Source organism: Dendrobates tinctorius, unplaced genomic scaffold (genome assembly GCF_039654945.1).
Source record: "Dendrobates tinctorius isolate UK_male_01 unplaced genomic scaffold, ASM3965494v1 ptg000129l, whole genome shotgun sequence".
NCBI classification, from domain to species: Eukaryota; Metazoa; Chordata; class Amphibia; order Anura; family Dendrobatidae; genus Dendrobates; species Dendrobates tinctorius.
The window spans coordinates 23,869,003-23,941,091 of NW_027361797.1; the positions used below are offsets into that span (position 1 = coordinate 23,869,003).

At 46.1% G+C, this 72,089-nt stretch overlaps 1 protein-coding gene across 2 annotated transcripts; it reads right to left on the reverse strand.

Moving 5' to 3' along the window:
* Window positions 1–1,779: 1,779 nt before the first annotated feature.
* On the reverse strand, window positions 1,780–40,168 carry LITAF (lipopolysaccharide induced TNF factor). 2 transcript variants are annotated; one of them, XM_073542861.1, is made up of 4 exons: window positions 39,892–40,168; window positions 22,868–23,063; window positions 21,790–21,946; window positions 1,780–7,588 (listed from the first exon to the last, which is right to left on the reverse strand). In XM_073542861.1, the coding sequence occupies exons 2-4, from the start codon at window positions 23,055–23,057 to the stop codon at window positions 7,480–7,482; spliced, it is 456 nt and encodes a 151-aa protein (XP_073398962.1). In that variant the 5' UTR covers window positions 23,058–23,063; window positions 39,892–40,168; the 3' UTR covers window positions 1,780–7,479. The 2 variants fall into 2 exon arrangements, with proteins under 2 accessions (XP_073398962.1, XP_073398963.1); XM_073542862.1 differs by lacking the exon at window positions 39,892–40,168 and adding an exon at window positions 39,741–39,762.
* Between the last annotated feature and the right edge of the window lie 31,921 nt (window positions 40,169–72,089).

Below are 72,089 nucleotides of genomic sequence, written 5' to 3' on the forward strand. Positions count from 1 at the left end.
AGGGACAGGAAAGACACTGAGGGAAAGGGGTGGGACGGGGCCTTTTAACCTCTCGTGTGCTTTCCTGTCCCTGTAAGGAGGAGGAAGACGTCCTCCATGGTGCTGTCAGGTGGACGTCCTGGAAAAAGCAGCTGAGTAAAGAAAAATGAGTAGCCATCATTACTTTAAGAAATGAAGGTCAGTCAGTCCGAAAAATTGGGAAAACTTTGAAAGTGTCCCCAAGTGCAGTGGTAAAAAACATCAAGCGCTACAAAGAAACTGGCTCACATGAGGACCGCCCCAGGAAAGGAAGACCAAGAGTCACCTCTGCTGCGGAGGTAAGTTCATCCGAGTCACCAGCCTCAGAAATTGCAGGTTAACAGCAGCTCAGATTAGAGACCAGGTCAATGCCACACAGAATTCTAGCAGCAGACACATCTCTACAACAACTGTTAAGAGGAGACTTTGTGCAGCAGGCCTTCATGGTAAAATAGCTGCTAGGAAACTGCTTCTAAGGACAGGCAACAAACAGAAGAGACTTGTTTGGGCTAAAGAACACAAGGAATGGACATTAGACCAGTGGAAATCTGTGCTTTGGTCTGATGAGTCCAAATTTGAGATCTTTGGTTCCAACCATGTCTTTGTGCGACGCAGAAAAGGTGAACGGATGGACTCTACATGCCTGGTTCCCACCGTGAAGCATGGAGGAGGTGTGATGGTGTGGGGGTGCTTTGCTGGTGACACTGTTGGGGATTTATTCAAAATTGAAGGCATACTGAACCAGCATGGCTACCACAGCATCTTGCAGCGGCATGCTATTCCATCCGGTTTGTGTTTAGTTGGACCATCTATTTTTCAACAGGACAATGACCTCAAACACACCTCCAGGCTGTGTAAGGGCTATTTGCCCAAGAAGAGTGATGGGGTGCTACGCCAGATGACCTGGCCTCCACAGACACCAGACCTGAACCCAATCGAGATGGTTTGGGGTGAGCTGGACCGCAGAGTGAAGGGAAAAGGGCCAACAAGTGCTAAGCATCTCTGGGAACTCCTTCAAGACAGTTGGAAGACCATTTCCAGTGACTACCTCTTGAAGCTCATCAAGAGAATGCCAAGAGTGTGCAAAGCAGTTATCAAAGCAAAAGGTGGCTACTTTGAAGAACCTAGAATATAAGACATATTTTCAGTTGTTTCACACTTTTTTGTTAATTATATAATTCCACATGTGTTAATTCATTGTTTTGATGCCTTCAGAGTGAATCTACAATTTTCATAGTCATGAAAATAAAGAAAACTTTGAATGAGAAGGTGTCCAAACTTTGGTCTGTACCGTATGTAATCGATATTATACAGTGTATTACATATTTACAATTTTTTACAGTTTGTGTTCTAAAGTTGTATTCCAATAAATAGATATGTTCTAAATATCTTGATTATTGGATTATAGAAATGATTAAATGTCTGATGTTCACATTGTACTACAATACATTTTTCACTTAAATATAAGCAACATATGTGGGAGTCCGTGTAAGGGAAATTGAGGAGTCGGAGTCGCAGGTTCGGCTTACCGACTCCACAGCCCTGCTGTAGACGTGACGTTACCAGCCCTGTGCGCTCTTAAACTCTGAGTTTAAAAAACTGCAATGACGACCATAGCAGCCATATTTGCATTTTAAATGATATGAATAAAGAAATATTTGGATTTTATTCCTTGAGCTGGATTTTCCCCTTTCTTTCCTTGGAGAGTCAAGTTATCTCTTTACATCACTACGCCGAAGAAATAACTTGCCAAAAGCATCAAAAAGTTATTTTTTTTTATTTGATTAAAACTTAGTTTTATAACATTTCTGATAGTATTTATAAATTTTGCTACAAAAAAAACAAAAGAGAAGGTAACAGGTATAGATGTGAATTGGCACGTAAAATTAATATGTGCATAATAAATGCGCGCATGTGCTGTTAGGAAATACATTCATTGTAGAAGTACTTACATGGAACACATCAAGCTAGAAGCTTAAAAACTACAAAAATCTGTAAACATTTTCTAATATCTGTAAAAACCTTTTGGTCCCTTCATATTGTCCCGTCGCTTACTTGTCCACCAACGTATGTATCTGGGGTTAAAAATCATTTTACAATCAGGTTTCATAGAAAAAAAACAAAATATTGGTACAGGCTCTTCTTATTCAGGCTCTTTGCTTTCCAGCACATTTAACTTTAAGGTTGTCTGTGGCCATAAATCAGCTGAGAAGAACTCGGAAACAAGACAGATAAGGAATAAGCTCTCCCATCAGAATGAGCTCACTGGTGAATCCTCAGTTTTCGCATTCTGCAGTCAGTAAGAGACAGTAAGACCGGGGTCAGACTTGCGAGAAACTCGCACGAGTCTCGCATCTTAATATCCGGCACTCGGGACCGGAGCGTGCGGGGCTGCATGTATTTCTATGCAGCTGAGCGCTTCGGTCCAGAGTATTAAGGTGCGAGTTTCTCGCAAGATTGATGCCGGCCTAACACAGTAGCTGAAGGAAAACGGTGCAAATTTTTTTATGAAACATAATTGCAAAAATGAGTTTTAGAGCTTCCAAAAAATGCCTTTAATAAAAAAAAAAAAAAGACTCCTAAATCTGGACAAGCTCTTAAATAACCAAACATATGAAGGTTCATAAATGTTTAAAAGTATATACATTAAATTTTTTTTAAATTTACATTGAAAAATAGACTGTACATGAAACAGCGACATTTGCATCTGGACACATATGGTTGCTTGCACCCCACTCTGTGATCATGATGCATTTCTAACGATCTGACTATATATCTATCACCTAATATAAAATCTGGTAACAGTGGAAACATTTAACAGCACTTGCCATTTATGCTTCATAATGGACGGATTAAAAAAAAAAAAAAAAAAGATACAGGCACACTTTTTTTTTTTTTAGTAGCGTCGGCACTAAAACCTGCCAGAAAAACATCCAGAAAACACTCAAAATAGTGAACTTACTCATTCCTATTCTATAGTAACTTGCTCTTCATATGTTCAAGTTTTTGAACTTTTTCTTTTAGGCACTTTTAGCTTTCCCAACACGCCACGTTTTTTAAAGAAAGTGACCTAACAATTTTTCAGGTGTTTTTCACTCTGAAGATACCCCATACTTTACAAGTGAGCGGAAAGGCACAAAAGATGCCCGGAAGACACCAGAGTCTTTTTAAGCATTTTGTCAGCGACTTGTTTTGTTTTTGTTGGCATGAATAACCACCAGCGATTTAATCCTGTTGAAAAGAATTTTTAAAAAAATTTAAAAAAAAAATCCAGGAAACACCAGAAAAACACTGAAAATACCTCAAAATCTGGCAGCAGTCAACAATAAAAAAAAAAGAACAACATGCTAAAAAAGATGTTTCAGGGAAAAACATCAGTTTTGAAAACTTGGTTGCTTTGCCCTCCTGAAAAAAAAAAAAAAAAACTGTGTGCACAAACTTATTTTTACAAATCAGCATACGAGTGCCATTCATTTAAATCTATCCTTTTCTAATGAATGGCTGGCAGGAACTCGATACCTGCTGATCACACCCATGTCTCAGAGGTGACTTTACCAGCTGAACCAGAATATCCCTTTAAAAGTGACTCTCAGCATAAAATGACTGTTCAAACTATGTCCCGCCGCTCGGTGCTACATGGCGCAGCCAAATCTTTAAAATACACCTGCCCAGCTACTTGTTTTCCCTTCATCTCCTCCACACGCCTCTGATTGACAGCTCTGACTTTATGGAATCAGGGAAAGTTTGAGATACAGCTCTGGCAAAAATTAAGAGACCATTGCACAGTTTTATAAAAATCAGCCATTCCATTCCAGTGTCAGTTGAATTCCAACCAGAGTACACCTCATTCTACCTAATGTGCTTCTGATTAGGTGATCACCTGAACCAAATCTTATTTAACAAAGGAAAGTATAAAAACCCTGCTGTGGTGTTCACAATCCTCTTGCAATAGGACAAGCTGGATGGCAAAACAATTGCCAGTAATATCCCAAAAGTAATAGGAATGAAAGAATAACTTTTAACCATGCCAAAGGAGTTGTAAAGAAAAGTCTTGAGTGAGGAAAAGAAGGGTTCAATTCTGGCTTTACTAACAGAGGGATACAGTGAGCGTCATGTTGCCTCCATCCTTAAAATTTCTAAGTTGGCAGTCCATTACAACAAGGTTAATCAGCAGACATTGGGCACAACAAAGCTATAGACCGTCAGAGCGAAATAGACTCTCCAACTGACCAGGATAACTGGCATTTTATTCGAATGTCACTCAGCAACCGCAGAATGATATCAAGTTACCTACAAAAAGAATGGCAAATGGCAGCTGGGGTGAAGTGCGCAGCAAGAACAGTTCATAACAGGCTCAAGTCATGTAAAGCTAGAAAAAAAGCCTTCCATCAGTGAGAAGCAAAGGAGAGCCAGGCTGAAGTTTGCCAAAGACCCTAAGGATTGGACCATAGAGGGCTGGAGTAATGTAATCTTCTCTGCTGAGTCTAATTTTCAGCTTTGCCCAACACCTGGTCGTCTGATTGTTAGACGGAGACCTGGAGAGGAGTACAAGCCACAGTGTCTTGCACCCACTGTGAAATTTGGTGGAGGATCGATGATGATCTGGGGATGCTTCAGCAAGGCTGGAATTGGGCAGCTTAATCTTTGCGAAAGACGTATGAATCACATACAAGTTTATCCTGGAAAAACAGTTGATTCCTTCTGCTCAATGTTCCCCAACTCTGAGGTCTGTTTTTTTTCCAGCAGGGCAATGCGCCATGCTACACAGCTAGGTCAATCAATGTGTAGATTAAGGACCACCACATCAAATCCCTGTCATGGCCAGCCCAATCTCCAGACCTGGACCCCATTGAAAACCTCTGGAACGTAACCAAGAGGAAGATGGATAGTCACAAGCCATGAAACAAAGAACTGCCTACATTTTTGTACCAGGAGTGGGATAAGGTCACTCAAATGTGCATGAAAGCTGTGATTAAAAATCATGGTTAGTCCACAAAATATTGATTTCTGAATTCTTCCTGAGTTAAAACATTAGTATTGTTGTTTCTAAATGATTATGAACTTGTTTTCTTAGCATTATTTGAGGTCTGCAAGCACTGCTTTTTTTTTGTTATTTTAACCATTTCTCATTTTCTGAAAATAAATACAAAATTTAGTGCTTGGAAATTTGGAGACATGTCAGTAGTTTATAGAATAAAAGAACAATTTACATTTTACTCAAAAATATACCTATAAAGAGAAAAATCAGACAAACTGAAAATTTTGTTGTGGTCTCTTAATTTTTGCCAGAGCTGTAGATGGATACATAGGGGTAAATAACTGATTGTCCCCGCCGTGAAGCACCGAGCGCCTGTATTTGGTGCGACCAGTCGTTCTGTGCCGACAGTGCCTTTAAGGCCGGTTTCACATTTGCACTTTATAGTGCTGCAACGGCCTGCACACGGCCGCCGCTAAGCCCCGCCCCCTGCCCGCCCCTTCCGGTCATCGCCGCCTACTAGCGCACACGGACGCTTGCGATCTGCGCACCCCATCTTTAGCATAGGGTGCGCAGACCGTGCGCTGGCCGTGCGCTAGCAGGATTTTGCCGTGCGCTGCGCACTTTTGAAGGTGCGCTGTGCGCGCCGAAATGCAACATGCTGCGTTCGGCGCACACGAGCGCACCTTCAAAAGTGCGCAGCGCACGGCAAAATCCTGCAAGCGTCCATGTGTGCCAGTAGGCGGCGATGACCGGAAGGGGCGGGCTGGGAGCCAGCAGGGGGCGGGGCTTAGCGGCGGCCGTGCGCAGGCCGTCGCAACGCTATAAAGCGCAAGTGTGAAACCGGCCTAAGTTGGGAGAAAAAAAAAAAAAAAAGTTAAAGGATTTCCACCCAAAATATTGAAAAACTGTTTATTCGTTAATTCAAAGTTAGTGCCTTAAACTTTGAGTATTTTTCTCATTACAAACATATTTGCATATTTTGTTGCTATGGCAGCAAATTTTGCACAAAATCCAATTACAGTAGGTGCTACCATAATGCCAGTATGCTTCTGCAGGAATGTATTGTTTTTTGCAATTATACCTAATATTAAACAAAAAATTGTGAAAAATCAGCTGAAAAGCTCCTGTAGGATTCCAGAGTGAGAAGCATCTCAGTAACTCGTAGGGAGTAAACACTGCAAGTTTTATACATTTGATATATATTAAAAAAAAAAAAAAAAAAAAAAAACCACAACCACTACAAAAATTCTATGCGGGGAAAAAAAAAATACAAAGTTTTGCAAACAGCCTCTCCTGTATGTGACAACTGCAAACAAATAAAATATGAAAAAATTGCAAGATCGCAAAACAAACAAAAACATGATAAGCTCAGGCATAAAACGGTGAACATGGATTTTTCCCTTTGTCCCATATGGAATATTTCAGTCAGTGTGCCTCTAAATGTGCATGTGAAGCTTATCATATTTTCTTTGCTGATATAAAGCAAGTGTAATGCTAGTGCAAATACAAGTGTATTACGTCTCTCTTCGGCTATGGATCACACTGATGGACAAATATTAACGTGGAGCACTGGGTTCTAGCGTTAATCAATGAAAAGTGGGCAATCGGTAAACCAAGAATCAACGTCACTCTAATGTAAGACACCCAAATAAAAGAGCTGGCGAGAGAACGTGCTGTGCGGGTTTGTGCAGTGGATGGAGAGATTCTGACAGAATCCTGATAGTGAAAGGGCACCCTATGGTGGCCACTGATGTCAGTCATGTAATGGATCCCGCATTTCCATTAATTTCAACGTGGAGCAAAAAAAAACAAAAACAATTAAACACAGATGTGAACAGAGGAACAATATGTGACAGCCAAGTTTGGAGTTCAACTGGGAAATCTTTTTAGCAGATTTTTCCTTTTGTGGTCGAACACGACAGAGAAAATTAGGTGTACTCATGTATATTCCACAGCAAACAAACATTACCACGATCATACAGTGAACAGGCAACACAGTGATGTAATGTGCAAAGGCCTCACCCAATTAAGTGCAGCATAACGATCAATGATAAAAGTGATACTAGTAAATGTTTACACCGCATACGTGAATAACTATGGCTTGCGGTTCCGATCTATGAAAGCACGTGGATATCCGGATGCTCATTTGTCTTCCAGCAGTAAAGGACGCACTTTAAGGCATATTTCACTCACTCAGTACCTAAAGTGAACTGTCTAGGTATCTCTGGAGGGCACATGATGGCGTGAACCTATGAAAGGTTTTGCACAGTGAGCTAAAACAAGAACATGTCACCTGCCCCGTACAGAGAAGCCGGGACGGGCCAGACGTTGGGTTTCCACAATCTTCTATCACAGGTATAGAAAATAGCTCCATATAAAAAGAGTTGGCATGTCAGCCTGTGCGCCATTATTTTCAGGCTAAAGTTTGCATAGTTCTAGATAGAAAAACCATGTAGAATAAGTCATCTTCACATAAGTCTTGACTAAATCCGCTTATAGGAGCCGAGTAAAGCCTGGCAGCTGGAGCAGTAATGATCCACATCTTTTAAAGAATCGATACAGAAAGGAATGAGGCAGCAACCAAATCCACACCTGTATAACAGAAAGCGACATGGAACGGTTACATTTATGTGGAGACTGAAATACTGCTAAAACAGCCATATAAACAACATTCACTGCATTTCCAGAAATACAAACGCTACACCATAAAGTAATGCCATAAAGTAATGAAAGGAGTTTCATTAACCCCTTCATGACCCAGCCTATTTTGACCTTAATGACCTGGCCATTTTTTGCAATTCTGACCAGTGTCCCTTTATGAGGTAATAACTCAGGAACGCTTCAACAAATACTAGCAATTCTGAGATTGTTTTTTCGTGACACATTGGGCTTCATGTTAGTGGTAAATTTAGGTTGATAATTTTTGCGTTTATTTGCGAAAAAAAATCAGAAATTAGGTGAAAATTTCGCAATTTTCAAATGTTGAATTTTTATTCTGTTAAACCAGAGAGTTATGTGACACAAAATAGTTACTAAATAACATTTCCCACATATCTACTTTACATCAGCACAATTTTGGAAACAAAATATTTTTTGTTAGGAAGTTATAAGGGTAAGGCTGAGTTCACACGTGGCGTTTTTTTTCGCGTTTCCGCGGCTGTTTTAACCGTGCGATTTTGCCGCGAAAACGCGAAAAATAAGCATCCCATGCATTCCTATGGGATTCCGCAATGCTGTGCTAATGCTGCGGTTTTTACCGCGGCGGAATCGCTTCGCAGTAAAAACCGCAGCATGCTCATTAATTTGCGGAATCGCGGCGATCCCGCACCCATAGGAATGCATTGTTCCGCTTATTTCCCGCATGTGGCTGTGCCCACAATGCGGAAAGTAAGCAGAACAATTGCGGATGGTACCCACGGTCCGGAGGAGAGGAGACTGTCCTCTGGGCTTTGGGTACCATATCCCTGTAAAAAATAGAATTTAAAATAAAAAATATTGTTATTCTCACCCTCCGGCGTCCCGCGCAGCCTTCCCGCTTCTCTTCACGCTCTCGTTCCCAGTAGTCCTTTGCGAAAATGCTCGCGATGACGTACGTTCTCGCGGGATCGCGAAGTCTCGCGGTCATTCGCGTGACGTCATCGCGAATTACCGCGAGACGTCGCGATCCCGCGAGAACTGACGTCATCGCGGGCATTTTCGCAAAGGATTACTGGGAACAGATGCGCGGGACGTCGGAGGGTAAGAATAACACCATTTTTTATTTTTTTTTACATTCTATCTTTTACTACTATGTTACACACTATGTTTGACGAGTGTGACCAACCTGTCAATCAGTTCTCCAAGCGATGCTACAGATCGCTTGGAGAACGCTAGCATTTTGCAAGCTAATTACGCTTGCAAAATGCTAGTTTTTCCGCAGGAAAATCGCGGGAATTTAAAATGCGATTTTCCCGCGGACTGGAATTCCGGAATTCTCGCGGTAATTTCCGCGAGAGTTCCGGTACGTGTGCACTTAGCCTTCAAAGTTGACCAGCGATTTCTCATTTTTACAATAAAATTTACAAAACCATTTTTTTTAGGGACTACATCACATTTGAAGTCACTTTGAGGGGTCTATATGGCAGAAAATACCCAAAAGTGACACCATTCTAAAAACTGCACCCCTCAAGCTACTCAAAACTACATTCAAGAAGATTATTAACCCTTCAGGTGCTTCACAGGAACTAAAGCAACGTGGAAGGAAAAAATGGACATTTTAATTTTCCCAACAAAAATTTTCTTTTAGCATCAGATTTTTCATTCTCACATGGGCAACAGGATAAAATGGATCCTAAAATTTGTTTGGCAATTTCTCCTGAGTACAACGATACCTCATTTATGGAAAAACAAATGGAAAAATCCTCTCCTCCCCTTCTGGGTGTTTGCTAAGGGAAAAGAGAGGATGACATGTAAGAACACAGTGAGCAGCCATTTTGATGGGGCCTGCAAAGTTACTGACTGTCTTTGCATGCTAAGTCTGGATCAGAACAGGTCATCAATCAGCAGAAATGTTTCCTGGATTTCTGTGGAGCAGAGAAGAAGACGGTCCATCCATCCATGTGTATAAAACACAGCGCTCTATGAACAATCCCTGGCACCGAACAGGGTGCTCCCCATAGACCAGCACACTGCTCTCCTGAAATACTCTGTGCTGCTGTCACCCTGCTCCTTCCACCATATATCAGATCCCTGTCGCCTCGCTTCCACAGATCGCCAGGACAGGATCTGAGGAGAGGAATGCGGTCTTCGGTCACCGAGGATGGCAGGCAGCAAGGATTCTGGGAGCAGGATGACAGCAGCACAGAGTATTTCAGGAGAGCAGTGTGCTGGTCTATGGGGGCACAGAGGGAGATATATGGGGGAGGAGCAGGGTGACAGCACCACAGAAATCCAGGAAACATTTCTGCTGATTGATGGCCTGTTCTGTTCCAGACTTTGCATGCAGAGACCCCATTCCCCTCCTCAGATCCTGTCCTGGCGATGTGTGAAAGCGAGGCGACAGGCGCAGTCCGGGGTGACGCTGGGAAGCAGGCTGGGGGAAAGGTAGCCATATAGTAACAATTGTCTCTTATGCCCACGGACTGCCGTAAATGAGCATGGAAAGTGTCGTTCAGCAGCCAGAAAGGTAAGATGGCAGCCCCCAGTGGCTGCATTAATACAGTAAAAAAAACAAACCGTACACACCACTGAGTCAAGCTTAGGGGACAATATCTTTTTATACTATTTTCTTTTTTACATTAAATTATGAAAAAACACGGCACCTTCCCTTTAAGGAACATATCTAGATGTGTAGTGAGCACTTTGAACCCCCAAGTGCTTCATAAAAGTTTATAACGCAGAACAGTGAAAATAAAAAAAAATCATTTTTTTGACTCAAAAATGATTTTTTAGTGCGCCATTTTTTATTTTCACATGGCTAACAGGAGAAATTGGACCACAAAAGATGCTGTCCAGTTTGTCCTGAGTACGCTGGTACCCCATATGTGGGGGGCAACCACTGTTTGGGTGCACGGCAGGGCTCAGAAGGAAAGGAGCTCCATTTGAATTTTTGAAATGAAAATTGGCTCCAATCGTTAGCGGACACCATGTCGTCTTTGGAGCTCCCCCACAAATGACCCCATTTTGGAAACTAGACCCTCCAGGGAACTTATCTAGATGCATAGTGAGCACTTTGAACCCCCCAGGTGTTTCACAGAAGTTTATAACGTAGAGCCGTGAAAATAAAGATTTTTTTTTCCTCAAAAAAATACTTTTTAGTCCGCAATTTTTTATTTTCATAAGGGTAACAAGAGAAATTGGACCCCAAAAGTTGTTGTCCAGTTTGTCCGGAGTACGTTGGTACCCCATATGTGGGGGGGGGGACCACTGTTCGGGCACAAGTCGGGGCTCGGAAGGGAAGTAGTGACATTCTGAAGTGCTGACTTTGATGGAATGGTCTGCGGGCGTCATGTTACATTTGCAGAGCCTCTGATGTACCTAAACAGTAGAAACTCCCCACAAGTGACCCCATTTTGGAAATTAGACTCCAAGGAACTTATCTAGATGTGTGGTGAGCACCTTGAACCCCCAAGTGCTTCACAGAAGATTATAGCGCAGAGCCGTGAAAATAAAAAATCATTTTTTTTTCTACAAAAATAATTTTTTAGCCCACAATTTTTTATTTTCCCAAGGGTAACAGGAGAAATTAGACCCCAAAAGTTGTTGTGCAATATTTCCCGAGTACGCAGATAGCCCATATGTTGGTGTAAACCACTGTTTGGGCACATGTCGGGGCTTGGAAGGGAGGGAGCACCGTTTGACTTTTTGAACGCAAAATTGGCTGGAATCAATGGTGGCACCATGTCGCATTTAGAGACCCCCTGATGTGCCTAAACAGTGGAAACCCCTCAATTTTAACTCCAACCCTAACCCCAACACACCCCTAACCACAACCCTAACCCTAATCCCAACCCTAACCCCAACACACCCCTAACCCTAATCTTAACCCCAATTCCAACCCAAACCCCAATTCCAACCCAAACCCCAATTCCAACCCTAACCCCAATTCCAACCCTAACCCCAATTCCAACCCTAACCCCAATTCCAACCCTAACCCCAATTCCAACCCAAACCCCAATTCCAACCCAAACCCCAATTCCAACCCAAACCCCAATTCCAACCCTAACCCCAATTCCAACCCTAACCCCAATTCCAACCCTAACCCCAATTCCAACCCTAACCCCAATTCCAACCCTAACCCCAATTCCAACCCTAACCCCAATTCCAACCCTAACCCCAATTCCAACCCTAACCCCAATTCCAACCCTAACCCCAATTCCAACCCTAACCCCAATTCCAACCCAAACCCCAATTCCAACCCAAACCCCAATTCCAACCCAAACCCCAATTCCAACCCTAACCCCAATTCCAACCCTAACCCCAATTCCAACCCTAACCCCAATTCCAACCCTAACCCCAATTCCAACCCTAACCCCAATTCCAACCCTAACCCCAATTCCAACCCTAACCCCAATTCCAACCCTAACCCTAGCGGAAAAATAAAAATATTTTCTTTATTTTATTAGTTGTGCCTACCTATGGAGGTGATAAAGGGGGGTTTATTTACTTTTTATTTTGGTCACTGTGAGAGTTTCACAGTGATCAAAATGAATGAATGGAATCTGCAGCCGGCAGACTCGAGCGGGCACACTGCACATGCGCCCGCCATTTTCCAAGATGGCGGCGCCCATGATCCGGGACCGTGGGACACCGGGAGCGACAGCGGCACTCGGAAGGTACCGGGGTGGGGGGGGATTGGAAGCTGGGGGGAGCAGAGGGAAGGCGGGGGGAGCAGATGATGACAACGGCGGCAGATCGCCGCTGTCATTCAGTGGCGGGGGCAGATCGGCCCAGTTAGCAGGTGTGTGTGTGTGTGTGTGTGTGTGTGTGGTCGGATCGGTGTCTCCAGCCATGTCCGATGCTACTGCAGCATCGGCCATGGCTGGTATGTAATATCTCATCATATTTCATTGATGAAATATTACTATCGCTCTGATTGACTTTCACTTTTAACAGCCAATCAGAGCGATCGTAGCCACGTGGAGGCGAAGCCACGCCCCCTGTGGTGAAGTACAAAGCCCCCTATATCTGCCGGTCGGGTGAGCTTTCATTGACCCCGGTCACCCGACCCGCAGGGGGGCTTTAAAGTCATGACACAGCATATGCGTCATGGGTCGGATTGGCACCGACTTTCATGACGTATACGCTGTGTCACAGGTCGGGAAGGGGTTAAAGGGAACATGCAGAATCATCCCCCCAAACTATGTATATGCACACACAGCTCTTTCAAAGACAAGTTCAGCAGAACCTATATATGGCCAGTCGGCTCTTCCATTACTGAGAGATCAGTGTTTGAACGGATATGTATATAGCTATGGTAGTTGTGAAGCCTCTGTAATTGCAGCTCTATTCACCACCCAATTCTGTCTTCTTCTTGACTGACTCCTCCTTTGCCTGATGTCACACAGCAGAGAGGTGGTCAGTCAAGCAAAAGCGGCAGCGCTGGGCAGGGAATAGAGCTGGAGTAACAGAGGCTTCAGATCTACCATAGATATTTGCATAGTCAAACACTGATTTCTCATTAACAAAAGACTGTACGGGCCATGTAAAGTTACTGCTGGCTTTGTCTTTGAAAGACTGTAATAACAATAAAACAAAATATTCATAACTAGCAATGAGCTAATGTGCTGAGTAGTGATGAGCGAGTATACTCGTTGCTTGGGTTTTCCCAAGCATGCTCGGGTGGTCTCTGAGTATTTTGGCGTGCTCGGGAGATTTAGATTCCGTCGTCTTATCTGCATTTGCGACTTGTAGACAGGCTGAATACATGTTGGCATTCCCTAACAAACAGGCATTCCACACATGTATTCAGCCTGTCTGCAAGTCGCAAATCATGCAGCTGAGATGACGAAATCTAAATCTCCGAGCACGCCAAGATACTCGGAGACCACCCGAGCAACGAGTATACTCGCTCATCACTAGTGCTGAGATAACAGGATTTTTAGTTGCTTACCGTAAAATCTGTTTCTCTGAGCCTTCATTGGGGGACAAAGGAACCATGGGTGTATGCTGCTGCCACTAGGAGGCTGACACTATGCAGAAAAAAGATAGCTCCTCCTCCGCAGTGTACACCCCACCGACAGGAAGTAGGATGTTCAGTTAGTGAGAAAGCAGTAGGAGAAGCAATCTGTAGACGAGATAAAAACCACAGAAACACAAATCCAAACTGTAACAATATTATACAGTAAACCGAGCCGTTCAACTTGGGAGGGCGCTGTGTCCCCAAATGAAGGCTCAGAGAAACAGATTTTACAGTAAGCAACTAAAAATCCTGTTTTCTCTATCGCTTCATTGGGGGACACAGAAACCATGGGACGTCCCAAAGCAGTCCTGAAGGGGAGGGAACAGCAAATAGCTCCATCAGGACGAGGAAGTCACCCTCGTCACCTGCAAGGTCACCTGCGAGGTCTTTTTTACCCCGATCAGCACTTGCCGAAGCTAGGCATGGGCTTTGAAAACCTTTTAGACCTGTGGAGGACATATCATCGCACTGCAGAGGTGCCAGATGAAGGCCAAAAGAGTACCGCCAAGAGGACACACACTGCCCGGGCAGAGTGCGTCGTACTCAAAAGAACACAGTCCTTCCTGAGCCGGCAACCCTACTAATGCCGACCAGTTTCCACGAACAGAACTCCAACCTGAAGGCCAGAGGACCTCTACACTTCAAGTCTGAGCTTGAGAAGTACCGTTGCTGTGGCCAAGTAGCCTGATGAGAGGGCGTCACGAAGGAAAAGTCCGAGGCGGACGAAAGAAAGGGTATTCAGAATGATGGAGAGTGGACCCTTGATCCACAGGAAGTGCACCACAGCTGCTACAGACTCAGTAAGACCCCAGGAGTGGTTGAGAGTCTGAAAGGGAAAGATACCAACTGAAAAGGAAAATGAACCCGTTCGTTGCAAGAGCAGACATCGCCAAAGCCCTGAAGAAATAAGGACCTGGATAAGAGCTTTATGGAACAAGGAAAAAATCATGCGATTCACAGAAGGTAAATGTTGAACGAAGAAAATTTCTTCCTGAAAAAAACAAGGATGGACTGAATCCTAGATCCCCAAACGTCATGCTGAGGAAAAAGCACTGAAGAAGGACAAGGCTTAGCCTGAGGAAGGGGAGCGCTTGTCCTTCCGGTGAGCTCCTTAATAATTTGGCCTATTGGAGCCACACGGAAGGAACGGAAAGTTGGTGAGGTACCTCTTTGGGCATAATTTCGCTCGTGAAACCGAAAGCCAAATGGACCCTTAGATGGGAACGATTAGGCGAAAAACTATGTCTCCACGCAAGAAAAATTTTTGGACAGTGAGGACGGTCAAATCTTACGACCGGCCTCCAGAAAGAATGCTCTGAGCAAGCTAGGCCATGCGTCTATAGAACTTTGCAACACGAGTGGGGGCTAAGGCAGGACACGCTATAGCGGCGGGTGCTTTGAAGGTTGACCCTGCTAACTACTGTGTGAATTCGACGTTGGTATCTCTGAGGGATGAACGTCTGGGCGAGGAAGGATCGTAGTGGAGAACTTGGAACCGGAGGGTTCGTAGTCGCAGTAGTCTAATTTGTGAAGCGCTCAGGAGAAAAAAGATATACCGAGGCGCCCCCTTGTTTGGAAACGGCTGAAGTCCGTTCCATGAGAATATGACAAGACCTGAGAGCAGGCCACTGAGAACCTGCTAAAGAGCCGAACACTGAAAACGTACTGAATGGAACCTGGGGATAGCCTGGATCTCATCGCTGCGATGTAGGCACAGGTTGGCTATGAAAAGACAACTGATTGCTCGATTAAGCAGGTAGACTGAAGACCTACTGAATGACTTTTCAGACTGAGATCAAGAGGAAGATAAACCCAACATACAGGGATGAGGGTGAATATGGGAAAAAATAGTCCAGCTGGACATATAAAAATAAATAGTCGACCAAGGAAAGTCCACGGCAAAACAGAGTATGTCAACTGCAAAGAAAGTTGGCTCTAGGTAGATGAAATAGACCCCAGAAAGACAACTAGGCTGATGAAAGGAAGGTCAATCCTTATGACGATGTAAACGGTCAAATCCATCCTGGACCCTCTGGAGTAGGGAGGGGATTACAGTGTGTAGAACCGCGTGCCTAAGTCTAAGATAACACGCGCCGAAGATCACAGTGAAAAAATACAATTCTAGCTGAAATAAGAAACATGTTATCACCAGACTCATACTTAGATCCAAGACTGGAGCAGCTTTCTACCCTGGTCGATACTTGCGCAGAGTGATATCCCACTCCTGTCTGAGGTGGGATACTTGCCCCAGTCATGGTCAGAAGTCACATCTGTGAGCTGCTGGAGGCTTTATCAGGTGTCTGTAAGAAAGAATAGGTAAGTACCGACAAATAAGGAGCTTAGGTATTGTAGTAGCTGGAAGGCCCTTAGGACATACTAGAACCTATAAACTACTATTAGCCAAACATTAATGATAGGCGTAACACACCGGGCAGTAAAGATAGCCTGCGGACGGTACTGTAAACTGATCAGAAGGTGGGACAAAAACTCTTGTGGAGCAACTCACACTTAGGGTCCAGATCATGCCACAGTAAACCTCGACCATCCGTACCTGACACGAGAGTGTCTGACCTACTTGAAGGTGGAGTATCTAGTTATGTTGCTACTGAGGTCCGCTCTGTGGTACAGAGATCCACTCCGTTTGGACATGGTAGCCTTTTACGCTTAACTGTTAACAAATCACAGATGTTATTGACTATGAAATATGCAGCTGAAAGGTGTCTTAGACTCACATGAAAGAGGCTTGAAATCGCAGCTGCAGCCCGCCAGAGGTAATAAATGCCGGCACCTCACCTCGAGTGGTGATTATACGGGAGCTAGGCAAAAACTGCAAAGGACCCTGAGGAACAAGAGAGGGCATTTCTGACTCATCTGACAAAGGGACAGTAGAGCGGGGCCGGTGTAGTTGATGGACTTCGGGTACGTTTGAGTTACCGGAAAGATGGCGTGTATTGACTAAAACTGTCTGGTAGAGGACTATCCAAGTGCTCGATAAGGGATAGAACACTGCTGCAATAGGACGCGAGGAACCTGAAGACGAGGGCGTCTGACTTACATGAATACGGTACAGAACACCAGTACCATGGAACCAGTCAACCCCCGACACGTCTCCACAGTAATACGGCCATTTCAGCCACTGTACCTGGTAGGTGGTGCGTCTGAAGCCTGGATAGCGGATATAGCACAGTTGCCATCGGCTCTAAGTATCCTGTGAACAAATCAGCGTGAAGAAAACCCGGAGAAGGGTATAGGAGACACCCATTTGTGTGTTGCGGTGCGGTCTAGGCCTGGATACCTGACGACATTAGGCAGAATAACGGCTTCTGTGTTGCGGTCTGGGTCTGGATACCTGACGACATTAGGTAGAATAACGGCTTCACGTGTAGAAAACCGTATCATGAAGTCTGTATTAAAGCAGATTCTGACGAGTCAATTCTCTTGACGGTAGAACAGTAGGTCTGGGATCAGAAAGAGACTAAACTCTACTCTCTGTTGTGTGCCAGGGTTCCAACCCCTGGACCTGCGAGTTGTGGACAGCTTCCTTATTCACTGAGCCACAGCTGACAATTGCCAGATAACACGGACTTCTATCTAGCTGGAAGTCCGGCCCAAAACACTGCAGACGTGAAGAGATAGAAGCAGCGCATTATTCTGCTTAGGGCAGTGTGAAGCCAGCGTCCAGAGGGGGCTGCAGAAAAAGGAAGGGCGAGTGCCTGTAAGCTATGAAAGCAGTTGCTATGCCAGGGCTCCAGCATCAATACAGTGCCTACAAGTAGTATTCAACCCCCTGCAGATTTAGCAGGTTTGATAAGATGCAAATAAGTTAGAGCCTTCAAACTTCACACAAGAGCAGGATTTATTAACAGATGCATAAATCTTACAAACCAAAAAGTTATGTTGCTCAGTTAAATTTTAATAAATTTTAAACATACAAGTGTGGATCAATTATTATTCAACCCCTAGGTTTAGTATTTTGTGGAATAACCCTTGTTTGCAATTACAGCTAATAATCGTCTTTTATAAGACCTGATCAGGCCAGCACAGGTCTCTGGAGTTATCTTGGCCCACTCCTCCATGCAGATCTTCTCCAAGTTATCTAGGTTCTTTGGGTGTCTCATGTGGACTTTAATCTTGAGCTCCTTCCACAAGTTTTCAATTGGGTTAAGGTCAGGAGACTGACTAGGCCACTCCAACACCTTGATTTTTTGCCTCTTGAACCAGGCCTTTGTTTTCTTGGCTGTGTGCTTTGGGTCGTTGTCTTGTTGAAAGATGAAATGACGACCCATCTTAAGATCCTTGATGGAGGAGCGGAGGTTCTTGGCCAAAATCTCCAGGTAGGCCGTGCTATCCATCTTCCCATGGATGCGGACCAGATGGCCAGGCCCCTTGGCTGAGAAACAGCCCCACAGCATGATGCTGCCACCTCCATGCTTGACTGTAGGGTTGGTATTCTTGGGGTCGTATGCAGTGCCATCCAGTCTCCAAACGTCACGTGTGTGGTTGGCACCAAAGATCTCGATCTTGGTCTCATCAGACCAGAGAACCTTGAACCAGTCTGTCTCAGAGTCCTCCAAGTGATCATGAGCAAACTGTAGACGAGCCTTGACATGACGCTTTGAAAGTAAAGGTACCTTACGGGCTTGTCTGGAACGGAGACCATTGCGGTGGAGTACGTTACTTATGGTATTGACTGAAACCAATGTCCCCACTGCCATGAGATCTTCCCGGAGCTCCTTCCTTGTTGTCCTTGGGTTAGCCTTGACTCTTCGGACAAGCCTGGCCTCGGCACGGGAGGAAACTTTCAAAGGCTGTCCAGGCCGTGGAAGGCTAACAGTAGTTCCATAAGCCTTCCACTTCCGGATGATGCTCCCAACAGTGGAGACAGGTAGGCCCAACTCCTTGGAAAGGGTTTTGTACCCCTTGCCAGCCTTGTGACCCTCAACAATCTTGTCTCTGATGGCCTTGGAATGCTCCTTTGTCTTTCCCATGTTGACCATGTATGAGTGCTGTTCACAAGTTTGGGGAGGGTCTTAAATAGTCAGAAAAGGCTGGAAAAAGAGATAATTAATCCAAACATGTGAAGCTCATTGTTCTTTGTGCCTGAAATACTTCTTAATACTTTAGGGGAACCAAACAGAATTCTGGTGGTTTGAGGGGTTGAATGACCCTCTGAATAAACTTTTCACAATTTAAAAAAAAATTAAACAAAGAAATAACATTCTTTTTTGCTGCAGTGCATTTCACACTTCCAGGCTGATCTACAGTCCAAATGTCACAATGCCGAGTTAATTCCGAATGTGTAAACCTGCTAAATCTGCAGGGGGTTGAATACTACTTGTAGGCACTGTATGTGTGAGGCAATGATCGAGTCTTGCTCTACTGAAAATTAAGGCACACCTGCAATTGCGGGTGGAACCTTCTACCAGACAAACGCCATGCGGCAATTACAGAAGACAGCAGAGTGGCTCTACATGGCTCTGTGTGCTATGACACCAGACATACTAATGCACTAGAGACTGCGCTGCAGATTATTACTACGCCAGTGAATTACACGCCTCTAGAGTACTATTACGTCAGTGACTGTATGGCTCTAGAGTACTGTAACGTCTGTGACTGCACGACTCCAGAGTACCATTACGTCAGAAACCGTACGGCTCCAAAAACCCATTACGTTAGTGACTGTACGACTCCAGAGAACCATTACGTCAGGGACTGTACGGCTGCAGGGTGCTATTCCGCTAATGACTGTCCCTATACCACTATCGATTGCACGGTACGACTATAGCGCATACCCATGAGACACACTAGAAAAAATGGATTCTCTGCTCCTTCACTGGACCTGCGGAAAGTGTGGCCCTGCTTAGTTTTACTATGAGGGGCTTATACTCCGCATCGTACCTGATTCGGCTGAGTGGAGATAGGCAGGAAAGAGCTGGTCCTGCCTGGTGAAGGCACTAACTGGGTCCCACGCTGGGAGAATGTGACCGCTGGGGGATGCCGCGGTCCGAGGAAGACGCTTCTCGCCACAATAGAATGGGCCCGCTGTGAAAAACACCGCTGTGCACAGCCCGCAAGGGGACGGAGCTAAACGTCAGCTCTGGGTGCAGGAAGATGGCGGTGATGGCTACTATCTCTGCGCCGCATGTGAGGCCGGGTAGAGAGTGCGGCGCTTGCGCCGGGGAAGTGAGGGGAGATGGGCGGGAAAAAAAGCCCGCCCGAATACATAGAAGACGGGGGAGCGGCGCTACCGAGGACTAGGCCGCAAAGGAAGCCGGGGCCTAGATTGGTCCCTGGAAACCGCCGACGGAGCGGGGGCGGCGCGGAGGCCCGGGAAACGCTGGAGCTATAAACCGGATCCTATCAGAAAGATAGACGGGTGTAGGGGAAAAACGGTGGGGCGGGGGCACCACGCTGATGACAGCAGGTTGCTGCCCACTGTCACCTATTCTGAGGGAAGGCACTGAGGAAAGCCTGAAGCGCACAGCGCCAGGCGAGAGGAGGGTGCATGATCCGCCGGCCTCAGCCAGGAAGTGAGCTCCCCACAAGTGCGGCAGGACAGCGGCCAGCGGAAAGGGAGGACTAGGCCCCACTATAAGCCGGGGCCTAGATTACCAGTAACCGTCTACACCTGACAAGGGGTCTCCTCTTCTTTACTTATCTTCTTATTGAAGTCGTCCTGACTGTTGCCGGACGTCCCGTCTCATCCAACTAACAGGCTCTGGTGGGCGAGTAGGTGGGAGACGGTGGGCCAGGACCGGGTCTGGAACACCTAAGCACGCTTCTGTGCTAGGGGATGGGGTCCTGCCGTCCAGACATATGAGGATACGGGGTGGCAGTACACACCGTACTCAGTCTCTGTGTGGGAGTACAGTAGTGACCATTCACACTGTATCCCTCCGGAAAACCTGAAAAGAAACGACGCACATTGAGGTAGATAAGGGTCTAGTGAAAGACCCGTGTCCACCTCCTACTGACACTAAGCTAAACTGAACATCCTACTTCCTGTCGGTGGGGTGTACACTGCGGAGGAGGAGCTAACTTTTTTTGTGCATAGTGTCAGCAGCATACACCCATGGTTCCTGTGTCCCCCAATGAAGCGATAGAGAAAAGGTGTTATCTGAGCATGCTTGGGTGCCAAGCGAGTGACCTCGGAATGCTTGAATAATATGTTTGAGTCCCCACAAGCTGATCGACAGCCACAACACATGCAGGGATTACCAGTTTGTTAGATAATCCATGAATGTGTTGCCGTGAGACATGCAGCTGCGGCAACTCAAACATATTATTCGAGCACGTTGAAGTCACGTGCTTAGCACCTGAGTATGTTCGGATAACAGCCGATCACGTTTTTGCTCATCACTATTCATAACGCAAAATCTCAAACTAGTATGGAAATAAGAGAACCAAAAGAAGTTGGCAAAAAGAAAAATAGGCAAGAAGAGCATTAACACCGAGTTTCCACTTGTCTCATTCAATAAACTGTTTCTACGGCAGTGTTCCCCAACTCCAATCCTCAAGAGCCACCAACAGGTCAAGTTTTCCTTTGTATCGCCCAGTTGGTGGAATTATTGCCTGTGCAGGTGAGCAGCTCTCATCTGTATAATTTTAAGGGAAATCCTGAAAACATGACCTGTTGGTGGCTCTTGAGGACTGGAGTTGGGGAACACTGTTCTAAAGTATAGTAGTAGTCGTCTTTATAATCCTGGACATCTTACATTAATAATAAAACTGTGTTTTACTCTTTTTCTTCATAAGTCAATAGTAGACGTGAAAATGAAAAGCTTTGTACAAACAGAGAACTCTGCTTCTTTCTCCTCATGTACAAATTGATCATTCTTAATTCACAGGTAATCTGTCTTCAGTGATAACAGATGGCAACTGGTGCTCATAAAGTTCTATGGAGAACTGCACGAAGTACCAAGTGTCATCTCCTTTCTAACTCTGTAATGGTGGAATCTGTATTCAAAGGTAAAATCTGTCGTGAATGATCAATCCAGGAGGAGAAATAAGCAGATTTCTCAGACAAAATAAACTACATAGCTGCTAATTTTCATGTGTGATATTGATTTCTGAGACAAAAAAGGGTAACCACCGTTTTAAGCACCAAGGAAAAAAAAAAATATGTTTCACTCACCCGAGAAGACACAATCCACCACAAGACAACCAGGCCAAAGCTCCAGACGTATGAACCAGACGAGTGGTTGTTAAGCTGCTACAACGTGGACAGCAAATCTGGACGGGACGATCGTGAAATACGACCGGCTGCTGAACGTACACAGTCTGAAATGCAACTAAAACAAGATGATGGGAATGTATTATGATTTTGAAGAATAACCATAGTTTTACATTAAAAACAGCGGTAACACTACGACTAATGTCTAAAGTTATAATTTTAGAAAATACAACTATTGAGAACATTTGACATCAGTCACATAAAAAAAAAAAATGCAGATTTGGAACCAATTCAAGCAATTTTTGACCAAAATCTGGTATAAAACTTTGTTTTTACTGAACAACTTTCTAGTGCTACTTTGTTTCCATTCCTCACCAGATTAAAATATTTTGGCTTGTCATCAGGGAATGAAAACGTTGAGTAGGCGGAAAACCCATACAGTTTTTCAGCGATCAACATTTTGATTCACTGACAGCAAACCATGATCGTATCCAGTCTAGGGGATGTTATGTTATGCAAACAGCTTGGACCACAGACTGATACATTTACTAAGGTCATATGTATAGGTTGTGTATCCATATAAATGGGAAGGCAAAGAATCCCGGCATTCACGTATTGAGTAGTAGCTGTTTAACTGCAAAAGTAAATCCCGGGATGGGCTGAAACATCTATGGATTTGCTTTGATTGCGCCTCTTGCTTTTCCTGTGTATAAGGCTGTGTGCACATGTGGAGTATTCAGAGATTTTTCTGCAGCAAAAAACAGTGTTGGTCAGAAATTGAGCGATCCCCCCCCACTCCCCTTCATTTAATTGTGTGAAAAATTCTGAATGAATTAACCTACTGCAGATCTGAAAAAAAAACACTTTGATAATTCAAATCTGAAATGTCTTTCTCAAGAGAAAAAAAAAACCCACAGTGCTTATAGAGGACTGCTTAGAATGGAGATGACGGGATACACTTAGTACGCACAGGTTACAGCCTCCTCTGAAAGTAAAAGGATATTCATTGAATTCTGCACAAAAATGCTTAAAATGATACCTGGAGCCTGTACAGGTACTGGCTGAACCATATAAGGAGGAGAAGGGGTCATAGGCTTTGCCTCCATCCCTGGATGATGAGGAGGTGGAGGATACGGCTGATGGCAAAATGTGGCTTCTTCATATGAAGGTGGGGCTGATGGAACCACATATTCTCCTGGAATCGGCTGGTAATTCCCTGTTGGCTGCATTGTGCTCTGCAAAACAACAAATGTCATCTTGATTAGGTTTGCATGGAATAGATCTTAAAACGAATAAAAAAAACAAACAAGTTTTTCCCTCCACTCTGCCAGCTGCATGTAGGGCATGTACGTTTGTAATTCTTTTTTTAATGAAGATTTCTTCGCAAATTCTGTTTCCAAATCCACATCCTGTACATATTGAGAAAGAACAAGCAACACGTCAATTCTAGAGATTCTGTTTCCAAAAACTGCTACAAGTTTGACCACAGAATTGGAGGCAGCAAAAAAGATGCCCCATAAAAAAAATTTTAAAAAAAACTTTGTTTTTGACACATTGTATCTTTTTTTATGTGGATTTATCCTGAAAAAAAAAAAGAATCTATCTATGCGCGTTATCAATTCTCCAGGGCCGAGACCGAGCAAGCGCACTATCGTAAGTACGCAATTTGCATACATGCAGCCACATGCCAACTAGACGTGTGTGTGGTCTCGTTCAATAGAAGTGAATTGAGCGAGGACAGACATGTCTAGTAGGAATGTGGCTGAAGTGTGCAAATCACATCCTTCAAGTGCAGGCCGTTGCTTATACGTGGAGCACTCAGACTGAAGTTCATATGAACGAGCCCCTACCAAGAGCAATCACAGCAGACAATAAACACATCATTTTCACTATTGCTCAGGCACAGAAATAAAGTTAAAAGAAAATACATTTAAAAAAGCACATCAAAACTGCAGCAAGCAGCCCAGTAAGTGTTACATCACAGGAATAATGGTCTCTGCCCCTACATCATGCTGTTCTCAGATAAGGTAGCAAAAACCTGGTGTCAGATCCCCTTTACATACACAGCCAGTGGCCGTAGCACTCACAAGTACTACTGGCATCACTGCTCAGTGATGGTATCCATGATGCCAGTAATGTGCTTGATGCTAGCAGCCATGATGACTCATGACCATTGCAAATAAAGACGGGAGACTATTGTTTCATTTGTGTTTTTTGTTTTGTTTTTTTACTACCACCACCTGCAGCGGATTGTAACCTTTCATTGAAGTAGGATAACCCCTTGAAAATAAAATAATTTTCTTGTTGGTTTCAACTTGGCTTCTCAAAGTTTTCCTATTGAGACGTCACCAGACATACAGGGGCTTCTCACAAAATTAGAATATCATCAAAAAGTTAATTTACTTCAGTTCTTCAATACAAAAAGTGAAACTTTCTATAGAGTCATTACACACAGAGTGCTGTATTCCAAGTGTTTATTTCTGTTAATGTTGATGATTATGGCTTACAGCCAAAGAAAACCCAAAAGTCATTATCTCAGAAAATTAGAATACTTTATAACAACGGCTTGGATAATGATTTTAAAATCCGAACTGTTGGCCTACTGAAATGTATGTTCAGTAAATGAACTCAATACTTTGTCAGGGCTCCTAATGCATCAATGCAGAGTGACATGGAGTTGATCAGCCTGTGGCACTGCTGAGGTGTTATGGAAGCCCAGGTTGCTTTGATAGCAGCATTCAGCTCGTCTGCATTGTTGGGTCTGGTGTCTCTCATCTTCCTCTTGACAATACTCCATAGATTCTCTATGGCAGGGGTTGGGAACCTCAGGCCCCAGGGCCATTTACGGCCTTCGATGACCTTTTATCAGGCCCCCGAGCAGATTCTCAGGGACCGCATTCTTGGGCAGGGAGCTGTATTTTGATTGCCACAAGCTCATTAATTTCTTCTTGCTCTGTTAGCACACACACGCAGTGTTCACTACTGAACATTGAAAGGCATGCAATGAAAGATTAAGTCATGAAACCAGTGCCAGAGTCAGGATGTACTTTGTTGGTGGAGTTTGTACGGCCCCCGAAGGATGGTATAAATATCCAAATGGCCCTTGGAAGAAAAAAAGATTCCCCACCCCTGCTCTATGGGGTTAAGGTCAGGCGAGTTTGCTGCCAATCAAGCACAGTGATACTGTTGTTTGTAAACCAGTCATTGGTATTTTGGCAGTGTGGACAGATGCTAAGTCCTGCTGGAGAATGACATTTCCATCTCCAAAAAGCTTGTCGGCAGAGGGAAGCAGGAAGTGCTCTAAAATTTTGTGGTAGACGGCTGTGCTGACTTTGGTCTTGATAAAACACAGTAGAGACCTACACCAGCAGATGACATGGCTCACCAAACCATAACTGATTGTGGAAACTTCACGCTAGACCTCCAGCAGCTTGCATTGTGTGCCTCTCCAATCTTCCTCCAGACTCTGGGACCTTGATTTCCAAATGAAATGCAAAATTTACTTTCCTTGTGGAGTGTGTCAACTACTGCCTTCTGGACATCTGTCAGTTCAGCAGTCTTCCCTATGATTGTGGAGCCTACTGAAACAGACTAAGGCTAGTTTCACACTAGCGTTTGGAGGCGCAGCGTATGCTTGCCGTGAAGCTCGGATCCATGCCGCGCCTCCTCCGGTCAGCTCCGCCTATGGGCGCATGACGCTGCATGCGACCTGCGCACCCTATCTTTAGCATTGGGTAAGCAGGTCATGTGCTGGTATGCTTTTGCCGGCGCATGCTCCCCTTTGACAGTGCGCCAGCTGCACCAAAATGCAACAATGCGTTTGGCGCAGGTCGGCGCACGGTCAAAAGGGCACATGCACCTGCAAAAGCATAGCTGCGCACGGCCTGCATACCCAATGCTAAAGATAGGGTACGCAGGTTGCATGCAGCGTCATGCGCCCATAGGCGGAGCTGACTGGAGGCGGCACGGCAGGGGCGGAGCTTCACGGTGAGCGTACGCTGCGCCTCCAAACGCTAGTGTGAAACTAGCCCATGGGACCTTTTTAAATGCTTAGGAAGTCTTTGCAGGTGTTTTATGTTAATTATTCTAACTTACTGAGATAATGACTTTTGGGTTTTCATTGGCTGCAAGCCATAATCATCAACATTAACAGAAATAAACACTTGAAATAGATCACTCTGTGTGTAATGACTATATGAGTTTCACTTTTTGTATTGAAGAACTGAAATAAATTAACTTATTGATGATATACTAATTTTGTGAGAAGCACCTGTAAAAAGGGTGATGTCTAGGTCTCATCAATTTACTATATATATTTGCTAAATTGTGCACACATTAAAATTAGTAGAGGATGAATCAATGTTGCCAAAATAGATTTTTCTGCAGAGTAAAAAAAATTAAGAGTTTATAGTCCGTTCTGTGAAAACGGTTTTCCCAGCTGTGCATCACCAAGAACCAATGGTAACTTACAGTCCAGGAGCACTGGCTTTAAATGTATGGCTCACCCTTAGGGTATGTGCACACGCTGCAGATTACTCCGCGGATTTTTACGCACGGATTTGGCTAAATCTGCAGGTCAAATGACCTGCGTTTTACCTGCGGATTTAGAGCAGATTTGGTGTGGATTTCCCCTGCGTTTTTACACCTGCGTTTTCCTATAGTGGAGCATATGTAAAAACGTTGCAGATTTGCAAAAAGAATTGACATACTGCGGATTTGAACCTGCGGAAAAATCCGCAGCATGTGCACAGCGTTTTTGAAAATAGGTAGACTTGCATGGTACTGTAAACGAAGCAGAATCTGCTGCGAATGCGCAGGGCCAAATCCACTGCGAATCCGCAACGTGTGCATATACCCTTAGGGCTCATTCACAGTGTGTTTTTTCACTGATCGAAATCAATGAGAAAGTGCAGAAATGATGAAAAAAAATTGCAGCAAAGAGGTTTTTTTGGTGAATAAAACCAACTTTAAACATGTTATGTAGACAAAGCATGTTACAGACACCAAAAAATGCAGCTAAAAATCACTGCAAAACTTGGTTTACATGTAGCGCTTTGGCTGCAGAATAAAGAGGTACCGAATATACTCGCGTATAAGCTGAGATTTTCAGCCAATTTTTTGGGGCCGAAAGTCTCCCCCCCTCTCGGCTTATACGCAAGTCACATACCAGGGGGTCAGCGGGGGAGAGGGTGTCAGGTCATACTTACCCCCTCCTGGCGCGATCTGTGCAACCCCCCCTGCTTCTCCCGGTCTCAGGCTCCTTCCCTCATCAGACACATGGTACTGCTCATTAAAGTCATAAATATGCACATATTTATAACATTAATGAGCGGTACCACATGACCGCTGAAGGAAGGCAGGGAGACCGGGAGAAGCAGGGCTGCAGAGACCGCGCCAAGAGAAGGTAAGTATATGCTATATTCACCTGTCCATCGCTGCGCGCTGCTCTGTCCTCTCCGCGTCCTCTGTCTGTGATGTTCAGGTCAGAGGGCACAGTGACGTAGTTAATACACGCTGCGCCCTCTGCCTGAACGTCACTGACAGGACGTGGAGGAGAGGACAAAGCGACGCACAGCCATGGAGCGGGGATCGGTAAATATCGCCAGTGCCGAGGTCCTGAGCCAGCGGTGACATCAGAACCTGTCACCGCCTGCTCAGGACACCGGCACCGGGCCCCCAGCGACGAGAGGCGAATATTTTTTTTTTTTCTATTTGCAGCAGCAATATATGGGGGCATAATCTATGGAGCAGCATATGGGGGCATAATCTATGGAGCAGCATATGGGTCATGATCTATGGAGCATTTTATGGGGGCATAATCTATGGAGCATTTTATGGGAGCATAATCTATGAAATATCTTATGGGGCCATAACCTTTATGGGGTAGCATATGGTGATTAACCTTTCTGCAGCATTATATGGGGTATATTTTGTATGGAGCATCTTATGGGGCCATCTTGGACTGTATGGAGCATTATATGGGGCTCCTGATTCACTATGGATATTAAAAAACATTTAACCTACTGATGCCTCAATTTTACTTTTATTGGTATCTATTTTTATTTTTGATATTTACCGGTATTTGCTGCATTTTCCACCCTAGGCTTATAAGAGAGTCAATAAGTTTTCCCAGTTTTTGTGGCAAATTTAGGGGGGGGGGGTCGGCTTATACACGAGGCTAGGCCATCATTATTACATTAGTGAGGTCCAACTCAGACAATCAGCTGTTTGAAGGGGCACCTTCAATGCTTATATTGGTCTGTACAGCTCAGCTCCATGCTTAAGAGGAGCAATGGGAGAAGCTGTAATGCCAGGCACGCAAAGCAGTAAGGCCAAGTTCACACTGGGTGTTCTTGCATTGTTTTGTTAATGCTAATTTCAGCTGGATTTGACAGTACCAGCTATGACTGAGATTTCAGAAATCTCATGCACACATTGGCTTTTTTTTTGTCATCAGGATTTTGTTCTTTGCTTGTTTTTTTTGGACATAGCGCATGTCATTTCTTTCAGTGTTTTTCACCCGTTGAATTGAAAACAAACGCATGAAAAAAATGCACCAAAACCACACCAAAAAGGTAGCAAACCTGTGGTTTTGCCTAAGTGTCTTTCCTGCCAAGCAATCAGGTTTTGCTGCAGAAAAAAAAAATTCTGCAAAAACACCCAGTGTGAAATTGGCCTAAGAAGTGCAACATATACCACAACCCCCTCACCCAGGTGATTGGCAGAGGTGCCAAGAGTTGGACCCCCACAAATCTAAAGGGGGTTTTACACATAGCGATATCGCTAAAGCATCACCGATTTGGTGACGCAGCAGCGATATCGCTGCGTGATACTTACCTCCGACCGACTCCCCCGCTGTCTGTCGTTGATCGCGCAGCTCCATTTCTCGTCGGGCGCTTCCTGCTGGCGCCATCGAGCGACGCGTGGACGCGGACGGGAGGACGTCAGGATCGCAGCGTCTGACAGGTAAGTAACGACCGCTGTATCGCTGCTGCATCGCTGTGAGATCTGCCTGTGTGGCAGATCACTAGCGACCATTTAGCGATGCACCAGCGATCCTGACTGGGTCGTATTGTTATCGGGATCGCTGGTGCATAGTTAAATGAAAAGGGGCCTTAAGACTAATGGTCTAAACTAAAGGCCCTGTCTCACACAGCGAGATCGTTAGCAAGATCGCTGAAACGTCACTGATTTTGTGACGCAACAGCGACCTCGCTATGTGTGACACATAGCGGCGACCAAGCCCCCGCTCTGATGTCGCTGATCGTGCACAAATGTCCTGGGCCATTTTTTGATCGCTGGTATCCCGCTAGCCAGCGCGCATCACTGTGTTTGACACCGACCTCGTTAGCGACTCAGAAATCATGGACGCAGGCGGTAGTCATCAGAATCGCTGCTGTGTGACAAGGTACCAACAACTGCCGAGGTCGTTATACGGATTGCTGGATCGTTGCTGCGTCGTTGGGTAAATCTGCCTGTTTGGCAGCTTACTAGCGACCATTTAGTGACGCACCAGCGATCCTTACCAGGTCGTATTGTCGTCGGGATCGCTGGTGCATCGCTAAGTGTAACGGTACCCTAAGGATAGGACAACAGTTTTAAAGAATTGGAAACACCACCTTTACAAAGAAATGACAATGATAACATACTGTGCTAGGTGGAGTCCATGGGGCAGCTGCAATACTGTTACTCATTATTTTTACATAGGGAAGACTCTTGTATGCATTTGCATGTGAACGGTTCAGACAAACGTTTTGAGATGACGACATTCAATTCATAGCTAAATCCATCAGCATTTTCATAAACATTTAATAGTGCCCATGACATGCATTACAGAAATGGTTCAAAAGATATTTTTAACTGGAGATGACGTATCAGAGGTCCAGAATTACGTCTCAGTATCATTAGCAAATCCTGAACAGTCGTAGAAACTTACACCGTGCAGACAGATGTTAGTCTCCAGCTGACATAACCCAGAGCGCCTTCTTTCACTCTGACAACACAACAGGGGGTTGTGTTTCCTACAAAGCAGAGATGTGTTTGTTGGCAACAAAAGGGGAAACATTTGTTGCATCTGGAATTGAGATTAGGGGAATAAAGTTCTTTGTAAATGACCTCTTAGGTAAAAGTGCATCTTTTATCAAGGGACCTTTCTGAAAGCTGCATCCTGCCAAGATAACTACTCTAAAGCCCCCGTTACACACTGCGATATCGCTAGCAATATTGCTGTAAAGTCAACGATTTTGTGACGTTGCAGCGATATTGCTAGCGATATCGCTGCATGTGATACCTCCAACCGACTCCCCCGCTGGTAATCGCTGATCACGCGGGAAGCTCCAGGACCATTCCTCGTCGGCCACTTCCTGCTGGGCTTCCTGTGGCGCCGACGAGCGACGCGTGGAGCCGGGCGGGAGGACGCAGGATCGCCGCGTCTGACAGGTAAGTAGTGATCCCCGACTGCTGCTATGTCGCTGGTGAGATCTGCCTGTGTGGCAGCTCACTAGCGACCACCTAGCGATGCACCAGCGATCCTGATCGCATCATATCGCTGGTCGGGATCGCTAGGTGTAACGGTACCCTTACTAGGAGAAATTAGTCAGCCACAGTGAGAGGCTTCACACAGGTTTTTTTTTGTGTGGATTTTAAAGCAGATTCTGCTCCAAAACTTGCATAATAAACTGTCTTGAAATATTCTGAGTAAGGCCGGTTTCACATTAGCGCTTTTTCAGCGCACGCACGGCCGGGGGTAGCTCCGCCCCCGAGCCGGCTCTCTGCCCGGCGTGCCCGCCCCTTGCTTGGAGCGCCGCCTACTAGCGGACAGCGGCGCCTGCGATCGGCGCACCCTATCTTTAGCATAGGGTGCGCAGATCGTGCGCAGGCCGTGCGCTAGTTGCGCTTTGACCTGCGCTGCGCACTTTTGACGGTGCGCCGTGCGCGCCAAAATCCGAAAAGTTTGATTTTGGCGCGCACGGCGCACCGTCAAAAGTGCGCAGCGCAGGTCAAAGCGCAACTAGCGCACGGCCTGCGCACGATCTGCGCACCCTATGCTAAAGATAGGGTGCGCCGATCGCAGGCGCCGCTGTCCGCTAGTAGGCGGCGCTCCAAGCAAGGGGCGGGCACGCCGGGCAGAGAGCCGGCTCGGGGGCGGAGCTACCCCCGGCCGTGCGTGCGCTGAAAAAGCGCTAATGTGAAACCGGCCTAAGCCAATTCTGAGTTTGATGCACAATCTGCTCTAAATTCCATATAAAAAGACCTGTGAATCTAAACATATATTCCAAGTCTGGACTATTTTCCGAGTGCCCTCGGCAGTGCCAGATTCTCGTGCGAGTCTCTTGCAAGGGAGTATGAGCCCTAATAAGTGTAACGTCACCGACCTGACACTGTAGGATAGAGTCTAATGCTGTTGACAGGTTCAATTTAAAGTGGAGTAAAAGTGTGACACCATTGCTCTCATCAGCAATCTGGGAATCAGAGCTTATTCTGGGGGGGGGGGGGGTCCTCCCCATACTATTCATCATTCTGCACAGATTTCATTTTCAAGAGCTGGAGATCATTTACAAAATAATATGAGACACGTGACCTAAAATATGCTCTGAAACATCTTTCTACTAATTGTAGTTTCCTACACAAAGATGCCATCATAACAAATGTTCCATCCATTTACAGCAGAAATACCTTCTAGTGTTTGATAAACAGGAAAGGATTATTCTGGAAAAAAAGAAAACCTTTCCAACAGACAGAATACAAGACCAGGACAAGATCGTGCCGCCCTAATAAATGAAGCAGTCACTTGGTTTAGTATTAATTATTAGTGATGAGCGAGTATACTCGTTGCTCGACTTGTAGACAAGCTGAATACATGTGGGAATTCCCTAACAAACAGGCATTCCCTACATGTATTCAGCCTGTCCAGCAGTCGCAAATTCATGCAGGTGAGACAACGAAAACTAAATGTCCGATCGTCAAAATACTAGGAGGACACCCGAGCAACGAGTATACTCGCTCATCACTATTAATTAGAGATCATACATTAGGATTACTAACGGGAAATGATCCACAATGTAGGACTGATGCCGTACAAATCTGTGCTGGTAAACAAACACCTTAGAAAACTGAGAAAAATAAATTTGTTTAGTCCAACATATTCCTACAGGGAGATTATTAAGGGCTTGCTTCACAGATGATCGGCTGAACACTCCAGACCCGGAGTGATCAATTACCATCTGGTTACTGTTCCAATACATTTGCTCCAACGTTTTCCAGAAAAACAGCAGATACAGTGCCTTGAAAAAGTAATCGTACCCCGTGAACTTTTCCACATTGCTTTCTTCTTGCCACTATCCCATAAAGGACAAGATCTGTGGCATATACAACTAAGAGAAGAATCAGACGGCTGTATAACTCACGTAAGGATCTCAATACAATGCCCGCACTGGCTGAATACATGCTGACCGGCTCAGGTCATGAAAGCAGACGGCCAGTCCGAGCACTGCGTTGCGATCCTCAACCTAGTTATACTTCCATATATTACACACACACACACACGTTACACTTCTCCACAACATTCCTTGTGTTCCTTGGTTTTCATCATGCTGTTTAATTCCTCATGTCCTCAAACAAACCTTTGACACCTTCACTAAACAGCTGTAGTTATACTGAGAATAAATTACACCCAGATGGACTCAATGTACTAATTATGTGACTTTTGGAAGCCATTGGTCACTCAGAATTTTAATTTAGGGGCACCAATACAAAGGGTGCTGAATACAAATGCACATCACAATTTTCAGATTTACAATTTTAAAGTAAATTAGAAAACTATGTATCATTTCCTTTACACTTCACAAATACTTGTAGTGTGTGTTGGTATCTCACATAAAATAAGTTTACTTTTGAAGGTGTAACATGGAAAAATGTTGTTAATCATAGAATGGTAGAGTTGGAAGGAACCTCCTGGGCCATCTGGTCCAACCCCCTGCTCAATACAGGATTCACTAAATTATCCCAGACAGATGTCTGTCCAGCCTCTGTTTGAAGACTTCCAATGAAGGAGAGCTCACCACCTCTGGCAGCCTGTTCCACTCACTGATCACCCTCACTGTCAAAAGTTTTTTCTAACATCTAATCTGTGTCTCCTCCCATTCAGTTTCATCTCATTGCTTCTTGTCTTTTCTTGTGCAAATGAGAATAAAGATGATCCTTCTACAATGTGACAGCCCTTGAGATATTTGTAGTCTCCTCTCAGTCTTTTTTGCAAGCTAAACTTTCCCAGATCCTGTAACTGCTCCTCATAGGACATGGTTTGCAGACCGAACATAGTAACATAGTTAGCAAGGCCGAAAAAAGACATTAGTCCATCCAGTTCAGCCTATAGTCTGTCAGAATAAATCCCCAGATCTACCTCCTTCTAAAGAACCTAATAACTGTAAGATACAATATTGTTACGCTCCAGGAAGACATCCAGGCCTCTCTTGAACCCCTCGACTGAGTTCGCCATCACCACCTCCTCAGGCAGGGAATTCCAGATTCTCACTGCCCTAACAGTAAAGAATCCTGTTCTATGTTGGTGGAAAAACCTTTTCTCCTCCAGACGCAAAGAATTCACCCTTGTGACCGTCACCTTCCTTGGTATAAACAGATCCTCGAAGAGATTTGTATTGTCCCCTTATATACTTATACATGGTTATTAGATTGCCCCTCAGTCTTTTTTCTAGACTAAATAATCCCAATTTTGCTAATCTCTCTGGGTATTGTAGTTCCCCCATCCCCTTTATTAATTTTGTCGCCCTCCTTTGTACTCGCTCTGGCTCCATTATATCCCTCTTGAGCACCGGTGCCCGAAACTGTACACAGTACTCCGTGTGCGGTCTAACCACCATTCTGGTCGCTCTTCTCTGAACTTGATCCAGTTTGTTGATGTGTTTTTTAAAATGTGGCGCCCTAAACTGGACACAATATTACAGATGAGGTCTGACCAAAGAGGAGTAGAGGGGGATAATGACTTCACGTGATCTAGACTGTATGCTTCTGTTAATACTTCCCAGAATTGTATTTGCCATTATTGCTGCTGCATCACACTGTTGACTCATCTATTAGTATACCCAAGTCTTTTTCACATGTGCTGTTGCTTAGCCCTATTCCTCCCATTACGCCACATATTTGTTACTGTTTTAAGTTTCCACGGTATGAATACTTTTTAACTTGTATATATCCCATAACGTTTAAGCCTGCTTGCTGAAAAGTGGTTAAAATTGTGGCCTGGCAGAGCCTAAACCACACAGCCATGTCAAATGTCGCCCATCACACAGCCATGTCAAATGTCGCCCATCACACAGCCATGTCAAATGCCGCCCATCACACAGCCATGTCAAATGCCGCCCATCACACAGCCAAGTCAAATCTAATCAGTTTAGAACGTTCCCTTACTAGAATACCCACTCACTATTGGGCCAATTCAAACAGTTTAAGATCATACAAATCATTAGCAAAGTGCCCCGGGGGACTAGCATATCCTTAACTCAAAACTGAAAATGAAGATTGCGGTACACAACAACCACAAGACGGATTATTAAAGCTACATATTTTATAGGGTAAAAGCCAAGTGAGCAGAGAATACTCAAACAGGATGAACATACCAAGAATGTCTGAAAACCACATTTTACTGACGTTAAAAAAAAAAAACAACAAGTACAGATGTCTGTACACTGAAAACTCATTTATACTCTCCTAATAGGGGCCCAGTTTCCGTATTTTTTTCTTTTTACAAAATTGGAAACAAGTGGCAACATAGCAAAACAGAAAAAAAAAAAAAAAAGTTTGGAAATTTATTTTGTGCACATTTCACTAACCAATATACGGTAATAGTTTTATAAACAAGATCTCATGTTGTATTCTCTTCCTGAATAATGAAGCTGACAAAATATGACAAGCGACCTGCTGCCTCGTCATCAGGACAAATCCTCGGGTGACTGGAGCTGAGCAGGACTTGTCCAGGCCTGCCGTACAGTCATTGCTTCAGGCAAGCACTTATCAGACTGACAGTCATGTGCCTTGGAGTCAATATAAAACAGCGAAGAAATGGAAAATAACGGCAGTCTTGTAACGTCACTCTTAACGAACTCTTGTATTAATTTTTTTTTTTTATTTTAGAAAATTCCCATTTAAAATTTCAATCCACATCTTTTCTTTCACTTATAGGTGGGGTGTGTGTGGGACTCCTGAGGACTGAATCAAAGGAGATTACCACGTTTGGACGCTAAAACAACTGCATTTACTCACAGAATGGCTAAAGATTAGTAATGGGCGAGCATGCTGGGATAAGGTGTTATCTGAGCATGCTCGGCTGCTAACCAAGTGACTTCGGCGTGCTCTAAGGCTAGTTTCACACTAGCGTTTTTCGACGCAGCGCACGGCGCCGCTAAGCCCCGCCCCCTGCCCGCCCCATCCGGTCATCGCCGCCTACTATCACACATGGATGCTTGCGATCTGCGCACCCCATCTTTAGCATAGGGTGCGCAGATCGTGCGCTGGCCGTGCACTAGTAGGATTTTGGCGTGCGCTGCGCACTTTTGAAGGTGTGCCGTGCACGCTGAAATGCAAAATGCTGCGTTCGGCGTGCACGGGCGCACCTTCAAAAGTGCGCAGCGCACGCCAAAATCCTACTAGCGCACGTCCAGTGCACTATCTGCACACCCTATGCTAAAGATAGGGTGCGCAGATAGCAAGCGTCCATGTGCGATAGTAGGCGGCGATGACCGGATGGGGCGGGCAGGGAGCGAGGCTTAGCGGCGCCGTGTCGAATAAACGCTAGTGTGAAACTAGCCTAATATGTTCGACTCCCAATGGCTGTATCGTGACTGTGCAACATTCGCAACACACAGGGATTGCCTACCGAACAGACAATCCCTGTATGTGTTGCGTCTCGTGGTTGTTCGACAGCAATGCAGCCGCGGAGACTCACATGAACTGAAATCACCAAGATAGCACCCAAGCATGGCCAGATAACACCTTATCCCAGCACGCTTGCTCACCATTGGTAAAGATGCATGATATTTGAGGACCAGTGGATCATTAACTTGGTGGTCCACGTCATCTGTTACTCATGACATGACTTGGATGAGAAGCAAAAATTGTGGTGGTCAAACATGCACTCTGCAACTCCATCTAGAGATTACGGGAATTACAAATACAGCTGATCCCAGCGGCTTTCTATTCGGACTCGTGGGCAATCACTTTAAATACTAATATTTATTGTTTAGTGCGAAATACTGAGCTTAAGAAAGGCAGCAGATAGAAGAAGTGCCAGGTCAAGCGGCTCTAAGAAAAAGTAGAACTGGGAATACATTTGGGTCTGAAGGTTGACACCACGTAAATTGAGGAGCATGTCCGCGATCACATGCATGTCCATCAGTAGCACCAGGACAGCCGTGAGGACGGCACGGAAGGATGGGCAATCAAGTGGACAAGGCACAATATAGAAAATGGCGAAAAACTGCAAGAAAGTGTCTCTTCCCAAGTTGCACACATACAGTACAACACTTCTGCATATTAGCCAAGAAAGGGGCCAAAACCATATAAACCATAGAGTATAATGTAACAGACAAGGGGATGAGATTTGACAAAATCACATCCGCATGCTATGGCCATTTTCCGCCCAGAATTTGTCCTGCAGTGCAGAATTTTAAGATCTACAACATCAATTCACTTGCAGATTATTAGAGTGGATTTGTTGAGCCTTTTTTTATTACAAAGTTTTTCTTCCTCCTTGAAAAAACGATTTTCAAGCAATTGTGTTACAAATTTTGCTAAAGGGTGACCCACATATACATAGTACAGATTATAAATTGATGATTTTGCTGCCGATTTCTACAAATGTGCTGCCGTAATAATCTCCAACCCATATATACGGTACTTACTCCTATGGACAATGGATTCTTTACTACAGAATTGAGTATTACAACGGCAGCATTGTGTATACGATTCCCTAACCCCATCAGATAGCAGATTCACAGCCTATCGTTTGATGCGGATTTCACAGTTTCCAGTGCAAAGGGTCAAACTGCAGAAACGTCACTGCAAACCAGATGTGGTTCTGAATGCAGATGAGGTGGCAGATTAGTAAAGAAAGGGTCCTTTAGTAACTGCCCTCAGTGATCTGTATATAGTGGTCACTGACACAGCGGAGCCTCGTAAAATTGCCACTATATGCCATAAAACCCAAACTCTGACAAAAAGGGCGTCTTCGTGGTCATTAAGAAGATAAAACCTGTAGATAAGAAAACAAATTCTGAAAGTTTGGTAATTGCAACCCAAGAAAACCCAACAATCATGTCTTTCTAGTGTCTCGAAATCTTATGACCTCTTGTGTCTGATCAGAAAGGCACCAAGAGCCGGACATTACCGGAACCAGTGTCGTCATCATTAGGAAACGCAGGCCATTTTCGTCAGTGCGGCTCCTGGGATCTGCCAGTGTGGTTTATACAGAATACATTACTCAATATCATAAGTTTCAAATGAAGATTTTGTAACATTTTCAGGCGCACGTCGCACATTAACCAGAAACAGGAAATGTCATCTTCACGGAGGGGGATTCGGACACAAGCTCGACAGACGCACATAACGGAGGGTAAAACAAGATTGGAGTCGTGCCTTAAGGGCCTGTCACACTAAGCGACATCGCTAGCAATATCGCTATAACATCACTGGTTTTGTGACGTTATAGTGATATTGCTAGTGATATCGCTATGTCTGATACTTACCTCCGACCGCTCCCCCGCTGATTGCGTGAGAACGTCCTGAGCTGTTTCTCGTCATCAGCTTCCTGCTGTGGAGAAGAGCAACGCGTGGACGCGGGCGGGAGGACGTCAGGATTGCCTCATCTGACAGGTAACGACCCCCTGCGATGTCGCTGGTGAGATCTGCCTGTGTGGAGCTCACTAGCGACCACTGAACGATGCACCAGCAATCCTGACCGCGTCATATCGCTGGTCGGGATCGCTGGTGCATCGCTAAGTGTGACAGTACCTTTAGTTTCAGGGATGAGGGTATTATCACAGTCATTCCCCCGACCCCACCACACATTGATAGTATGATCAGTGGAGAGATCATAAAAGAATTCATGGGAAACTTATGCAGGGATTGCCAGCACCTGATGCCAGCAAGGTGAGAATCCTGAAGTCTCATGCACACATTGCTTATCTTTGACTTGCAGATTTATATCTGCAGCTTGTCAATGTTTTCAGCATTTTTTCATTCATGCTAATGGGTGGGGAAAATCTGCCCCTAAAACGCAGGTAAAAAAAAAAAACAAAAAAAACACGCCTTCCTTCCAAAAGAAGCAGAAATTTCAGCTGCAAATTCTTAAAGTGTGCACATGCCCTTATAGAGCAGGAGGAGCGGATCAGACTGATGTACAGATCTGAGGGAAATCTTTTCAGCAAACCATGCATTTTGTTCAGTGAAATCTCTGGTGTTTGTATGTATAGGAGTCCAGTGGGCGGTCCTACAGACGACTGACTGTGTATCCTGTGCGGGGACACATGACGCCCACGCTGATTGGCACCGGGCATCACATGTCACAACACCACATCTCGGCCCTGGGGAGAGCGAGTACTGACACCGCGGGAATGGTGCTGGCACGGGAGGGAAGTATAGGCTTTTATTATTTTATGTGGGCCGAACATTTAGCTTACTTAGTAGTGGACATCCCTCTAAGACAAAAGGTTTGAACGGAGCCCAAAAGCGGTGTCCAGGCTCAGAATACTGATGGACAATTCACAGTATAGGCCAATAATATCTGTGGGGGGTCTGACTCGCCAACTGCCTCAACGGGCTGGGCTCTGGTGAACGCTGTGGCCACACTGACCCATTCACATTGCAATACCGTACGCCGCTGCTACTTAGATGTCATGCATGTGCATATGTATGGCCACTAGTGATGAGCAAAAGCGCTTGAATAAAATGCTCCCTGACCATGCTCATGTGCTAACAGAGGGACTTCAAAGCGTGCCTGAAAAATATGGTCCAAGTCCCGGCAGCTGCATGTCTCGCGGCTGTCTAACAGGCCATCCCTGCATGTGTTGCAGTCGAACAGCAGCGAGACACGCAGCCGCGGGGACTCAAACATATTCGAACACTCCGAAGACACTCGGTTAGCACCCGAGCATGCTCAGATAACGCCTTATTCCTGAACATTTGCTCATCACTAATGGCTGCCCCTCCCCAGTACCATTCCCCAGCGAGCTGAGCAGGTCTGCCAGGGGTGACAGCACAGGCTGCTGACCTCAGGTACTGACCCCAGCTCTGTCGATGTGATAATAACAGGCACGGGCAGTAGTGGTGGAGAATCAGGACTGGACCTGGGGAGGGTGGCTACAGCAATATCTTGCTTTAAATACCACATGCACATTAGATAAGTCTGCTGAATACAGCACAGCTCTGCCAACAATGTGGGGTCGCTGGCCCATGATGGGGGGGGGCAGAATCACCCACCCTGCTTGATATCTTCTGTTCCTCGGAGATCAGCCGCCACCAGCTCCGGGAATATGGGGGCTCAGCCCGGCCGCACGTCACTATATATGGGGGAGTCAGGACAGAACTGTCCAATCTGCCTTATAGACTCATGACCTCCATTAGTGACAGGTCTCTTCCATGAAGCGGACCTCCAGCATGGCAGGAGTGGCCACCTACAGACGGAAGACCCCCGCATCCTCACAGAGGGGCCGCTGTGGACACGGCTCCTGGCTCCATCTGTAGTGGTTTATAGGCCGAGTTCTGACACCCTACTGACAGCAAGCAGAGGCCCATCAGGAAACTGCCCAAATCAGACATCCACCAGGAGGAGCACAGCGCCCCCATGAGGATTCAGCCCACAAGGTATAACGCGTGCGGCACAGACCCTGGACATGACGCACCGTCTGCACGGCGCCGACACCGCAGGCAGGTCTGGTGACGCGTCCTGTGATCCTCGCATATCTCCCCAACAAGCGGCCCCGCAGCCTCTCCTCAGCGCGGACATATGGCCACCGGCACACACGGCAGCGCAGCCTCCTCCCCGACACTTACACTGCGGACAGAAGTCACAGAGCCGAGTCCTCTCCACAGCCGAGACCGGGCACACGGAGAAGCCGCCGCCCGGAGCCTTCCTCACAGCGGGCGGAAAGTAGCGCGGAGCACACGGGAGCGAGCAGCGCGGCCCCGACCCTCGCCCACACGGAGAGACGCCATACGTCACTGCACGAGGGGAGGGGCTACAGTCACTGACGGAGGGCGGGGCCGTGCGGAGGCTGTGAGGGCGGGGCTACACCCGGCCGGTTCAGTCTGAGGCGGCCGTACCGCTGCTCTTCCGGACACCGCTGCTCTGTGACTACAGTATGCAGAGTATGGAGGCTCAGGCTTGGGATTTTAATGTGGGGTCTGGAATTTTCATTTTGGGGGAAAAGGAGAAAACTTCACAAAATGCATTAGGCCGCTTTCACACTGCAGGCTTTCGGTATCCGGCATGGTGCGGCGCCTGTTACGACCAGATCCGGCTTTTTCCCCGTGCTGTATCATTGCTGCCGCATTGCTCCGGATGGCAATGCAGCGCGTCCAGTTTTTTCCAGATCCAGAGAAAATAGCCGGTCATTGCATGCAACGTTTTTTCCCAACGCCGGACCGGTTTTTCGCACTGCGCATGCCCGGAAACCTCTGCCAGGAATATATCCGGTGTTTGCGTATACGGCCGGATCCGGCAGTCCGGTTTTTTGCAGCCCCATGCCGGATACCGAAAGCCTGAAGTGTGAAAGCGGCCTAAGGCTACTGTCAGACATCAGTTTTTTAGCATCAGGCGCAATGCGGCGAAAAATGTAAAAGCCGGATCCGTCGCCGGTTGCCACCGGATCCGGCTTTTATCCCATAAACTAGCATTATCGCTGCATTGCGCATGATGGCCATGCGGCATGTCCGGCTTTTGCCGGATACGGCAAAAAATACCTGTCTGGCGTCTGCAAAAAATGTAACCTGCAACGTTTTTTTGCAGCGCCGGAACGGCTTTTTACACAGCGCATGCTCGGACACTGAGTGTTAACCCCACAAGTGCCCGGCAAGAGAGATCTCTCACCCGGACACTTGTGAGAGATCTCTCGCTGGGCACTTGTGGGTTAAAGGTACTGTCACACTTAGCGATGCACCAGCGATCCCGACCAGCGATATGACGCGGTCAGGAGGTGGTCGCTAGTGAGCTGCCACACAGGCAGATCTCACCAGCGACATCGCTGGGGACGGGGGTCGCTACCTACCTGTCACACCAGGCGATCCTGCGTCCTCCCACCCGGCTCCACGCTCGTCGCTCGTCTCTCCATAGGAAGCTGACGACGAGAAACGGCCCAGGTCGTTCTCGCGCGATCAGCGATAACCAGCGGGGGAGTGGTCGGAGGTAAGTATCAGACATAGCGATATCGCTAGCAATATTGCTGCTACGTCACAAAAACCAGTGACATTATAGCGATATTGCTAGCGATATCGCTTAGTGTGACAGGCCCTTAACACTCACAGTGTCCAGGCGAGAGAGATCTCTCTCTGTTGCCAGGACACTGAGTGTTAACCCCACATGTGTCTCTCTCTCTAACCGCCTCCCCTCCCCCCCCCCATACCCTTCGGCGGCTGTCTCTCTCGTCCCCGGTGTATCTTCCTCCTGTGGCTCCTTTAAATCCTGTCCGAGCCGTATCAGACGCCGCATACACATCCGGAGTCACTGCTGCAGCCCGGATCCGGCGGCTCGGCTTTTTACACAGCGCATGCTCGGACACTGAGTGTTAACCCCACAAGTGCCCGGCAAGATAGAGATCTCTCACCCGGACACTTGTGAGAGATCTCTCGCTGGGCACTTGTGGGTTAAAGGTACTGTCACACTTAGCGATGCACCAGCGATCCCGACCAGCGATATGACGCGGTCAGGAGGTGGTCGCTAGTGAGCTGCCACACAGGCAGATCTCACCAGCGACATCGCTGGGGACGGGGGTCGCTACCTACCTGTCACACCAGGCGATCCTGCGTCCTCCCGCCCGGCTCCACGCTCGTCGCTCGTCTCTCCACAGGAAGCTGACGACGAGAAACGGCCCAGGTCGTTCTCGCGCGATCAGCGATAACCAGCGGGGGAGTGGTCGGAGGTAAGTATCAGACATAGCGATATCGCTAGCAATATCGCTGCTACGTCACAAAAACCAGTGACATTATAGCCATATTGCTAACGATATCGCTTAGTGTGACAGGCCCTTAACACTCACAGTGTCCGGGCGAGAGAGATCTCTCTCTGTTGCCAGGACACTGAGTGTTAACCCCACATGTGTCTCTCTCTCTAACCGCCTCCCCTCCCCCCATACCCTTCGGCGGCTGTCTCTCTCGTCCCCGGTGTATCTTCCTCCTGTGGCTTCTTTAAATCCTGTCCGAGCCGTATCAGACGCCGCATACACATCCGAGTCACTGCTGCAGCCCGGATCCGGCGGCTCGGCTTTTTGCCGCACGCCGCCAGACCCCACACACCGGATGTCTGAAAGTAGCCTTATAGGTATGTATTCAAAACTGAGTAGTTGCATGGATAATATCCAACACTGCCCAGATAGCAGGGCCGGACTGGGACTAAAATGCAGCCCTGGCATTTGAAGTTACACAGGCCCACTAGTAACATGGTGACTATATAATATCTTTGTACACTTGTAGGTTACAAGAAGTGAGAGGAGATTAACACGACTATATAACATAGTCACAGCTGTGCCCAGTATTTCAGCTCAGTCCTATTTATTGCTTTTAGGTACAGTACTCCTCCCAAAGCTCTGTCCCCTTTTGTACGCACGGTGACAGAATTCCTGGCAGAACTGCTATCCATTGGGCAACCAGACCCCCTGGTCATAGCTGCCCCTATCATACCGCCCAACTTTTGAAGAAGGGAAAGAGGGAGAAAGACAGCGCGCCGCTGCAAATTTTAGGCCACGCCCCGGCCACATCCATTTCGCAACTAGTCACACCCATGTCCACGCCCAACCACACCCATTTAGCACTGCTGATCACTGACTGGTACTGAGGGCACAGTGGCTGGCATTATGGGCACATTTGCTGGTACTGTGGGCACAATGACTGGTACTAAGGAAAAGAGAAAACAGAGAGAGAAAAAGAAAACAGAGAGAAAGAAAGAACAGAGAGAGAAAGAAGAAAGAACAGAGAAAGAAAGAGAGGAAAGAAAAAGAAAGAGGGGAAAGAACAGAGAGAGAGAAAGAAAATGAGGGAAAGACAGAACAGAGAATGAGAAAGAAAGAAAGATTCTATAAAGATATTATAGCAGCCCGGCTCCCATTGTAGTGCCCACCTGAGCCTCCTGGTGCAGGACATATCATGATCCAGTCACATGGCTGGCATCCCCGATTCCAAGGCGATCCTGCTGTCTGCGCTGTCGGAGGAGGATATGGTGATGGATCTGAAGCATTCCTAGTTCCGTCACAATTTCCTCATGAAATTATCTCATTTCTGGTCAGCTTCCAGCACATCACTTCCGGTGGAACATCATGTGTGAGTTTTAAAATGTTCCTCGGGGCTCCGCCGTGTACTCCTGTGTCCGTGGCAGCTTATCTCCCTGCAGTGAGGGATAGAAAAATCCCAGGAGGGTTGGAAACTAGAACCGCCGTGCCCGCAGAGAGGGCCGGCGGCAGGAACAACAGCCAGGCCAGTGGCCGCATCAGCTGGCAAGCAGCCAGATGAGCGGGCGTTGCCGCCCGCAGCCCACATGACAGCGGCCCAGCGGGAAAATGCCCGGTTGGGCATATTACCAATCCGGGCCTGCCAGATAGTGCTGTACTGCCCCTATACAGGGTGCACAGATAGTACTGTACTGCTTCTATAGAGTGCGCCCAGATAGTACTGTACTGCTCCTATAGAGTGTGCCCAGATAGTGCTGTACTGCCCCTATAGAGTGTGCCCAGATAGTGTTGTACGTCCTTATACAGTGTGCACAGATAGCGCTGTACTGCCCCTATAGAGTGTGCCCAGATAGTGCTGTACTGCCCCTATACAGTGTGCACAGATAGTGCTGTACTGCCCCTATACAGTGTGCCCAGATAGTGCTGTACTGCCCCTATACAGTGTGCCCAGATAGTGCTGTGCTGCCCCTATACAGTGTGCCCAGATAGTGCTGTACTGCCCTTATACAGTGTGCCCAGATAGTGCTGTACTGCCCCTATAGAGTGTGCCAAGATAGTGTTGTACTGCCCCTATAGAGTGTGCCCAGATAGTGCTGTACTGCCCCTAAAGAGTGTGCCCAGATAGCGCCGTACTGCCCCTATACAGTGTGCACAGATAGCGCTGTACTGCCCCTATACAGTGTGCGCAGATAGCGCTGTACTGCCCCTGTAGAGTGTGCCCAGATAGTGCTGTACTGCCCCTGTAGAGTGTGCCCAGATAGTGCTGTACTGCCCCTATACAGTGTGCCCAGATAGTGCTGTACTGCCCCTATACAGTGTGCCCAGATAGTGCTGTACTGCCCCTATAGAGTGTGCCAAGATAGTGCTGTACTGCCCCTATACAGTGTGCGCAGATAGCGCTGTACTGCCCCTATACAGTGTGCGCAGATAGCGCTGTACTGCCCCTATACAGTGTGCGCAGATAGCGCTGTACTGCCCCTATACAGTGTGCCCAGATAGTGCTGTACTGCCCCTAAACTGTGCCCAGATAGTGCTGTACTGCCCCTATACAGTGTGCCCAGATAGTGCTGTACTGCCCCTATACAGTGTGCCCGGTTGGGCATATTACCAATCCGGGCCTGCCAGATAGTGCTGTACTGCCCCTATACAGGGAAAACCAAAAGGAAAACACAAGACAAATATCCTGGAATAAAAAAGTAAAAAAATATATTGCAAAAATTGCATGAAGGTAGTAATAATAGTAATAATAAGGATATTTAGTTAACATAATTTTGATCAAAATAATGTAGAAGCCATCCCGCCACGTCACGGCAACCCTTGTGGGACAGTCCTAACTCTTGTATTTAAAACCTTTCCACTTGTCAAGTGACTTAAATGTGAACAAGGACAGAGGGACTGAACCACCAGTAATAGTATAGGCCAGACAGGATGGATTTTCCAACTCAGAAACAGGGCGGTCACACCCTTATATGCACAGAATGCACAATGAAACAAATGAGAAACTGGGTCTGAGCAGAAAAAGTAAATTAAAGGGTGCACAGATAGTACTGTACTGCTTCTATAGAGTGCGCCCAGATAGTACTGTACTGCTCCTATAGAGTGTGCCCAGATAGTGCTGTACTGCCCCTATAGAGTGTGCCCAGATAGTGTTGTACGTCCTTATACAGTGTGCACAGATAGCGCTGTACTGCCCCTATAGAGTGTGCCCAGATAGTGCTGTACTGCCCCTATACAGTGTGCACAGATAGTGCTGTACTGCCCCTATACAGTGTGCCCAGATAGTGCTGTACTGCCCCTATACAGTGTGCCCAGATAGTGCTGTGCTGCCCCTATACAGTGTGCCCAGATAGTGCTGTACTGCCCTTATACAGTGTGCCCAGATAGTGCTGTACTGCCCCTATAGAGTGTGCCAAGATAGTGTTGTACTGCCCCTATAGAGTGTGCCCAGATAGTGCTGTACTGCCCCTAAAGAGTGTGCCCAGATAGCGCCGTACTGCCCCTATACAGTGTGCACAGATAGCGCTGTACTGCCCCTATACAGTGTGCGCAGATAGCGCTGTACTGCCCCTATACAGTGTGCCCAGATAGTGCTGTACTGCCCCTAAACTGTGCCCAGATAGTGCTGTTCTGCCCCTATACAGTGTGCCCAGATAGTGCTGTACTGCCCCTAAAGAGTGTGCCCAGATAGCGCCGTACTGCCCCTATACAGTGTGCACAGATAGCGCTGTACTGCCCCTGTAGAGTGTGCCCAGATAGTGCTGTACTGCCCCTATACAGTGTGCCCAGATAGTGCTGTACTGCCCCTATACAGTGTGCCCAGATAGTGCTGTACTGCCCCTATACAGTGTGCCCAGATAGTGCTGTACTGTCCCTATACAGTGTGCGCAGATAGCGCTGTACTGCCCCTATACAGTGTGCCCACCGGGGGCGGCCATTTTCCCGGAGGCCACCGCATCTCAGCACTGCATCTGCGGAGACCTCCGGGCTTTCACAAAATGCCACCAGAGCCCCGCCGCCCCACAAAACACCACCGCCACCCCACAGAGGAGCATCACAGATCAGAGCCTGCATCACCCTGCAGCATCGGATCGGGACCACAGCCACAGTATTTGTAAGTATATTCCAACTATAAAGACACACCCCAATTTTCCCCCCAAAATTGTTTGGGAAAAAAGTGCATCTTAGGCTGTGTGCCCACAATGCATTTTTTAAGCGTTTCCACAGCGGTAAGGCCACCGTGGAAACGCTTAAAAAACGCTAGTTAAAACGCATCCCATGTAATCCTATGGGATTCTGCAGTTGCTGTGCCAATGCAATGCACAATGCAATGTTCCGCTGCTGAGTAGCATAGTGGAAAAATACGCAGCATGTCCATTAATTTGGCAGAATCGCGGCCGTTCCGCCGCCATAGGATTGCATTGAAACGCTCACTTTACACATGTGGCTATGTGCGGATGGTACCCAGGGTCTGGAGGAGAGGAGACTCTCCTTCATGCCCTGGGTACCATATTCCAGTTAAAAATAGAATTAAAATAAAAAATAGGGATATACTTACCCTCTGTCAGCCCCCGGAGTCCTCCCAGTCCTCACCGATGCACGCGGTGGCTTTCTTCCCATGCGTGCTTCGCGCTAAAGTGACCTTTGTGAAGTCGCGGTCACGTGACCGCTACATCATCAGAGGTCATTCTCGCAAAGAATCACTGGGAACGGAACTTGCCGGCAGCACTGCTGAGGACCGGGAGCACCGCTGAGGAGATCGGGGACCTCCAGGAGGTAAGTACATCCATATTTTTTATTTTTTTTTTTTTTTTTAACATTCTATCTTTTACTATTGATGCTGCATAGGCAGCATCAATAGTAAAGTTAGTCACATTTGTCAAGCACTATGCTTGACAAGTGTGACCAACCTGTCAATCACTTTTCAAATCGCTTGGAAAAGCGCTTGAATTCCGCAAGCTAAAAACGCTTGCATGACGCTTGTATTTTTCGGGAAAACGCATGCGAATTCCGCATGCGTTTTACTCACAGCGGGGAGTTGCGGAAATGCTGCGGACAATTCCGCAGCATTTCTGCAACGTGGGCACAAAGCCTTATAGTCCGAAAAATACTGTATGTGTATTTTTTATGTTTTTAATATCTTTATTTTCAATAGGGGAAAAAAGGAGTGATTTGAAGTTTTTATTTATTTTTTATTTTTTCATATTTTTTAAAACTCTTTTTTTACCTTTTCCTGTTTTTGTTAGCCCCCGTTATCGAACTTGAAGATGCGATTGTCCAATCACTTGTGCTGCAGCATTACTGAAATAGCAGAAATCATGGTTGGTCTCCTTTGAAGAACGGCCACAGGCAGGATTTCAAAGGAGCTCCATAATGACAAGCACAGGGCTCATCAGCTGAACCATGGCTGACAGGGCAACCCATTGGTGACCGGCGTGGGCACGTTGATGCTTTTTAAATGCTGCTGTCAGAGATTGACATCAGCATTTAACAAGTTAACAATCGCGGGCGGAGCTGCACTGTACTCCGATTGTTAGTGGCAGGTCCTTGCTATGATGCTCAGCCATCACCTGCCGGATATGGGGTGGTCTCACTGCGTGAGCCCGCTCCATACACCCGCTTCTGACACTGTGTATATACGGCGGATTTCGTGAAGGGGTCAATACTGATGGTATTTTTTTAAAGAGTTTCTGCCCCACAAAACTCTTGAAAAATACTCTATGTGTTGATGTTGTAAGGTAGCGCTTACGCTGAGTTCACACGTTGCATTTTTTTCGCGTTTCCGCGGCGGTTTTAACCGCGCGATTTTGCCGCGAAAACGCGAAAAATAAGCATCCCATGCATTCCTATGGGATTCCGCAATGCTGTGCTAATGCTGCGGTTTTTATAGTGGCGGAATCGCTTCGCGGTAAAAAACGCAGCATGCTCATTAATTTGCGGAATCGCGGCGATCCCGCACCCATAGGAATGCATTGTTCCGCTTACCTCCCGCATGTGGCTGTGCACACCATGCGGAAAGTAAGCAGAAAATTTGCGGATGGTACCCACGGTCTGGAGGAGAGGAGACTGTCCTCCGGGCTTTGGGTACCATATCCCTATAAAAAATAGAATTTAAAATAAAAAATAAAAAAATATTGTTATTCTTACGTTCCGGCGTCCCGCGCAGCCTTCCCGCCTCTCTCCACGCTCTCGTTCCCAGTAATCCTTTGCGAAAATGCCCGCGATGGCGTCCGTTCTCGCGGGATCGCAAAGTCTCGCGGTCATTCGCGCAACGTCATCGCGAATTACCGCGAGACATCGCGATCCCGCGAGAACGGACGTCATCGCGTGCATTTTCGCAAAGGATTACTGGGAACGGATGCGCGGGACGTCGGAAGGTAAGAATAACACTATTTTTTTTTTTTTTTACATTCTATCTTTCACTACTGATGCCGCATAGGCGGCCTCAGTAGTAAAATGTTGGTCACACTCGTCAAACACTATGTTTGACGAGTGTGACCAACCTGTCAATCAGTTCTCCAAGCAATGCTACAGATCGCTTGGAAAACGCTAGCATTTTGCAAGCTAATTACGCTTGCAAAATGCTAGTTTTTCCGCGGGGAAATCGCGGGAATTTAAAATGTGATTTTCCCGCGGAATGGAATTCCGGAATTCTCGCGGTAATTTCTGCGAGCGTTCCGGTACGTGTGAACTTAGCCTTATTGTTAGTGTGTTGGGGAACACTCACTTGGCTGCGATATTGATGCATACAGGAACACTTTCCACTTAAACAGTCTAAGGCTGGTTTCACATTGGCGTTTCATGCAGCAGCGTCGGCCGCCGCTAAGCCCCGCTCCCTGCCGTGCCTCCTCTGGTAGCTCCGCCTATGGGCGCATAACGCTGCATGCGACCTGCATCCCCTATCTTTAGCATTGGGGACGCAGGCCGTGCACAGATATGCATTTGCCAGCGCATGCACCCTTTTGACGGTGCGCCGAGCGCACCAAAATGCAAACACGGTGCGTTTGGCGAAGGTTGGCGCACCGTCAAAAGGGCGCATGCGCCGGCAAACACATATCTGCGCACAGCCTGCATTCCCAATGCTAAAGATAGGGGACGCAGGTCACATGCAGCGTCATGCGCCCATAGGCGGAGCTACCGGAGGGGGAGGGGCTTAGCGGCGGCCGTGCGCAGGCCGACGTTGCTGCATGAAATGCCAATGTGAAACCAGCCTAATGCAGTTTATTATGCCTTCATAAACCGCTGAGGAACATGTTACACGTCACATGCTTACACATAGTCCATCACAAATTAAAAACATGTGACATGCACAAGTGTGAACAAGTCGGTCAGACAATGCTCACACCACCCACTGACTGAAACACAACAAGAAAACACAAAATGACAAATTTGCAAAAATACTCTGCAGTAAAAAATGACAGTAATCAGCAAGTGCTGGATAACAAATACAGGGTATTTAGTCGATACATTTTTTGCAAAAAGTGTATGCCAAGCTGCTCCACCTCGTCATGGTAACCAATCACGGAGCAGTCCCTATCTAATGTATTTAAAACCTGAACATGTGAACAGTGTCTAAATGAACAGGATACAGACAGGCGCCTCCTAGTATATGGGCTCGTGGTGTAAGACAGCTCATTTATGTGCATGTCACACAGGAGAGGGGTGGGGTCTCCCAAACCATGCAAAGCAAGGAAAAAACGTATCGACTAAATACCCTGTATTTGTTATCCAGCACTTGCTGATTACTGTCATTTTTTACTGCAGAGTATTTTTGCAAATTTGTCATTTTGTGTTTTCTTGTTGTGTTTCAGTCAGTGGGTGGTGTGAACACTGTCCGACCGACTTGAGCACATTTGTGCATGTTACATATGTTTTTAATCCGTTTTTCCTTGCTTTGCATGGTTTGGGAGACCCCACCCCTCTCTTGTGTGACATGCACATAAATGAGCTGTCTTACACCACGAGCCCATACTAGGAGGTGCCTGTCTGTATCCTGTTCATTTAGACACTGTTCACATGTTCAGGTTTTAAATACATTAGCTAGGGACTGCTCCATGAAGGGTTACCGTGACAAGGTGGAGCAGCTTGGTATGCACTTTTTGCAAAAAACGTATCAACTAAATACCCTGTATTTGCTATCCAGCACTTGCTGATTACTGTCATTTTTTTACTGCAGAGTATTTTTGCAAATTTGTCATTTTGTGTTTTCTTGTTGTGTTATAGTCCATCACAATCCTGGGTACACGGCTTTAACACGCTGTCACTAAACACGCTGGACCTCTTTGTCCAGTTATCGTGGGTGATCGCACGCCGAACAGTTCATTAGTGTCCATTGAACATCACGGGCACCAACAGTTATATCCCCATGTCCGGGGTTACCTCGCAGTAGCTCCTGCTCCAGATGCCGAATCTTTGGCAGTCCTCTCTCTCAGGGAAGCTGCTGAACTGGGATCACCGCCCCGGACAACGCCTTGCTCACCAGGCCACCTGACAGTCCAGATCCACAGACGGACGGTAGCTCCCTCCAATGCAGTGCCGTCACTGACTCTGCAAACACACGTGGCCTGTCTGTGTGCTATTCAGGACGTCCATCCCCACATTGGAACCGTCCAATACACAGGCCTCACCGGGTGCTATTCAGGGATCCAACCCTCCTCCAAGGGTCTCCCAACACACCGGCCACCAGGTCCAGGGCCTCAGCGGGTGCTATTCAGGACGTCCGTCCCCTCCTGAGACCGTCCAACACTCACGCCTCACCAGGTCCAAGGTCGCAGCACGTGCTCCAGGGATCCGATCCTACTCCTAGGATCTCCCAACACTGACCCTCCAGGACCTTGCACCCTGAACCATTCAGGTACACACTCGCTCTCATGTGACCAGACCTCAGGCACATTATATGGACTATAGTCACACCCACAGGTGAGGTATGGATTACATGGCTCATGACCTCATTGCAGGTCCTTTCAACACACCCAGCCATACACACAAAGGCTTTACATTGGGCGTTCAGACACATGCCCCTGGGTGGGTTTGTAGGTGACTGGTCCCACCCATCTCACCAAGTCACCTGGAAGCTTCCCTGATACACAGCAACAAATCCTCAGCAGTATATCTCTGCTGATTAATACATATTCCAGCTTCCATCATAGGGCACCCCTGTGATACATATCGGCCATTTATAATCCTCACCATTTTCCCATCATAACAAAGGGAGTGCCTGCATGCATGTCCCGGGCAGCCAATACAGCGCCCCTAGCTGTCACAGGGGTCACTGCATCACAATGTGTTCACTTTTGATGCGGAAATTCCAAGTGTTTGCGTTGTTTTGAGTTTCTGAGAAGGATTTAGGAGAGACAGTAACTCAGTAAAAAGATGTAAAACAGGTAGATTGAAAGACGCACTTAAATATTTGACATGGCACAGGGTGCACTGCGCGCCTGTGCTTCGTTTGAACAGTCATTTTGTGCCGACAGAGTCCCTTCATCTACATATAGTTGTCCTTGTATTGTGCTCTACTTTTCTTTTTTTGAAGAATAGTTTACAGTGTTGCCATCCATAGTTCAGAGCAGAGTTTAGCTATATTGTAGAGTGATCTATGGTGACTCAAATATAATGGAGCGATAGTGAATGTATAATTGGTGGAGAAAGGTTGAACTTTTAGGGCCTGGGTCTTTCTTTCAACCTATGTAACTACAATGATTTAAAGGCACTTAAAGGGTTAATCCCTGTGGATGTCACATTACATATGGATAGGTTGGGTCATGTACATATCATCAGGGTCCAACCACAAGGATCCCCACTGATTCTGAGAACAAGCTTTGGAAATACCCCATTAGAATGGATTCTTTCCCTCTGGGATCACCTAAAGGATTATTTCCATATGATACACTGCTATCTAGGCTAGAAAAAAGGGATGGAAAATCTATAGTATATCCAACTTGTGTGAACTGTCACCACCCGTGTGCCCCATGAGCAAGTAAAATATAAATCATCTATTCACAGGGTAGGTAATAAATGTATGATCACTCGGGATCACTGAACTGATGTTAAATTGAGTTGTAGTGAATATGTGCAACCAAAGCTGCCTTAACTATGGCTACGATTCCCTAAAAAATGGCGTAAAAGCTTTGAAATGTTGCAAAATGTTATGTCTTTTGGTGTTTTCATGTCAGTTTCTGCCTAAAGAAGCAGAGCTGGGGCAGAACGAGCTGTGACATTCCCTATTCCTGGAATCTGACTCCAGACCCTGACTGGAGTAAGACGTCTGGTATAGCGCACAGAGGTGCACGCCACTCGTCAGATGCACCTTATTCATTATTATTATTATTTATTTATTTATATAGCACCATTGATTCCATGGAGCTGTACATGAGAAGGGGTTACATACAAATTACAGATATCACTTACAGTAAACAAACTAACAATGACAGACTGATACAGAGGGGAGAGAGGACCCTGCCCTTTCGGGCTTACATGCTACAGGATGGTGGGGAAGGAGACGGTAGGTTGGGGGGTTGCAGCAGTTCCGGTGTTGGTTGAGGTGATATCGCCGGTAGTGGTGAGAGAGAAGGAGGTAGCGGGGTCATTGTAGGCTTTCTTGAAGAGTTGGGTTTTCAGGTTCCGTCTGAAGGATCCAAAGGTGGTTGATAGTCGGACTTGTTGGGGCAAAGAATTCCAGAGGATAGGGGCTCTTCATGAATCAGGAGCCTCTGCCTCCACCATGGCCTCTCATCAAGAGTGGCGTAAAAATCAACGGTCTTGTTGAATCAGGGCCTATGCGTAGAAGTATGGTCATATGTGTTCACTACTGTTCCATTCACTCAGGGGTCTCTGGGCACCATTATCAAGACTCCTGGGGGTCTCAGCATTCACTCACTTACCCTACCTGAGAATAGATGATAAACTTTTTGTGGAACTCCATGTTCCACGAAAATGTTGCAATTATTCAAAGTGTTCCACTTTCAATGTATCGGGGCCTTAGTATTTTGCTATTTTACTTCAAGTAATGTGGATGTAGTAATATATTTCGTAGTTCATTATGGATTTAAAACATTTTTTTAAAGCCTTCCATATTGTCACTTTCTTGCCACCCTCTGTGATTAAATGGTTCGATATTGTGATGAATTTTCGACTACAGTATTTTGCAGATAACGGCATAATAATAATAATAAGCATCTGGAAATATACACACCATAACAGTGTTGATAAGATCTGACATTGATTTTTCACTATTTTCCATATTTATGTCTAATAAATATAAAATTCCCATTTTTCGTAGCTTTCATTCTGCAGTGTCTGGCTCCATCCTGATACAGGGAAGATGTATATCTTTGTACCGTGTTAGCCAGTTGATAGAAAAATATTCAGGATTGAACTACTGTTCAACTACAGTATCAACTACTGAGGACTCTCAATCCTGAATATTTTTCTTTGCTCCATCCTGGCATTTAGACTTCCGTTATTCTGCTGTTCTGTTTTGTTAACAGAAAAACAGCCAACAGAGCTCCTGCTATCAGATCAGACAAGCGCATATTGTGCCAGGCAGACCCCACTGATAATAATGGGGTCTGTTTTGCTTCTGTAATTGTAGTAGAAAAATCTTGCTGGGCTTTTACTTCCAGTAACAATGAATGAAGGAAAGCTCCAACACAACCATGGAAGTGGCCAAACTTGTCATTTCCCAGTATCAAGGCTGAGATATTTCTGTGACACTTAAGCAGATTCTATTGCAGAAGCCTTTAAAGCTTTTCTCTCACTTTACACTTCACAGGATATTGTATAAATGCCTAATAGATGTGGATTTCACCCAAGCTTGAGGGATGGTTTTTGTGACCTAAAAGGAACCTGTCCCAATGATAATGCAGTTCAATCTGCAGGCACCATGTAACGGAGCAGGGGATGTTGCGTAGACCAATATATACCGTGTATACTCGTGTATAAGCCAACCCCCCCCCCAATTTTGCCACAAAAAACTGGGAAAACTTATTGACTCGTGTATAAGCCTAGGGTGGAAAATGCAGCAGCTACTGGTAAATTTAAAGAATAAAAATAGATACCAATAAAAGTAAAATTAATGGATACATCAGTAGCTTAAATGTTTTTGAATATTCATATTGAATCAGGAGCCCCATATAATGCTCCATACAGTTCATGATGGCCCCATAAGATGCTCCATACAAAATACACCCCATATAATGCTAAACAAAGGTTAATAATGGCCCCATAAGATGCTCCATAGAATATGCCCTATATGCTGCTCCATAAAGTTTATGGCCCCATAAGATGTTCCATAGATTATGCCCCATAAGATGCTCCATAAAATGCTCCATAGAATATGCCCTATATGCTGCTTCATAAAGTTTATGGCCCCATAAGATGCTCCATAGATTATGCCCCCCTAAGATGCCCCATAAAATGCTCCATAGAATATGCCCCATATGCTGCTCCATAGATTATGCCCCCATAAATGCCCCATAAGATGCTCCATAGATTATGCCCCCATAAGATGCTCCATACAGTATGCCCCCATACGATGCCCCATATGCTGCTCCATTGATTATGCCCCCATAAAATGCCCTATAACATGCTCCATAGATTATGCCCCCATATGCTGCTGCTAGTTAAAAAAAATTACATACTCACCTCTCCGTTACGGGGGGACAGGTGCCGGTGTCACCGCTGGCTCAGGGCCCCGGCACCTGAGATATTCACCTGTCCCCATTCCACCGCTGCCGCTCTGTCTTCCGGGTCCTCTGTCAGTGACATTAAGGCAGCAGAGGGCGCTGCACGCACTAACTATGTCACCGCGCCCTCTGACCTAAACATCACAGCCAGAAGACGCAGAGGACAGAGCAGCGTGCAGCGATGGACCGGGGACAGGTAAATATCGCTTATACTCACCCCCTCCTGGTGCGGTCTCTGCAGCCCCGCTTCTCCCGGTCTCAGGCTCCTTCCTTCATTGATCATGTGGTACCACTAATTAAAGTCATGAATATGCGCATATTCATTAATTTAATGAGCGGTACCACGTGACCGCTGAAGGAAGGAGCCTGAGACCGGGAGAAGCGGGGGGCTGCAGAGACCGCGCCAGGGGGTGAGTATGATCTGACACCCCCACTCCCCCTCCCCTGCCGACCCCCTGACCTATATGACTCGCGTATAAGATGAGAGGGGGACTTTCAGCTTAAAAAAATGGACTGAAAATCTCAGCTTATACGCGAGTATATACGGTATTTGTGAGAAAACATTCAGTATAACTTGTGTTTTAATTATTTAATCCTCTGCTCTTTCTTGGGATTTTGGTCCAGGGGGCAGTCCTGTGAGTGATTGATAGTGCTCTATATATGCACAGTTATACAAGGCAACCTGGCAGTCACTGATAGGACTGCCCACTGGATCCAAAACCCCAGTAAGAGCAGGATTAAATAATTAAAGTGAACCTGTGAGCAGGATTTTGCTAAATACAGGTACTGTCAGTTTGCTGCTGTTATACTGATCAAAATGATACCTGAGGTGAAGAAATCCATCTTGTGGTTCTTGTGTAATCAGTGTTAGAAGTTTTCAGTTAATGATATGCTTGTGCTCCGGGGCAGGATTGCAGGCAGAGTCTTATCTCCCTGCTGTAACGCTTCCTTCTGTAATTTCTATTCTAATAAGTTAAAGAAAACCTGTCACCAGGTCAGAAGTGCCTAGTTTTTGTACTTATACTATTTTTATAGTATTCTTTTTTTTTTTTTTTTTTTTTTAATTACGCCATCCAGTTCTAAAGATATTGGCTTTTTTATTTAGTGCTAATTTTTATGGTATTTACCAAGGGGGCATGACTCACAGGATTTTAGTGGGTTTGTCCTTGGGCTGCTTCTCATTATTACCCTGTGAGAGATGCCCACTTGGAAAATAACATTAAAATTAGAATTCAAAAAGTGTCCATATCTATGAAACCGTGTGTTGGATTTAAAAAAAAAACAAGCAAAAAAAAAACAAGCAAAAAAACAAACAGAAGCAAAACAACTGGTTAGTCAGTGGATCAGCAGGAATAAAATAAGAGCAAAAACTGTCAACTTGTGACCTGGTGACAGGTCATCTTTAATAACAATCCTATAGTGGCTGGAAACTGTGACTATCAGTGATCTTTTGAGATAAAATCAGGTAAGTGACAAACTACAGAAAGGTCTAATATATGGCTGGGGATCAGGTAAGTTTCCATATTTCCTAAATGTTATATTTCCATATTTGGTTGCTGTCTGTGATGTCACCGCATTGTGATGTCACTGCTGCGAGTTCTGAACGTTCTTTGTCACCGAGGTTCTTCAGTCACTTTCTGCACAGCGAGTGATTTGGTTGGTTGGATTTTACAACTGACTGCGTTTATTGGATTACATTTTGGATCAAAAAATGTTCTGGCTGAAAAGGTTTATCCTTAGGTCAGCCATGGACATTTCTTCAGAATATATTTTGACGAAGCTAAAAAGCCTCATTAATAACCAGGAATATAGAGATAAAGAGGCACCGAGAAGAATACAACAGAAAGAAGAACGAATTCCTGGAAGTCCTCAGTGATGTGGCCTGCATGGACCGCGACGTGGAAGCAGCTCTTCCTGTTCTATTTCGTCTGCTAAATTACCAATTTCATCATCATCCACCCATGTGAGGAAGACGTCTTCTCTATGTGCCCTAAACAACTATGACAAATCCCACCTGTCGCTATGACAGGACCTTGTTTGCCAGAATTACCGCAGTTGTCATCATCGCCATCATCAGACACCAGCCTAACAAAACATCTCCATCTATCAGCAAGTACGCGGAGTACTGGCTCATCTTCATGCCATATATGAAGCGAGTCCCCAGCACGGATGTGGTTGAGGTACCAGGCACAGGTGATACTGTGAGTTACCTACAATGATAAAATTCCAGTTACCCAGCTTTAGAGACACCTCCTTTCCTGGTTTTGTAATATGGAAACTTACCGGCAAGACCTCACCATGTAGAGGAATATTCTTCTTCTGGGCCGTGTGTGTTTTACAATGATTTAGTTGTTATTGAAATAAAAAAATTAATGATGAATTTCAGTCTGACTCACTGCATCATTTCTACTGTCGTCACATATTATAGGAATGAGATCATACAAATCTTTTATTGAACTCTTCCATTCAGTTTAGGCTGGAGTCACACACAAGTTATAAAAATACGGTCCGTTTTACACGGAAGAGAATCGCAGAAATGTTCCTTGAACAGTGATCTGTATGTCAGCCGTGTGCAATGCGAGGATGCAATTTTCTCGCATGTAAGCATCCGTGTGACATCTGTACGGCATCCGTATGGCGAGATTTTCTTGCCGGCTTGCAAAATGGACATATAATGAATCCATGGCCTCAAATATTCGTGAAAACATATATACAGTCTACATACACTGCTCCAAAAAATAAAGCGAGCACTCAAATAACACATCCTAGATCTGAATGAGTGAAGTATTCTCATTGAATACTTTGTTCTGTACAAAGTTGAATATGCTGACAACAATATCACACAAAAATCATCAATGGAAATCAAATTTATTAACCAATGGAGGCCTGGATTTGGAGTCCCACACAAAATTAAAGTGGAATGTTGAGAGTGTGTGGACCCCATCTGGAATGTAATGTATTTAAAACGAGTCACAATGATGCTCAGTATTGTGTGTGGCCTCCACGTGACTGTATGACCTCCCTACAATGCCTGGGCGTGCACCTGATGAGGGGGTGGATGGTCTCCTGAGAGATCTCCCAGACCTGGACTAAAGCATTCGTCAACTCCAGGACAGTCTGTGGTGCAACGTGAGGGTAGATGGAGCGAGACATGATGTCCCAGATGTGCTCAATCGGATTCAGGTCTGGGGAACAGGCGGGCCAGTCCATAGCTTCAATGCCTTCATCTTGCAGGAACTGCTGACACACTCCAGCCACATTAGGTCTGGCTTTGTCCTGCATTAGGAGGAACCCATGGCCAACCGCACCAGCATATTATCTCACAAGGGGTCTGAGGATCTCATCTCGGTACCTAATGGCAGTCAGGCTACCTCTGGCGAGCACATGGAGGACTGTGCGGCCCTCCAAAGAAATGCCACCCCACACCATTACTGACCCACTGCCAAACTGGTCATGCTGAAGGATGTTGCAGGCAGCAGATCGTTCTCCATGGCGTCTCCAGACTGTCACATGTGCTCAGTGTGAACTTGCTTTCATCTGTGAAGAGCACATGGCACCAGTGGCGAATTTGCCAATCCTAGTGTTCTGTGGCAAATGCCAAGCATCCTGCACGGTGTTGGGCTGTGAGCACAACCCCCATCTGTGGACGTCAGACCCTCAGACCATCCTCATGGAGTCAGTTTCTAACCGTTTGTGCAGACACATGCACATTTGTGGCCTGCTGGAGGTCATTTTGCAGGGCTCTGGCAGTGCTCCTCCTGTTCCTCCTTGCACAAAGGCTGAGGTAGCGGTCCTGCTGCTGGGTTGTTTCCTTCCTACATCCCCCTCCACGTCTCCTGGTGTACTGGCCTGTCTCCTGGTAGCGCCTCCAGCCTCTGGACACTACGCTGACAGACACAGCAAACCTTCTTGCCTCAGCTCGCATTGATGTGCCATCCTGGATGAGCTGCACTACCTGAGCCACTTGTGTGGGTTGTAGAGTCCGTCTCATGCTACCACGAGTGTGAAAGTACAACCAACATTCAAAAGTGACCAGAACATCAGCCAGAAAGCATTGGTACTGAGATGTGGTCTGTGGTCCCCACCTGCAGAACCACTCCTTTATTGAGTGTGTCTTGATAATTGCCAATAATTTCCATCTGTCATCTATTCCATTTGCACAACAGCATGTGAAATTGATTGTCAATCAGTGTTGCTTCCTAAGTGGACAGTTTGATTTCACAGAAGTTTGATTTACTTGGAGCTATATTCTGTTGTTTAAATGTTCCCCTTTTTTTTGAGCAGTGTATATACAACCCTTGGCAAAAATTATGTAATCACCGGCATTGGAGGATGTTCATTCTGTTGTTTAATTTTGTAGAAAAAAAGCAGATCACAGACATGGCACAAAACTAAAGTAATTTCAAATGGCAACTTTCTGGCTTTAAGAAACACTAAAAGAAGTCAAGATAAAAAATGTGATAGTCAGTAATGGTAACTTTTTTAGACCAAGCAGAGGGGGAAAATTATGGAGTCACTCAATTCTGTGGGGAAAAATTATGGAATCACCCTGTAAATTTTCATTCCCAAAACTAACACCTGCATCACATTAGATCTGCTCGTTAGTCTGCATCTAAAAAGGAGTGATCACACCATGGAGAGCTGTTGCACCAAGTGGACTGACATGAATCATGGCTCCAACACGAGAGATGTCAATTGAAACAAAGGATAGGATTATCAAACTCTTAAAAGAGGGTAAATCATCATGCAATGTTGCAAAAGATGTTGGTTGTTTACAGTCAGCTGTGTCTAAAATCTGGACCAAATACAAACAACATGGGAAGATTGTTACAGGCAAACATACTTGTAGACCAAGGAAGACATCAAAGCATCAAGACCGAAAACTTAAAGCAATATGTCTCCAAAACAGGAAATGCACAATAAAACAAATGAACGAATGGGAGGAAACTGGAGTCAATGTCTGTGACCGAACTGTAAGAAACAGCCTAAAGTAAATGGGATTTATATACAGAAAAGCTAAACGAAAGCCATCATTAACACCTAAACAGAAAAAAACAAGGTTACAATGGGCTAAGGAAAAGCAGTCATGGACTGTGGATGACTGGAGGAAAGTCATATTCAGTGATGAATTGCGAATCTGCATTGGGCAAGGTGATGATGCTGGAAGTTTTGTTTGGTGCCGTTCCAATGAGATTTATAAAGATGACTGCCTGAAGAGAACATGCAAATTTCCATGGTCATTGATGATATGGGGCTGCATGTCAAGTAAAGGCACTGCGGAGATGGCTGTCATTACATCTTCAATAAATGCACAAGTTTATGTTGACATTTTGGACACTTTTCTTAGCCGATCAGTTGAAAGGATGTTTGGAGATGATGAAATCATTTTTCAAGATGATAATGCATCCTGCCATAGAGCAAAAACTGTGCAAACATTCCTTGAAAAAAGACACATAAGGTCAATGTCATGGCCTGCAAATGGTTCAGATCTCAATCCAATAGAAAATCTTTGGTGGAAGTTGAAGAAACTGGTCCATGACAAGGCTCCAACCTGCAAAGCTGATCTGGCAACAGCAATCAGAGAAAGTTGGAGCCAGATTGATGAAGAGTACTGTGTGACACTCATTAAGTCCATGCCTCAGAGACTGCAAGCTGTTATAAAAGCCAGAGGTGGTGCAACAAAACACTAGTGATGTGTTGTAGTGTATTTTTGTTTGTTTATTTTTCATGATTCCATAATTTTTTCCCACAGATTTGAGTGATTTCATAAATTTTACCCCATGCTTGGTCTAAAAAGGTAACCATTACTGACTACCGCATTTTTTGTTCTTGATTTCTTTTAGCGTTTCTTAAAGCCAGAAAGTTGCCATTTGAAATGACTTTAGTTTTGACCCATGTCTGTGATCTACTTTTTAACTACAAAATTAAACAACTGAATGAACATCCTCCAAGGCCAGTGATTCCATAATTTTTGCCAGGGGTTGTATATATATACCTATACTATATATAAATGTATTCTATCTATTCTATTTTAACATGTCAGTGTGATTTTACAGTATAGCGCACTGAATTGCCGGCTTTTCCAAAGGACACCGGTGTGTATTTCTCGCAAGTCACACACATGGTCCATGTAATCCGTTTTTTTCTCGTACCCATAGACTTGCATTGGCGAGTCTCGGGCGGCAATACGGTGCAAATCGCAGCATGCTGCGAATTCTCTCGCACGTAAAATACGGGCGAGAAAAAACGGATGATGGGACCATAGATTATCATTGGGACGAGTGCTAAGCGATTTTTTTCTCGCATAGCACTCGTCTGTATTTCTCTCTAGTGTTACTCCGGCCTTAGAGTAATAAATAGTCCTTGGTTAAGTTACTGCTGTGTCCCGATCTTCTGCACTGTTGCATCCTAACCTGTTTACACTTGTTTCAGTCCTGACGAAGGCAGTGCAAAGTACCGTAATGCACATTTGTAGGGAAAGGCCAAAGAGTGTCGGCGCATGCACACTACAGTACTTTGTTCTGCCCTCGGAAGGCAGAGAGAAGTGCGCCTGCGCAGAAGTGCAATGGAGGACTCTGCATGGATGACATAGGACACGTTATTCACACAAAGCAATAAGAGAGGAGGTGCTGAATCAAGACCAACATCCATAAGACCGGACCTCCCCATAGGTTAGTATAATAAAAGCTAATTTTTGTTCTATGGAGAGCACATTGGGGACATATATACAGTATTCAGGTGCTGGCCCTACTTTATAAGGGAAAATCCTGGTGACAGTTTGCTTTAAATGAAGAGAACCACATGGTTGTGCAACTGCTATTCCATTGAGTCTCTGCCAAAATATGGCCACAACATGCTGCGAGGCTGCTATTCTGCTATGTTTTACTGATAAGTTGAATTCCAGACACGGGACAGAGAATCAGAGATGTACTCTGGATATTATGGAAATGTTAATGGTTGTAAAACATTTCTAATATAGTTTTGTGAAGGTTTTAAATTTAAAATATTCTGAGTGATTTATGCAGCCTATTGTACTCATACATATTCGGCTAATAGATTGGAGCTCGTTAGAAGCTTATTTGCTATGTCACAGGCAGTTCTTTGAATTCATGTGTGCACCACAATGACATTCTGACCTGATTTGTATAAGTAATTACTACTTTTGTATACAGTAAAATAATAAACACCAGCATAAATGCAGAGAACATGAACGATCCTGCACCTGATCACGTCTTAACATGAATTATGAAGGTGTGGCGCCTCTGAGGGTTCAGTCGCCACAGAGTTACTGCACCTCAGCCAGAGGTGTGGTACTCCGCTCACAGGTAAGGAGGGAGCACTACCCAGAACCCACACACTTGCATCCAACATCAGATCTCTCAATCAACGGGGGGAGCTGTGTAGAGGGTGTGGGTGGAGAAAGTAGAGAAGCGGGAGGAGTCAGTGAGTGGTATACAGTGGTCTGAGAGACCAGAGAGTCAGTCTACAGGGGGGCTGAAGCTGAGAGCAGCTTGTCCCCAGACTAAAGAGAGTGAAGTGAAGGACGGAAGAGAGAGAGAGAGAGAGGCTCAAGAGGTGGAAAGGAAGAAGGGGTCTTAGGGGCGCGGATAGTGAGAGATCCATCCATGGGGCCCGCATCCACCGGTGTGGTCAGTGAAGAGACAAGGTTGCAGTTAGAGTACCGGCCCCAAAACTAGTGGAGAAACTAAGGACTCAGCTAGGAAACCGGAGGCGGTAGGCATTGCAAGTGCTACAGCCACATCCATACACATTCACCAAAAAGGCAGACATATAGGATCCAGGGGCCTAACGAACGTCGCCCGACAAGATCTGTGTCTGTTGGCTTGGGACACTGTGTGTGAAGACGCAGGGCAGGAGAGGTGGTAACCAGCGTAGTGAGAAGGCCAGGAAAGGAACATCTGAAGGGGGTTCTGACACGGTGTACCCAATTTACCTGGGAGCTGACTGGACCACGGACCCTAAGAACACAGCACCCCGGCTGGGGATTGGAACATCTGAACTGTGAGTAAAAGTGTGAAGACTGCACCCTGTTGTGTCCTCCAATTTATTACTGCGTCACTTGCCCTGCATTACTACCACCATCATCACCATCTATTACACCATAACTGCCCTGGGGAATAGCTCTGCCTGTGGAGAGCTGTACCAACTCTGCTGCATCAATAACTACCCCAGGGAACTGAATCTGTAGCGTCGGCTAAAACCTTATTTGCCGAATACCACAGGTGGGGGTCATGATTGTTAGGCGTCAGGTTTCTGCATCTGCTCTGCTGAAATCCAGAGCCTCACATTTCGCGGTCTCCTGCTGTCTATCTACTGCAGAGAAGATTACTTTGCAGCAGACCGCTCCAGAGACTATGATCCTCTGTGCTCCTACTGGGCATGCTCACGAGACGATCTCTCATTGGAGATCGGGAGTCATGTGCCCAGGTCCTGCTCCAGATCTCATTGGTCCATCTCGGAGATCTGGAAGGTCCCACACGGCTATAAAAAGCGCGCATGACCGTTCGGCCATGCGCTAGTATAGACTATACTTGCTATGTGTGAATGGTGACGGATGTATGTTTCTGGTGACTGACTCATCTTTTTTGCTTGAATGTATATGAGTTGGTGACTCTAGGTTAAGCACCTGTTCACACTATGCTTATGCTTGGATGTGACGGTCAGTTTTTGAAATTTGACTCATTATAAAACCCCTTCCCTCTGACATTATGCATGTGGATAGGGAATTAGTTAAGCAGTCAGCGCCAGTCAGTGGCAAGCCTTAAGCCACTGTGCACACCGCACCGCTACGCTAGCGTCCGACATTGCGCTTGCTTACTGACTTTGTCGTCGAGCGGCAGTGTCCTACGCCGTGCTGCAGTTGCAGCCCTTCTTGGCGCTCGCAGAAGCGGCGCCGCACACACGGTAGGTCTAAAGGGACGAAGATCCTCTGTCTTGGGTCCTGCTCCTGTGACCAGATACCGTGTGTGCATTTACCTGAGGCCTGTGTCACTAACAGGTTCAGCATTTTGTATGTTTTTGTTGCGCCACCTCTGTGTGTGAACAGAGCCCGCTTTGCGCACTTCGGGTGAAGTTGAACCCGTGCGCATTATATCGCCATATTGCTCCTCTGTCATTACCTAGCAGCGGTGTAACACCTACTGCACGGTGGACCCCGAGCGACGAACGCACGTTATTATTTATTTTTATTTAGTGCGTTCCGCCGTTCCTAACATTGATCTATTTTTAATACACTTTATTTTCCCCTTTTATAAACATTTTCATTGGACGCCCAGGGCCACGGAACGGGTCACTGCTGCTCTTAAGAACATCCCCTTAAGAACCAGCCGGTACTGAGTATCCCCACGGCCCGAACTCCAAAGGCCCGATATGCTTCTTAGAAAATGTAGCATTTGATTGCAGTAACAGTAGGTGTAAACCATCTTTAAGACAGTTAAGGCATAAGAACATATGCTGCATTAAAGGAGCTGCGCCATTCATTTCCAATAGCATGCACTGAGCTGCACCCTTTAATTTCAAGTTGTATACACGGAGCTGCGCCCATTCATTTCCAATAGTATGCACGGAGCAGCACCCATTAATTTCAAATTGTATACACGGAGCTGCACCCATTCATTTCCAATAGTATGCACGGAGCTGCACCCATTCATTTCTAATAGTATGCACTGAGCTGCACCCATTCATTTCTAATAGTATGCACTGGGCTGCGCCCATTCATTTCCAATAGTATGCACTGAGCTGCACCCACTGATTTCCAATAGCATGCACTGAGCTGTGCCCATTCATTTCCATTAGTATACACGGAGATGCACCAGTTCATTTCCAATAGTATGCATGGAACTGTACCCAATGCTTTCCAATAGTATGCACAGAGCTGCACCCATTCATTTCCAATGGTATGCACAGAGCTGCACCCAATGATTTCCAATAGTATGCACAGAGCTGCGCCCATTCATTTCCAATAGTATGCACTGAGCTGCACCCATTCATTTCCAATAGTATGCACGGAGCTGCACCCATTCATTTCCAATAGTATGCACGGAGCTGCACCCATTCATTTCCAATAGTATGCACTGAGCTGCACCAATTCATTTCCAATAGTATGCACTGAGCTGCACCCATTCATTTCCAATAGTATGCACTGAGCTGCACCCATTCATTTCCAATAGTATGCACTGAGCTGCACCCATTCATTTCCAATAGTATGCACGGAGCTGCACCCATTCATTTCCAATGGTATGCACAGAGCTGCACCCAATGATTTCCAATAGTATGCACAGAGCTGCGCCCATTCATTTCCAATAGTATGCACTGAGCTGCACCCATTCATTTCCAATAGTATGCACTGAGCTGCACCCATTCATTTCCAATAGTATGCACGGAGCTGCACCCATTCATTTCCAATAGTATGCACTGAGCTGCACCCATTCATTTCCAATAGTATGCACTGAGCTGCACCCATTCATTTCCAATAGTATGCACTGAGCTGCACCCATTAATTTCCAATATTATGCACGGAGCTGCACCCTTTCTTTTCCAATAGTATGCACTGAGCTGCGCCCATTCATTTCCAATAGTATGCATGGAGCTGCACCCATTCATTTCCAATAGTATGCACGGAGCTGCACCCTTTCTTTTCCAATAGTATGCACGGAGCTGCACCCATTCATTTCCAATATTATGCATGGAGCTGCACCCATTCATTTCCAATAGTATGCACGGAGCTGCGCCCATTCATTTCCAATATTATGCACGGAGCTGCACCCTTTCTTTTCCAATAGTATGCACGGAGCTGCACCCTTTCTTTTCCAATAGTATGCACGGAGCTGCACCCTTTCTTTTCCAATAGTATGCACTGAGCTGCACCCCTTCATTTCCAATAGTATGCACTGAGCTGCACCCATTCATTTCCAATAGTATGCACGGAGCTGCACCCATTAATTTCAAATTGTATACACGGAGCTGCACCCATTCATTTCCAATAGTATGCACTGAGCTGCACCCATTCATTTCCAATAGTATGCACGGAGCTGCACCCATTCATTTCTAATAGTATGCACTGAGCTGCACCCATTCATTTCCAATAGTATGCATGGAATTGTACCCAATGTGATTTCCAATAGTATGCACGGAGCTGCACCCATTCATTTCCAATAGTATGCACTGAGCTGCACCCACTGATTTCCAATAGCATGCACTGAGCTGCGCCCATTCATTTCCATTAGTATACACGGAGATGCACCAGTTCATTTCCAATAGTATGCATGGAACTGTACCCAATGCTTTCCAATAGTATGCACGGAGCTGCACCCATTCATTTCCAATGGTATGCACAGAGCTGCACCCAATGATTTCCAATAGTATGCACAGAGCTGCGCCCATTCATTTCCAATAGTATGCACCGAGCTGCACCCATTCATTTCCAATAGTATGCACGGAGCTGCGCCCATTCATTTCCATTAGTATACACGGAGATGCACCAGTTCATTTCCAATAGTATGCATGGAACTGTACCCAATGCTTTCCAATAGTATGCACGGAGCTGCACCCATTCATTTCCAATGGTATGCACAGAGCTGCACCCAATGATTTCCAATAGTATGCACAGAGCTGCGCCCATTCATTTCCAATAGTATGCACGGAGCTGCGCCCATTCATTTCCAATAGTATGCACGGAGCTGCACCCTTTCATTTCCAATAGTATGCACGGAGCTGCACCCATTCATTTCCAATAGTATGCACAGAACTGTGCACATTCATTTCCAATAGTATGCACGGAGCTGCACCCATTAATTTCAAATTGTATACACGGAGCTGCACCCATTCATTTCCAATAGTATGCACTGAGCTGCACCCATTCATTTCCAATAGTATGCACGGAGCTGCACCCATTAATTTCAAATTGTATACACGGAGCTGCACCCATTCATTTCCAATAGTATGCACTGAGCTGCACCCATTCATTTCCAATAGTATGCACGGAGCTGCACCCATTCATTTCTAATAGTATGCACTGAGCTGCACCCATTCATTTCCAATAGTATGCATGGAATTGTACCCAATGTGATTTCCAATAGTATGCACGGAGCTGCACCCATTCATTTCCAATAGTATGCACTGAGCTGCACCCACTGATTTCCAATAGCATGCACTGAGCTGCGCCCATTCATTTCCATTAGTATACACGGAGATGCACCAGTTCATTTCCAATAGTATGCATGGAACTGTACCCAATGCTTTCCAATAGTATGCACGGAGCTGCACCCATTCATTTCCAATGGTATGCACAGAGCTGCACCCAATGATTTCCAATAGTATGCACAGAGCTGCGCCCATTCATTTCCAATAGTATGGACCGAGCTGCACCCATTCATTTCCAATAGTATGCACCGAGCTGCACCCATTCATTTCCAATAGTATGCACGGAGCTGCAACCATTCATTTCCAATAGTATGCACTGAGCTGCACCCATTCATTTCCAATAGTATGCACTGAGCTGCACCCATTAATTTCCAACATTATGCACGGAGCTGCACCCTTTCTTTTCCAATAGTATGCACTGAGCTGCACCCATTCATTTCCAATAGTATGCACTGAGCTGCACCCATTAATTTCCAACATTATGCACGGAGCTGCACCCTTTCTTTTCCAATAGTATGCACTGAGCTGCGCCCATTCATTTCCAATAGTATGCACGGAGCTGCGCCCATTCATTTCCAATATTATGCACGGAGCTGCACCCTTTCTTTTCCAATAGTATGCACGGAGCTGCACCCTTTCTTTTCCAATAGTATGCACTGAGCTGCACCCCTTCATTTCCAATAGTATGCACTGAGCTGCACCCATTCATTTCCAATAGTATGCACTGAGCTGCACCCATTCATTTCCAATAGTATGCACGGAGCTGCGCCCATTCATTTCCAATAGTATGCACGGAGCTGCACCCTTTAATTTCCAATAGTATGCACGGAGCTGCACCCATTCATTTCCAATAGTATGCACGGAGCTGCACCCTTTCATTTCCAATAGTATGCACGGAGCTGCACCCATTCATTTCCAATAGTATGCACAGAACTGTGCACATTCATTTCCAATAGTATGCACGGAGCTGCACCCATTAATTTCAAATTGTATACACGGAGCTGCACCCATTCATTTCCAATAGTATGCACAGAGCTGCACCCATTCATTTCCAATAGTATGCACGGAGCTGCACCCATTCATTTCTAATAGTATGCACTGAGCTGCACCCATTCATTTCCAATAGTATGCATGGAATTGTACCCAATGTGATTTCCAATAGTATGCACGGAGCTGCACCCATTCATTTCCAATAGTATGCACTGAGCTGCACCCACTGATTTCCAATAGCATGCACTGAGCTGCGCCCATTCATTTCCATTAGTATACACGGAGATGCACCAGTTCATTTCCAATAGTATGCATGGAACTGTACCCAATGCTTTCCAATAGTATGCACGGAGCTGCACCCATTCATTTCCAATGGTATGCACAGAGCTGCACCCAATGATTTCCAATAGTATGCACAGAGCTGCGCCCATTCATTTCCAATAGTATGCACCGAGCTGCACCCATTCATTTCCAATAGTATGCACGGAGCTGCAACCATTCATTTCCAATAGTATGCACTGAGCTGCACCCATTCATTTCCAATAGTATGCACTGAGCTGCACCCATTAATTTCCAACATTATGCACGGAGCTGCACCCTTTCTTTTCCAATAGTATGCACTGAGCTGCACCCATTCATTTCCAATAGTATGCACTGAGCTGCACCCATTAATTTCCAACATTATGCACGGAGCTGCACCCTTTCTTTTCCAATAGTATGCACTGAGCTGCGCCCATTCATTTCCAATAGTATGCACGGAGCTGCGCCCATTCATTTCCAATATTATGCACGGAGCTGCACCCTTTCTTTTCCAATAGTATGCACGGAGCTGCACCCTTTCTTTTCCAATAGTATGCACTGAGCTGCACCCCTTCATTTCCAATAGTATGCACTGAGCTGCACCCATTCATTTCCAATAGTATGCACTGAGCTGCACCCATTCATTTCCAATAGTATGCACGGAGCTGCGCCCATTCATTTCCAATAGTATGCACGGAGCTGCACCCTTTAATTTCCAATAGTATGCACGGAGCTGCACCCATTCATTTCCAATAGTATGCACGGAGCTGCGCCCTTTCATTTCCAATAGTATGCACGGAGCTGCACCCTTTCATTTCCAATAGTATGTGTGGGGAGGAGGACCCCCATACAGTGATTGGGCTGGAACCAGGGGGACCGCCATCAGGGTTATTGAAGAAATCACATCAGGGGGATTACAAAGGGAGACATGCGATTGAAGTTGTCAGGGCAACAGGGGGCGGGGCGAGGGTAAAAGGAGCAGGGGACGCGCTGAGGTGGCAGTTGGAAGAGAGCCTGACAGGAGAGAGAGAGCCGTGTGGCAGGGAGAGGACTGTGGCAACTGACGGTGTGGGGAAGAGAGACAGGCAGGAGACTGTCAAAGGAAAATTTAAGACTGTCCGAAGAGCGACGCATAAGAGACTCTCCCCGGGAGTCCCTCCCCGGATATATACAGATAAATTGACGCCCGCTGATTCCCTCCGTGCTGTGACAGGACCGGGATCTCAGGCGACCGCTGCGACGAGACAGCAATCCGGTATAGTGGCCAGGACACTGCCCCCCTGTCTTCTCCCACAGCTGCGACCCCGTCATTACCGACCTCAGGGGACGCCACCTTGCTATTGGCCGGCACACTAATAACATGAAAGTAAAGTCTTCTCAACGACAGTCTTTAATTGTTGTGATTTTATTGATTGTGAAAAAAAAGGGTGGTGTTACAATCCAAAAAAGGGTGGTGTTACAATCCAACGTTTCAGCTCTACATCTCGAGCTTTCATCAGGGATATGACTAGATCCTTGGTTTTGAGGTGTGTGTATAAGTGGTATAGGTTTGCCTTTGTAATCCAGCTGCTGGAACGGTACCTATAGTAACCACGATGTGTAGGGTCAGCACGTGACTCCCGTCCTTGTGTCCTAAATCTAGTCAGGTGTGGAGGAGGCCGGCCTCCTCCACACCTGACTAGATTTAGGACACAAGGACGGGAGTCACGTGCTGACCCTACACATCGTGGTTACTATAGGTACCGTTCCAGCAGCTGGATTACAAAGGCAAACCTATACCACTTATACACACACCTCAAAACCAAGGATCTAGTCATATCCCTGATGAAAGCTCGAGATGTAGAGCTGAAACGTTGGATTGTAACACCACCCTTTTTTGGATTGTAACACCACCCTTTTTTTTCACAATCAATAAAATCACAACAATTAAAGACTGTCGTTGAGAAGACTTTACTTTCATGTTATTAGTGTGCCGGGGTTACTCCTATACTTTAGTCTTGTTTTTTCCCAGAGCACCTAAGTTGGGGTTTGAGCCTGTCATTTCTACTTTAACCTTGCTATAGGCGGCCGCAGAGCCCCTGTCCCGCTTACTGAGGGGACACTGAGCAGAGTTTGTTAAGATTTTATGTTTTTGGACTGCGTCATGACCTGGCTGGGGGACAATCGCCTTTAAACGGACGCCTGGGAGATTTATCCCCCCGAACATTTTCTTCAGGGCCTGTTGTGCCCCACCGTCCCCATTTCTTCAGGGCCTATTGCGCCCCACCATTCCAGCTTCTTCAGGGCCGTTGCGCCCCACCGTTCAGTTTCTTCAGGGCCGGTTGCGCCCCATCGTTCCGGTATCTTCAGGGCCTGTTGCGCCCCATCGTTCTGGTTTCTTCAGGGCCCGTTGCGCCCCACCGTCCAGTTTCTTCAGGGCCTGTTGCGCCCCATCGTTCCGGTTTCTTCAGGGCCCGTTGCGCCCCACCGTCCAGTTTCTTCAGGGCCTGCTGCGCCCCATCATTCCGGTTCCTTCAGGGCCTGCTGCGCCCACCGTTTTGGTTTCTTCAGGGCCGGACGAGCCCAAGTCCTTCCGGGAAATCGTGGATTACAAGGCAGCCACATCTGCAAACCCTGAGTGGTCGTGAACTCGAGCGACGCCCGGAAGGCTAAGTGCATTATAGAGAATAAGGACCCTTTTTGTTTGAATGTTTGTTTTACGAGTCCCTGCGAGGACAAATAGGTGTTTCCTCTTTTGTTTGATCGAAGCAGTTTAGCCCTTGCGGCTTTAAACTTATAAAAGTTTATTTCACCCCACATTCAGTCTCGTGTCTCGTCACTGCATCCTGTGAGCCTGCTCGAACCCTACACTTGGCGTAGTCGGCAGGATGCAGTCTCCGAGCGCAGACAGTGGTGGCCCCGAACATGGGGGAGCTGTAAGCTCTGTAAATAATGAGGGTCCCCGTACCAGCATTTCATTGGGGGCCATGCTGAACAACCTGCCTAGATTCTCTGGCTCCAATACTATGCTATGGAGATGGACAGAGCGAATGCGGGGGCTTTTTCGGATGCACCCAATGACCCCTGACCTGGAAGCTGAAGTGGCACTCATGGCCCTAGACGGGGAGGTGCGGAGGTCAGTGATGTTGAAACCTCCGGGGCACCGCAACACTTTTGAAAAGGTGTTGCAGATAGTGGAACAGACCCACGGGGATCCCATTAATGTGGGAGAGTTAAGGACCCGTCTGTTTAGCCGGATGCAGGCAGAGGGGGAGACGATTACTCAGTATATGAATGTACTCCAAGAGTTGCATACGGCTATTGAAAGAAAAGACGGGGTAGGGGTAGGACCTGTTGACATTACCCTACGTGACCTACTGGTGACTGGACTGCGAGATCCACTGATAAAGCAGGCATTACGGGAACAGATCAGAATGAATCCCCAAATAGACTTTTCAGAAGTGGGAAGTCAGGCACGGGTTCGGGAGCAAGAGCAGGGGATGGCGGTCCCCGTGGGGAAGGTCCGAGGTGTGGAGGCCTCCTCGAACACAGTTGAGGAACCTCAATGGGTGGAGGAGATGAAGCGAGAGTTGAGAAATATTAAGAGCGTGTTGGCTGAAGTAAAGAGAAGAACCGAACCGGAGACTGGGCGACCCAGTGTTAATCCCGGTCCCTGGGGGTCACACTCTTCGTGGGGTGGTCAATCTCTACCAGCCCGGTGTTATGAGTGTGGAGAACCAGGCCACTTCGCCCGAGAGTGTCCGCGGCGTGGGAAATACCCACCCCGGCGGCCATTAAACTAAAGGGCTCCGGGCTGGGGGGACGCCGCTCGGAGCCGAAAACCACAACTAGGGGTGGTGGAAGTCCCGAAGATTTGGTAGCAAAGTGTCCTGTAGTTTGGGCAGAAGTAGAGGGCCGGGCCGTCCGGTGTCTGGTGGACACGGGGTCACAAGTAACCACTATGCCCGCAGCGTACTTTCAA

Coding starts and splice junctions, on each gene's coding strand:
- LITAF (XM_073542861.1), bottom strand. CDS start 23,057: ATGCAGCCAACAGGGAATTACCAGCCGATTCCAGGAGAATATGTGGTT. Junction 21,947..22,867: donor AGTACCTGTACAGGCTCCAG/GTATCATTTTAA, acceptor ATCTTGTTTTAG/TTGCATTTCAGACTGTGTAC. Junction 7,589..21,789: donor GGTGGATTGTGTCTTCTCGG/GTGAGTGAAACA, acceptor TCTGTTATACAG/GTGTGGATTTGGTTGCTGCC.